At 37.7% G+C, this 65,121-nt stretch overlaps 3 protein-coding genes across 15 annotated transcripts in view; 2 read left to right on the plus strand and 1 right to left on the minus strand.

The window, feature by feature from the left end:
* Positions 1–5,885, plus strand: part of LOC145635985 (DNA-binding protein RHL1-like) — a 10,286-nt gene extending 4,401 nt beyond the window's left edge. Inside the window, exons 5-12 of the mRNA XM_081687412.1 lie at positions 66–145; positions 665–852; positions 959–998; positions 1,091–1,146; positions 1,225–1,273; positions 1,846–1,889; positions 4,380–4,430; positions 5,318–5,885. Coding sequence (XP_081543538.1) covers positions 66–145; positions 665–852; positions 959–998; positions 1,091–1,146; positions 1,225–1,273; positions 1,846–1,889; positions 4,380–4,430; positions 5,318–5,353 — 544 coding nt within the window. The 3' untranslated portion in view covers positions 5,354–5,885. The remainder of the gene's footprint in view (positions 1–65; positions 146–664; positions 853–958; positions 999–1,090; positions 1,147–1,224; positions 1,274–1,845; positions 1,890–4,379; positions 4,431–5,317) is intronic.
* A 1,244-nt stretch (positions 5,886–7,129) lies between these two features.
* Positions 7,130–37,037, minus strand: LOC145635986 (biotin carboxylase 2, chloroplastic-like). Its single transcript, XM_081687413.1, has 17 exons — positions 36,859–37,037; positions 36,672–36,742; positions 35,551–35,876; positions 34,705–34,846; positions 31,284–31,382; positions 31,098–31,154; positions 28,870–28,941; positions 28,529–28,618; positions 27,617–27,676; positions 11,499–11,684; positions 11,316–11,408; positions 11,147–11,228; positions 10,650–10,756; positions 9,408–9,483; positions 9,182–9,228; positions 8,997–9,059; positions 7,130–7,684 (listed from the first exon to the last, which is right to left on the minus strand). The coding sequence occupies exons 2-17, from the start codon at positions 36,723–36,725 to the stop codon at positions 7,628–7,630; spliced, it is 1,611 nt and encodes a 536-aa protein (XP_081543539.1). The 5' UTR covers positions 36,726–36,742; positions 36,859–37,037; the 3' UTR covers positions 7,130–7,627.
* Positions 37,038–53,812: 16,775 nt separating this feature from the next.
* Positions 53,813–57,388, plus strand: LOC145634778 (putative F-box protein At3g61730). Of its 13 annotated transcripts, XM_081686162.1 has the most exons (8): positions 53,813–54,065; positions 54,233–54,316; positions 55,329–55,476; positions 55,556–55,612; positions 56,043–56,229; positions 56,507–56,640; positions 56,815–56,850; positions 57,022–57,388. In XM_081686162.1, exons 4-8 carry the CDS (start codon positions 55,605–55,607, stop codon positions 57,110–57,112), a joined length of 456 nt encoding a protein of 151 aa, XP_081542288.1. In that variant the 5' UTR covers positions 53,813–54,065; positions 54,233–54,316; positions 55,329–55,476; positions 55,556–55,604; the 3' UTR covers positions 57,113–57,388. The 13 variants fall into 13 exon arrangements, 6 of the variants coding, with proteins under 6 accessions (XP_081542288.1, XP_081542290.1, XP_081542291.1 ...); XR_014113547.1 differs by having other exon boundaries at positions 53,813–54,316; positions 56,709–56,850; XR_014113549.1 differs by having other exon boundaries at positions 53,813–54,316; positions 56,709–56,850; positions 57,027–57,388.
* Positions 57,389–65,121: the final 7,733 nt, after the last annotated feature.

The following is a 65,121-nucleotide window of genomic DNA, read 5'->3' on the forward strand; positions in this document are numbered from 1 at the left end:
GACTATTGTGTTTGGATTAGCATCAAAGTTGAGGCTGATGTTGCTGTCTTCCTTCTTTTGTCCAGTTTTGCTGAAGTATCTTCAGGAGATGATTCTGCTGAGAGTGTCAGTGATATGTCTGGAGAAGTAAATGAGGACACTGCGAATATCCTTCTTGCTCTCTATCTTTCAATTTATATTAGGAAATTTATTGTGCTGGTTGTCTTTACCTTTGAAATGTTGCATAACCATGCCCCACTCAATCTGATAATTTTAAAAAAAACATATATCATTGATAATACTTGTTTATTTAACTCGTGAGCTTGAAGGTCATGTGCTTCTTTTTTGTAATCCTTTGCTAGCGCGTACCCCTTATTATGTTCTTAATGCTTCCTCAGATGCAGGAGCACTTTAATGTACATGTGAGTTGTGTGTTACATAAGTGAGTATTTATTTTCAGATTTGGGGATATTTTGTGCTTTGTCCTTGTAGGTGATTTCTTTTGCATGCATTAATACTGGTTGTTTTGATTTTTAATACTCTCACTTCTAAGAATTTATGTGAAATACTTATCTGGTACTAATAGTTGCAATTGGTGCTGAATTAATTTTGTGTTTCAGATTTTCTTTTTTTTTTTCTTGCAATACCAAAATGGCAAAATTTGTCTACCTTAATGTTTAAGCACAGAATTTAAAGTCATACTTGGATGATCAGGATCCTGGTATTCCAGAGAGGTCAGTAGCGAAAAACAACTCTGAAGACACAGCACAACCACCATTGTCTTCCTTGTTAAATTCTGGAACTAATGTATCATCTCGTACTTCACTAGTTCAAGCCACTATATCAACTTTATTCAAGAAAGTTGAAGCAAAGGCAAGCATAAAGCATAATCTTTGTACATTCAGCTCATATTTCTCTTTGTATGGCATATGTCTCTATATATACTGCAATAATATCTTATTTGAAGTATCATTTTCAGAATACATCTGGAAGTTTAGAAAAGATAGCTTCCTGTAAAGGTTTTCACTTTTCCTTTTCCATATAAATTCTTATTGTAGTTGTCAATGACTATATATATGCTCAGATATGTGAAATTGTTGATTAATCTCAGTTTCTAGTGAGAAGATGCAGCGTAGTAGCTCAAAATCAAAAGGCAAAAAGGTGAAGGTGAGTTGACCAACAATAATAAAGTTAAACTTCATTATTTACACCATCTTTGATGGGAAGATGCAAATTGTTGTACAGGTTGCAGAGCAGAAGAAAGTAAAAAACGTCACTCAAGACAACAAATCCGGTATGTACTGATTGTGTAGCAATACATGTCATATTAGCTGCTTCGATGGATTGTTTAGACTTGGCCTTTTTTCTTGGCTTGTAACATTTGTTTTCTGTGAAAGTAATATTATTTTTCACAAATATATGTGCATATAAACTGTAAAAATGAATTAATCATTAGAACAGCTTGTATTTCTGTAAAAAATTGAGTGAGGTTTTTTTTTTTTTGCATCCCAAAATTCCTTAATAGGTTTTTCGTGCTAAGTTGAAGGATATGCTAATTTCACGTTGTTTTCCTATCTGAAACAAGGAAAATGAATTTGAGAGAGCTTATAGTAAAATCCTTGATGAATCTGTAAAAAGCAAAAATTGGACTTTCTTTTTCCATTTTGATAAATATAGTTTTCAAGATGAAAAACAGAGGCATTTCTTGTTTTATGCTTTTTAATTTTTTTTTTTTACTGTATAGTAAATTAGTAATAAATTGTTTGGTAAATAAGGTTTATATGTTGTAAGTGAACACATTTTTAGCCTTTTGCTTTTGCTCTATTGTTTTTCAATAAATAAATTATCACTGTTCATATGCTGCAGGGCCCAAAAATGATAAAAGAAAACGAAAAGCTGCTTTACCTGAGGTATTCAATTCAAACACTCATGTATTTATCATATTATCATTCCCACAAAGTTTAATATAGCACGCTGTATTTTGTGACCATTCACTGTGAAACATGTGGTATTGATGGTTTTTTTGTAGTTAAAAACTAATGGTGATATGATGTGGGAAATGACTAATTGACTTGTTCTTATTACCGCCTCTTCCAATCCTTAAATGCCCCAACTCACCCGGAAATTATGTCTAGAAAAGTTCAAGCCTTTCAGCTCTATTAACCTTATTACTTTTCAAATTAGTTCAGAAAAAAAAAAGTTCAAATTAGCTCAGGAAAAATAAGTCCGAATTAGGCTTTATCGTTTATTTGTTCTATCGCTAATTTCGTGATTAAAAACTTATGTGTTTAGAAAATACGTATTAATACAAATCTAATTAAACCCCATTTGGTTTTTTTTTTCCTTGAACATATAAGATCAAAACTTTATCAAATAGGCACTTAGTTAAGAGTATATAAGCAATAATAATGTGAACTAAACATAGCCTTAAACCTCTCTTCCTTTTGCCAGTTATGAACAAACTTACGAGTTCAATTTAAGACAATATGCTGTGTTGCATGATGTTGGGGATGAGACTTTGCGATAAGATATTGTGTTGATATATGAGACAAAATAATGTGTAGAGAGTAAGTGGAATTTTGGAGACAAACTTTGGATTTAAGAGACTTTAAGCTCTAGTAACTCCCTCCGTTTCTTAATATTTGTCCTTTTTGAAATCTTTGGAGATTCCAATGCAAAGGGAATCTAATACTTTAACAATAGATGTATATTTCAAAACATAGTTATGTGTGATCTTGTTAAATTCTTCTCATATTTCTCAAGCTATATATTATAAAAAAAATATAAAAATTATAAATATATATATTTTTTTACATTTTTTTTCAATATGTAGTATGAGATATACTAATTACAATATTGCTTTGGAGACCGTGCAGACTGCAAATGGGACAATCAAAAAAGAATGGAGGGAATAATAGGATGGAATAATTGAAGTGTTACTTTAACGGACTTAGAGATAGGGAGGTAGGGGCTATCACGTTGCTCCAAGGTTTTGAATTTCTTTGCTATCAAGGATCTGTTATCCATAAGGATGGGAAATTAGACGAAGATATTGCCATACAAAGTTGGTTTGGTTGAAGTGAAAGAGTGCTATGAACTTTTTATTTGATCTCGGCATGCCTCATAGATTCAAGGGAAAATTCTACTACATGATAGTTTGGCATGCACTAACTTATGGACATAGTTTGGCATGCACTAACTTATGGACACCACACAATTGTGAAACTTCGTCACATTATTCAGATGAATGTGGCAGAGATGTGTATGCTACATTGGATGTGTGGCCATATTAGAAAGGTTAGGCTAATGAAAGAGATAATTATAAAAAAACGTAGGGTTACACTTATTGAGATTAAGACGAGGGCGAATTGCCTTAGGTGGTTTTGCTATGTACAATAAAATATCTAGCGAGGTTAGTTGAATACTTGTTAAAACTTGGAGAAGGATTGAGAGTGATAGAAGCCTATTGAGGATTGAGAGGAAGTTATGGCATGGCAGTGGAGGGGAGGAAGCCTATCCAGGATAAAGTGGAGAGGGAAAATTTATGACAATGGCATGGCATGGCTTCATATGTATTTATAATTATAAGTTTTTGAATAACTTTTGTGTAATTTTTTGTTTTTTTTTTGTTACTCATTGTACTTCGCAAATTACCTCCCATAAGCATATTTAATTTACTCTTTTCTTAAGGTTTTCTGAAACCTTTTTCATTTGTTTTCCCTCACATCACCTAATAGGCTCTATTTGGTTCAACTTATTTTGTCTAAAGTTATACTTCCTCCGTTTTTTAATAGTTGCAACACACACTTTTTCACGGTATTTAAGAAAAGTGGGGTTCACATGATTTAATACACTTTAGATTGGGGTGAGAGGTTATTAAGAGTATATTTTAGTGGGCCATGTGCTTTTAAATAAGGGAAATATTACAACTTTTACCCCAAATAACTTTCTAGTTATAGTGTGTTGCAACTATTGTGACATTTCCATTTTAGGAAAGTGTTGCAAGTATTAAAAAACGGAGGAAGTATTATCATAAATGATTTTGTCTAAACTTAGCTTATTTGAAACCTGCCTGAAATAAGAAAATTTCAAGAAAATATAAGGTGAAACAAACAAACCTCCATTATTTTCTTGCTTCCTGTGTTTTCCACTTTCACTTTCTCATTTTTCTTTGAGTTGTTTCTTTGACTCATTTTTTTTACTTTATTTATTGCATTTTTTGTGGATGGATCCTTGTGACGATTTATGTTAGTTGACCTTAAAATCATTTTTGAGACTAAGGTTTTATTGTTGTTGTTGGTAGTTTAGCATCTTTCGTTGACACATACGATGATGTGAAACTGAAGTTGTTGCTACCTTTAATATTCTTTAATTTTTTTTTTTTTTTTTAACAATTGCAGGTTGAAGATGAAGATGAAGATGATATTGAGGAATCTTCAAGTGCCTCAGAGGTCACATCCTACTTTTTTTCTCAATTTCTTTCGACTTTATATTACTAGTGTCATTGACTCATTGTGTGCAGAGAAAAGACAGTAACAAATGTTGGGGGGTTCAAGTTCAACCCATCCTTGTTGATTTTTAGTTTTTGATTATAAAATTTATTTGCAAGAACATTTTCTGTTTAAGTTTATTATGGACCACATCACTTGAGTAAAATTAATATGGTCAGATTAGTTGGCCTATTAAGGTTTTTATACATTTGGATAGCAAGATTAAGGGGATGGGAAGGGAAAGACGAGGAAGGGGAGGGGGAAGGTGGAGCTCCATTTGCCCTCCAAATCACTCCAATTATCAAGGGATGGTGATTGAGGGTGTGATGAACTGAGTTTGATCACCCAGTAAAATCAATGTAACAGCAAGAATTTCTGATTTAACCTTAGCAAATTAATAAAGATGAAAGCTTAAGATTTATTGATAATGGTGAAAGGGTTACAAGGATAGGTTAATAGCTTAAGGCTATCAATCTTCAAAAGTGAGTTTAGCTCACAACTCTCCAAAAGGCCATGACTCTCTCTAGGTTTCCCTAACAAATTTCTGCCTCCCATTTCTTTCCCTTCTCTCCATTTCTTTCCCTTCTCTCCCTATCTATGCTAAGGACTATTAACCCTATTATAGAGGGAAGTTGGATCCCTCCCCTATCCTCTTAACCAAACAAGGGACTTGTTTCCTTCCCTTTATCACCATTTCTTTTTATCCAAACAATAGGTTAATGTTGCAAGGGAAAAAAAAAAAAAAAACGTTTATAATGCTTTCATGACCTGCTTCGTATTAGTGATAGCTGCTAAATTTTTTTTTTTTTTTTTTTTTTTTTTTTTTTTTTTTTTTGCTTTTTCTCCAGGAAATTGATGAAAGTGATGACAATTGGGAAGCTTGATATATTGTGGCTCATTATCTGTGATAAAAGGGTTGGGAGCTTTGTATGCAGGGGCTATCGCTCTTGCTGGATGTCAGTCCATGGTGTTTCATGGTAGCTGTTGTCTGTCAAACTTGGACATGGGGTGTTCATATATCTGCATCCATTGCTCATTAGATTGTAACATTGATGACTTCTTGACGGGCAGGGCATACAATTCAGCAACTCCACACCATGAAATCAGAGTGAAGTGGCTACTCATCCCATAGAAAATACTGATTTGTTTTAAAGTAGAATTTCCAGGACTTTTTTATTAGAGCACAAGTTTACAACACTCTTACATTTATAGAGGAAATGGTTTTCCAATATTGTGAGTTTATATTTGGGGAACTGGAGAGGCTGCACTTAAGAGTGATCTACCCTCTTCAATAAATAATTTGTGGGCAACTCTTGGAATCATGATCATCGATTGCTTGTTTAGTCGCTTTGGCAACTCTTGAAATCATGATCATCACTTGCTACCACAACGCCATGATCCTCACCTCTTTCGCTATTTTTCCATTTGCGTTGCAGTTTACATTTGTAGATCTGTAAAAGTAGAAGAGAAGATTGAGTGTGAAAATAACTATCCCATTCCTCTAGTATTGTTTGTAATAAGTCAAGCTTGTTTATAGCTCAGCTAGCAATTAAAAGAGAGGAAGGAAAGATAATGGGAATATTAGGTAATGTCACAAACAATCCGGTTTACAGTAATATTGAATGACGGGCTGAGACTTCTCTTTCCTTCCTCTTTCAAGATCCATGGCAGCTAACAGAGACGAGATTGACCATCTTCCTCCATTTTAACATTAATCCAACTCTTCAAGCTTCTTTTGCTCCAATTTGGGCAATTTCAATGCTAAATAAGGTGACAAAGAAATTTTCATAATTCTGCTCACTTTCTCTTCTCCTGCCTTGATTTTGCAAATATGCATTAATTTTATATAACTCAAAATTAATTTAATCTTTTTTTCCCTTTCATTTATATCAATTGTGAGAGAAGATACTATAATAATTATGTTTTTTTCTTCACTTTTCTTGGTTGAAATGGGGATGGAGAATTCCGAAGTTCACCAAATCAATGACATCTTTTGAACTGTTTTACTTGTAACAAATTAACAGTGATCTGACTAATGACAAGTGGTAAACAAAATAAAAGAAAAGCAATATTATATCCAACAAATAAAGTAAAATGAGCTTAAAGGAAATTGACTTTCCACACAAACAATGGAAAATTAAACCAGTTTTGAATTTTCCTCCAGAAAATGGTTTTCTAACATGTTCATGGAAAGCCATTTTCCAATCTCCGTTGTATTTTGTCAAAAACAAACAGCTTCAGTGAAAAACTAGATAGAAAGGATTTACTGAAAATTAAGGATATCAAGAGGAGAGAAAACAGGGAAGAGTGATGACTCAAAGGTGGTAAAATTTCCTACAATTTCTTGTCAATTTCTTGACAACATGGTGTTCAGCACTGCTGAGCAGTGGCGCTGGTGGAGGGTAGTTTTGATGAATGTTGGATTGGTGGGAAGTCTCATGGATTGAGATAGCAATGGTAACTCAGAATCAGAGAAGACAGATGCTGTGTCAATGGGTATGGCTACTTGGAGTCGGAGTTAAGAAATGAGATTCGGGTAACTTAATGGTGTAATTAATTGAATAACTTAGTTGCAGTGTGGTAGTATGATTTGTAGATGAATGACTTTATGGAAATAAAAGTATTTTACTATTTGTTACCACAATTAAAAACATCGCCGCTATTTCTTAACTTTCAAACAAGGAAAGTGTTACATCTTAAAAAGATGAAGTATATACTGTGTCATGCAAATAATACAGCACTAGACATGTAAAATCCCACGAAGATTAAAACTAAACAATTGATTAAACTACAGCACTGAGACCTCCAGACGCAAATTTTTCATCAACTCCCAAGTGCTCAGCGAACCTTCATCTTCATTTAGTAACCATAATAATCAATTTCCCATAATAAAAGAAAACGCACTAATGATGAGCTAATAATGTCACAAACTTTTCATAAATAATTTGTAGATATCCATACAATATAGTTTTTCCTATTTTCTGGGGGACCTAGGAAGAAGGGATGCTATATATTGAGGTTGAATGCCCAAATTCTTTCAGCTGAATTTGCTGCTTCTCTTTGTTGCCTCGTTTGGAGAAGATCATTCATTACGAAAAAGAAGAGGTAATTCAATGGATGTAGGTACAGAGTAGATCAGTGCCTAACCGAAACAGTATTTAGGCAGTTGCACCAGTCAGTTCTTTGGCAGGAGTTGCAGGAACAATCTTTTGGGGCTGCATTAAGAATAGTTAACAATTCAGATGCTGACAAGGCCAGAAGCAAAATGTCAAATTAAAGAAAATTTTACAAATGGAAAGCAATGAAGATATTGACGAGCAAAGTTGGCTAGCAAACTACTGAAAGTCAATCCTGTGGACGATTAGCAACCTCAATTTCAGTCAGATTTACCACGAGCAAAATCTCATCAAGTATAAAAAAAATGTAAGGCTCAAGCAGGGTGCTAATCAAACATTTGACAGGCTAGGTGTTTATGCAAAAAACTCAACTGAAAAGAAGCATCTTTTCCTATTGCCATTGACTTCTTATTCAGTGATCAAGAGAAAGATTTCTATAAAATCAATTAATAATACAGAATTATCATATGCACACAGTATCAACAGACTGCATGTCGGCTTTTGGCCACTTGATTGGTTGTACCCGCATAGAATGGTCCATGGCTAGGCCATGATGCCTTCAGTAATCCTGCAAGGCAACAGACTAGAAGACACATGTATTGTGCCCAACTTCCCATTGCATGTTGCACAAATTGGCCATTGTTCATGTTCTTACACCCTACATGAGCTATAATGTGAAGCAAAATACCCATGTACCATATAGATGACTTTGACCTCGAACAGTTCTCTTTGAAGAGTGACTAACCTGGACAACTGGAAATTTAATCCATCGAAGGAATTTCGATTTTCATTAAAATTCCCACTCACAGACTGATGCTTTAGATTAGAATTTTATGGTGCTACTCACTTACTCAGAGATTAAACAATATACCTAATACGTGTATTTTTACGTCAAAGATACCTTCATCATACAGACATTAATTTTATGAATATGAAACAATTATGTGATATGCCTCATTGAATAGAGTAGGCCCACATCTAGAGAAAACTAAATTATAGTCCCTTAGATATAGCTTTCATTTGCCAATTTTAGACCGTTATCCTTAAGATTTCATCCGAAGTCCCAGCAATATCACTCTTACTCTTTTACTTAGAGCCATTCTTACTGTCCCCCTCCCCGCGCCCCCCCCCCCCCCCCCCCTCTGGCCCCAACCCTTTCTCCGTGTCCCACCCTCCCTATCAAAACAAAATTTCACAAATATTTTACAAAATCATCTGTTATATTTATATCTAATCAGGCAAGTGTGAGGCTGATGTTCGAAGTTCTTACTTTCACTCAATAGAGCTCTTGGCTTTTGTGACCAATATCACTAATAATGGATTAGCATAACTAATTAGCCCTTAAAGGTCAAAAGGGAAACACATGATAAAACATTGAAAACAATTAATGGGGTTTATTCAAAAGTCTTACCTCCGCCAATTCCTGTTCATGCTTGGGAATGAAAGCAGTATCTACTTTTCCATTTTTAAAATCCTGTAAATAAGGAAAGACACAAGAATCAGATAAGAAGGGATTTGTAAGATGAATTCACCTCAATATGAAGAAAAAATGACAATGCTAAAAATGATAGCATAATTTGTAAGATAAATATTCACCTCGATATCAAGAATTAGTTTATGGTATTCAATAGTTGTGGGGACCCCTGCATGTAGAATATCAGTTGGTTATTGATGAAAGGATGAGACCACAAGTCTTATATAAGAAAAGACTTGCCAGAACATATGTCAGTAAGTATAATTTCTTAAACCAAGCCAATTATGTTTAAAAACCACAAAGATGTACTGAATTTTATCATATCTTCAACAGAGTTACTTCACATACCTGTAATGATAGTATCATCGAGAGCCCTCTTCATACGTGCAATTGCTTTCTCTCGAGTTGGGGCCCAGACGATCAGCTACAAAAAAGAAAGGAAAAAAAAAAAAAAAAAAAAAAAAAAAGATGCTATGTTAATAAATACAAATTACACTAATCTGAAGATATCAAGCACATTGTGACATAAAACTATCAAAGGTAGAATTGTAAGAAACATGGGATTATTGGAATACATGAAAAGTGGAAAGAATAAAAAAAAAAAAAAAAAAAAAAAAAGCTTATCAAATCAACAAGAGTCTAGTTATATACTTAGTTTTAGGATACAAAACTAATCCCTTTGTCCCTCAAAGATATTCTCACTTCTCTTGGGCACATAGATATGGGAGAGATTAGGTGGTGGGAAAGTAAAAAGATAATAAATAAAGGATTTTATTTTGTTCAGGTCAGAGAATAGGTGGCCCTTTGTTGACTAAAGGTGAATAAACAAATCGAAAAGAAGGTAACAAAACATTAATCATTTGGTGGACCTAACCCGGAAACTCAAACAGCAATATCATAGGGAATAAATAATATGGAAAAATGGGAGTTTCATTGGAGATAGAGGGAGTAAATACAAAGGATTTATGAGATTTTTAACATCAATGGAGAGAAAAAAAGATTGGTAAAAAGCAAAGGTGTTTGTAAGCATTCAAAGATCATATTTTTTTTTTCTTTTTATTGCACCATTTAAAGTTTCACGCTTGCCAATGCAAAACTTTGTTCATTAATATCTTTAATTTGCTTTTTGAAAAATACAAAAATTTGATATTAAGCTTGAATCGAGACATATCTAATAAGATCTCACATGACTAAATATTTTCTTACGTATTAAACACAAAGATAATCACAGAGGGGTGTATCATGTATGCATAGTGAAAAAGTACAAATGGTGCGATTAATAGAAAGAACAGAGAAAGTATAATAGAAAGAACCATACACTTCGGATAACATGTTTGGTGAAAAGAATAGAGGAGAAGAGCAGAAAATAATTTATTTTCCTATTTGTATAACTTAAAATTTGGGAAAAGAAACTAAAAAGACCATTAAGATGGAATGATCTCTTGCACAAAACTTAAGAAACTCTAAGTCTGCATTAAAAATTGAGAACTGACATATGTAACATAATAAATTTGATTAATAAATTTAAACCTGGAAAGGGAGAGAGAATCTTTGATGTCACACAGAGAAAATTTGAACTAGTAGACATACCTTGCCAAGTAGAGAGTCATAACTAGGTGGAACAACATAACCAGGATAAACATGGCTATCCATCCTCACAAATGGTCCTCCAGCAGGCAAGTAACTGGTAATTTTTCCTGAAATAAGAATGGTGTAGCTTGTTAAACAGGATAAAAGAGATGTAACCGTCTTAGTATGGAGCTGACACCAATTTGGCCATAATGTTTTATCTCTTAGTTCATGACAGTTCATTGAAAATGACAGTCTCTTAGTCTATGCCCACTGTGGTGCTGACAGAAAATATCAAGTTTAAATGCTTGTCGATAACCATACCTTCCCAACCAACTTAGACTTGCAGGAGAGATATAGTTACAGAAAGAGGAGGAAGGGGGTCTTGTGGCTGAAATATTAGATCATTACAGATTCTGGACATGCTAGTATTTATATCATTATATGTATAACTTTAATGGGGATATAGAATGGATCCAAGTATGATTCTAGGCAATGCAACAAAAAAAAAACCATACCAGGTCCAGGCCGGAATCCTTTGAATGCATCTTCTGCATTGATTCGGCATTCAATTGAATGTCCATTTAGCACTATATCTTCCTGTAAATTGACAAGTAATAATTAATCAAGCACCATAATAGCCATGCAGAGATATTCTTACAGTTACAGAAATATAATGATGTATACCTGTTTGTAACGGAGTTTCTCTCCCATAGCCACTCGAATTTGTTCTTCAATCAAGTCAACTGATGATATCATTTCTGTCACTGGATGCTCAACCTACATACAAGAATGATAAAAATCAAGTAATACACCAAAGCTATCAAATTATGATATTATATACTGTATTATTTCATAACTTCTGTTTACCTGGATTCGGGTGTTCATTTCCATGAAGTAGAAAGAACCTCTTTCGTCCAAAAGAAATTCCACTGTTCCTACACCAATGTAACCTATAGATGCTGCTGCAGCAACAGCAGCATCACCCATGGCTTTCCTTAACTCTGGAGTCAATGCAGGAGAAGGTGCTTCTTCAAGTAGCTTCTGGTTCCTCCTCTGGATAGAAAGACAGCCAAATAAACATTAGCACACTAGTAGGGTGGAAACATAGATCAGATGAGAGAGAGAGAGAGAGAGAGAGAGAGAGAAGAGGCCAGTACATACAGATCGGAGGATTTCAGTCAAACTCAATTTATTCTCATTAAAAAAATACAACGCAAGTGATAGAATTATAGAATACATAAGATTTAGGTACTACTACCTCCATTCAGGGATGGATCTTAATTATGGCAGGCAGGGGCCCGGCCCCCCTAAGTTTTTCCGAGTTGTTTATAAGTAATATGATGTTTAATAAATACATTTAAAAAGTTGTGGCATAATGGTTAAGCATTATTAAGCAAAAGCTTGGAGGATCAAACCTTGGACCCCCTAACATTTTGGCCCAAAATCCGCCGTCCATTCCTAAAAGTTCTTTATGGTTACTATTTGCAAACAGATTTGGCAATTGGAGAGTAATTATTGATGTGGTGAGTGGGTGTAACAAAATGGAGGATAAAGAGTGTAAATAGGTGGGTGGGTGTAACAGGGTAAAGTAGTAAAAGGAATCTGTCAAAACAGTACGTAGTACAAAGCAAAAGTGTAAAGGATTTTCAAGAACAGACTAAATCAGAAAGCGTAAAGAACTTTAAGAGGTAGAATTAATAAGCTATGAATTAGCTTACTCAAATAGTACGAAGTAAAAACCTCTTAATTCATAATACAACTAAAATTAGGAGAGTAATAAAATCAATATTAGTGCTACTCTTGCTGTGCCTATTATCACAACACAAGGAAGCACATGATGAGGAAAAAAACCCCTTGGCCCACAATCCATGACAAGAAGGTAGGAATTTTTGACTTCTATGGCAAGGCATAGATCTTGTAAATTCTCACATTGAAATCAACACACTCATTTAAACACTTCATGAATTTACTCTACTGCTTCTCATTTTCTCTGTTATGCATTAAGAATTGTAAGCACTTTTATATAAGTATCTAGCCAATTGCTTAAAACTTGTTGAGAGGCAAATTGATAAAATGGATCCAGGCAATCGCTTAGTCAAGGTTATGTGATAATAAATACTTTTGGAACAAGTTCATCACTCCACCATAATCAACATCCTCTTCTTTGTAAGTTTACATTCCTTAACCACAATTCCATATTAACTTATTATTGGCCTTTGTCCCTTGCTTGTATCTGTGTGTCCACTCAGACAAGACAAAAATACCGACACACCCTTGCTGTCCTGACATGGAACTGGGTATGGCATGCAGCCAGGACACACGATAATGTCATCAGGTACAAAGACAAGGTTGCCGAGGAGAAATATTGGAGGAAAGATGATATCGCCAGTGAATTGCTGCCGATGTAGAGCGGGAAAGCAAGCTATTTGTTACTGTAGTTGCAGCCCCCCCCCCCCCCCCCTCTCAAAAAAAAAAAAAAAAAAAAAAAAAAAAGAAAAGAAAAAACCTACACTTGTGAAGGTCTGGACTAGTTTGAAGGAACGTCAAGGTGAAAGTAGGTGATCAGGATGATATATAGATACCTATAAGTGGTCAACAGCTGAATATTTGTAAAAATTTAAATTTTTAATGGGTGAAATTGCAGTTAAGATGTGAGTGATATCTGTACTTTAAGTCATCAGCTGAATAATTAATACTCTCTCCGTCCCCAAAAGTTCGACCCTTATGCCCAAAAATTAGTCCCAATATGATCATCCCATTTGCATTACCCTCCAATTTGCAACAAAATTTGTACAAAATTAGCTTCCCCATGTAAAATATTGTTTTTCCATGTACTTTTATTACTCTCTCTCTACTTTTTTGCATAACCCATGTAAACTTACCTTTCCAATGCACTTTTACTAATTTCACTTTCTTAATACCCGTGAAAATTGCTCAGGTCGATCTTTTAGGGACAGAGGGAATACAAACTTATATAAACAAATCTTGCATTAACTAAGAAGTCGGAAGGGCTTTTCGTTTGGGACTAATTATAAACTTATAATTTACCTAAATAGTTATTAACTAATAATTTATCCAAATAGTTATTAACTAATAATTCATCCAAATAGTTACTTCCTCTTGACCTGTTTCTTTTATCACACTTGCCAATGCAAAATTTTGACGATCAATAACTTTAATTTTTCATAAGTAAAAATTATAAAAGTTATATTATGATAGTACTTATTGAGACGAATTCAGAAAGATCTCATATGAATATATTTATCCTTACATATCATTCACAAAAGACGGTCAAAGAAGAGGTGGTGAATAGTGTAAAAGTCAAAGCGGGTCAAGTAAAAAAGAACGGAGGAAGTATTAACTAATAATTTATCCAAATAGTTATTTACTAATAATCTATCTAAATAGTTATTAACTAATAATTTATTAAAAAATTTAAAGTTGTATCCCTGTATACGTGTACAAAGTAAAGACGACGACCCTGTGTCCAAAATTCTTATCTGACACTCAAAATTGTCCATACCTGTTGTTTACCTAACTTTTGCTTTTCTTGTTTTAATTAATCAATTCTCATTCATAACCATTATTAATATTCCGTGAATTTGCAGCAATACAAAAGGATTTTGGGAGCAATTGTTTTTTTCAAGAGGTCAGTAAGTTTGTTTGCTTACTTTTTCTTTCTTTTTCTTTTTTTTTTTAATTGCAATTTTGTCTTATTGCCGGAGCTTTGTGATCATCAATAATTAATTACCAATTGTTTGCTGCTTGATGTTGCTTTTGCCTGATTCTTGTTGTAATTCGATGCAATTATCTTAGTTTAGCAACAATTGTTGACCTATAACCAGTATCTTAAGCAAAACTGAATTGCGGTAATTTTGTGTTACTTGCAACACTGCACGTATATATCATACTTTTTTTTTTTTTTTTTTTTGCATGTATGGTATATTTGTTCTCTGTGATGGTGTGCATATGACAGCTTTGCAAGGTAGCCATACGTTGCCGCCCATGTCGCGATGGGTCAGGACCCTTTGTTATGAACCCATCGGGGATGTCAATTCATGTATGCTAATCGTTATGAACTTGACATCTTAAGACTGGTCGGATAACTTGAAGATTTGAAGTCGCCCTTGTCGCGATGAGTCAGGACCCTTTGTTATGAACTCATCGGAGACGTCAAGTCATGTATGCCAGTCGTTATGGTCTTGACGTCCTTAAGACAGGTCTAATAACTTGAAGATTTGAGTCGCCCATGTCGCGATGGGTCAGGACCCTTTGTTATGAACCCATCGGAGATGTCAAGTCATGTATGCCAATCGTTATGAACTTGACATCTTAAGACTAGCCTACTCGAAATTCCAATACGAGATTGCCTTCATGACATACTCATTATACATGTGCCATGTCAAACACTCTAACCTTTTTTTTTTATTTTTTATTTATTTATTTTTTTTTTTAGTCTTTGATCATGGACAAGGTGCACGTAGTGGAATTCAATGAAGGTTCTCGATCCTATCTTTCTCTCGTCGACCAAGAGGGTGACAACCCCAAGACTGGCACGCGTCTACAAATTCGACAATCATTGCAGCGGCCTAATGGCATGCAAACAAGTATTTGTAAGCAAAATTTCTGCAGTGACATGTCTGTTGAGATTGCTAATGTCTCTGACACCACAAAGGTTTACAAGCTCCAAGACACCCTTCACATAACTTACTTCCCTTATTGGGTCGTTCCATTATTGAAGGGTCCGTGAGATGGGGATCCGCTGTTCTAAAGATGTATGGTGAATCATGCTTCATCCTAGGCTATCGAGAGTGGACTGAGGACGTTCTCTGTCGCTCGAGGGAAAATCTGAAATCCGCATCAATCTACAATGTTGTCTATGCCTCACTTGACAAAAATTCGCATATTTTATGAGCATTATGTGAGAGTTGGTGCCCTACCACAAACACACTCCATACAATGGCAGGAGAGTAGTCCATTTCACTGTGGGATTTGCACAGACTTGGTGGCTTACCCATTTATGGGGAAATTTATGATGAGATTGTCCCTCATTTTGCGACCCTAACAGCAACAAATGAGGACAACAAACGGTACATTTCGAAGGATTGTGAGCATTTGTTTGTTGCTTATCATTGCCTTTACAAAGAATCGGGCTCAAGGAAGGAGGTTTCAGCCAAAGAATGGATTAGATTTTGGTACCAGAAGAAAATTCGCTATGCTGCGCCGCCAAAGAGGACAAGATATCTCTCGACTCCTCCACAATCTACACATGACCTTGACGGAACGTTACCAGACGTACCTACAGCGTGGACAAATAAAGAATTATCCATGTTTGAGCGTTTAGGCCTTCCCAACAACAATAGAAGGGGAATAGCCTATACTGCTGCTTTCTTGTCTTGTTGGTTATGCGCATTTGTACTTCCACAGTGTGATAGTAGATCGATAAGACCCGTGACGTTTAAGATCGCAACCTTGATGGCTTGTGGTAAACCGTTCAGCATGGCACTTCCTGTCCTGGGAAGTATTTATCATGGTCTGAACAACATTATTACTTGTATAGTTGGCTCGCATACTACTTCGGAACTCATCACAATCTGGATTTAGCTCTCCCAGGCCCTTTAATGACTGTATTCTCAGGCTCCCAAAGTTCAAAGCTTTTTAAGGATAAAGAAGCACGAGATCTGATACCATGAAGGGACCACAGCAAGGGTTGGGTGTACCGTGCCGAATAAGAATAAGAACATCGCTTTGTTTGATGATGGGAAGCTCGAGATTCCACAGTTTGGCTACCTCATCTCCCTTCGCTCTAGCTACATTCCTGTACGCTCCGGTGACAAATTTTTCATAGAGCCTTACAATCCTCATCGATTTGGTAGACAATTTGGGTTTTGTCAAGATGTTCCCGGTATGCTTACGCGTGCCATGGATGATCGTCAATCTGTAGGCTATTATGAAGCTCTTCGGCATTGGGACTTGATTTTGTTATGTGGCAGTAAATCCCGGGTGTTGACTCCTTGTCTTTCCCTGAATTGGCGTGACCTTGTAACTCGGGCTTTTCGGTCTTGGTGGTCTAAAGTGACAGTTAATGACCTTAGAGACAAGGTTGACATTCTTTGCGCAAGTATTGAAACTGATCCCAACAAGTCTAGGAAGAGCCAGGAACATATGCTGGTGACACAAGTGCTCCTCGATCGAAGACCAATGCTGGTGGTAAAAGGAGTCATGAGCCTCTGTCCAGACAAGGCAACTCTAAATCGATGACGGCTAAAGATGTCAGCCAAGGAGGAAGCTCTAGTGACGGAGAATCTGACGTCAACTACAAGCATAAACGTAGGAGTAAGAGGCGATCGGACGTTGTTGATGAAGAGGACATCGTTTTAAATGATGCAGACTCCTTTGGCAATCTTCAAGATTTTCCTATCGTTCCTACTAACATACCGCTTGTAAGTATTCGATACTTTATTTTTATTTTTATTTATTTTTTTTTTTTTACATTGATTTTTTTTTTTTAGGATGATCAAGACTTCGAGAGTGTCGCCGCTGAATTCTTAGAGGCTGAAGCTATTTTACCTGTACCGAGACCAACTGCTGGCAAGGGGAAAGCGATAAGGATCGCCACGAATAAAGTTCGTGACAATTCTCCCAATTTACCAAGGAAGGAAATACAGTCTCCTACTCAAAGCCTAAAGTCAGTAGATGGTCCTCATTCTCTTGAGCTTGCCTCCAATGCTTTGGAGGTTCGACAGTCAGTTAGTTGGTGATGACCGTAAAGCTTCATCTCAACGTGTTTGCGCTCCTACTGAGTCTGCGGACACATGCAAAAAAAACACATAGGCGCTCAATACTTGGCAATGTTCCAAGCGTCACCTTATTCGGAGGTACCCAAAAGGTTTGAAGAAGCGTCTATGGTGTATCGAGGTATACAAAACCTCAAGGGTGACCCGGCTTCGCTGAAGCGTAAAGTTGAGTCTTATGTTTGTTCAGTCAAATCCTACCTTGCTTTGGAGGAGGCTGCAGCGAAACGACAAAGATCTGAACAAGTAACAAGAGACATACTTGCTCAATCTGAGTTTCTCAAGCAAGCGGAGTCCAACCTAGAAAAGGCAAGAGCAATTGAAGGAACAAGATGCCTTAGTCACAAAAAGAGTAGAAGACCTTGAAGCTGAATTGACGAAAGCTTGCGAAGAGAAGAATCGTCTAACAGATGACTTAATGGCTTGCAAAGGATCTATCACATCAATTGAAGAACAAATGAACGTTGCGAAGCAGATTTTGGACAACTTACATGCAACTCCTATTCTGAGTGCTGATGAGATAGTCCAATTGGAGCAACAAAAAGTTCAACTTCAAGAGCTTCGGTCAATGCTCAAACCTTCTGAGTGGATGGATTGATAATAGACTACCCCTCTTTTTTTTTTTTTTTTTTTTTTTTTTTTTTTTTTTTTTTTTTTTTTTTTTTTTTTTTTTTTATTTTTTATTTTGCTCTTGACATTTTATTTTATTCATTCTATTATATGAAATTATTTCATTATTATTTCGCCGTACACAGATTATACTCTTGCGGGCCAGGAGTAGGGATTTTTTTTTTTTTTTGTTTATCCGTACACAGTTTATACTCTTGCGGGCCAGGAGTAGTACAATGATGATGATTTTTTTTTTTATGTGGCTGCACTTGATTTTTTTTTTTTAAGCTGCCTACGTACTTGCTAAATAAACAGGTTATCTTGCAAGATCAAGCCAACGTAGTTCAAACAATGCTTTATTTTTTTATTTTTTTTGTAAGTAGTTTATCCTCTTACTTGGGAGTTTACAAGGCTTTTACTTCATGAATAGTAGCGATTTAAAAACTTGCCATTAATTGGACCTACGCGCAATCCCTCAGCATCAACAATTTTGTATGCTCCATTAGTGTAGAATTCTCGTACCACATAAGGACCATCCCATTTTAATGTGAACTTATTTCCAGTTTTGCGCAAAGTAATGATAGGCCTTCTCACTGCCAGGACCATGTCTCCCACTTGAAAAGAACGAGGTCGAACCTTTTTGTTAAATGCACGTGTCATGCGAGCTTGATAGCATTGCAATTTCTGTTGAGCTTGTAATCTTTTTTCATCAAGTGCTTCAAGCTCAGCCAATCGAAGCTTGTCATTTTCATCACTAGTTAAATCCTCTTGAATGGCAATTCTTAGTGATGGAATTTGAACTTCTAAGGGTAGGACAGCCTCAACACCATACACCAACGAATATGGGGTAGATTGTGTTGCATTCTTGTATGTCGTCCTATATGCCCAAAGCGCTTCCCCTATCTTTTCATGCCAGTCACGCTTAGACTTTGCAACGACGTTGCTTAGCAAATTACAAAGCGTTTTGTTAAATGCTTCAGCCTGACCATTTGCAGGAGCATTGTACATGGATGACTTATGTTGCGTGAACTTGAACTTTTGGCAAAGGCTATCCATCAAGTTGTTGACGAATGGCTTTCCATTGTCGTTGAGGGATTCCATACCTAAAAATGATATGGGTGCGAATGAAATCGACAACATTTTCTTTTTTCACCTCACGAAGGGGAATAGCTTCAGCCCACTTAGAAAAGTAATCAACAGCCAGTATATAAGCGTGACCACCAGATGACTTTGGTGTGATCGGACCAACCACGTCAAGACCCCATCCCTCGAATGGCCATGATGTCACAGTTGGATGTAGTGGTTTCGGAGGTTGGTGAATGAAGTTTGCATGAAATTGACATGCCTTACACTTTTTAACAAACTCTATGCAATCTTGAACCATTGAGGGCCAATAATACCCCGCCCTTTTGATACGATCATGAAGTTTAGGACCAGATTGATGAGCTCCACAAATCCCTGAATGAAATTCCTCTATTGTTACCATAGCTTGTCAAAAGATCGTCTATAAAGAGTCCCTTTGAAGAGAATAAAACGAGAGGCTCGACGACGGATTTCTGTTCGATGTCGTGGATCATTAGGCAACTTTTGGTGCTCTAAATAGTCGATGATTGGTTGACGCCAGTCTTCTTTGTCAATTTGGCTGACAGTGATCATGTCAACCTCCTCGACCTCGTCATCTTTAACTTCATATTCTTCCGGTGCAACTACCCAACGATTGCAAACAGGCACAGACATGATTTCCTCTGCCCCCAGTGCCAAAGTGGCTGCGAGACCAGCAAGCGCGTCAGCCATCTTGTTGGCACTCCTTGGAACATGGTTTAGCTTGACAATGTCAAACTTGTCGAGCAATCTTGATGCATGTTTGTGATAAGGAATTAAATCCTCTTTCTTGACTTCATATTCGCCTCAAAGTTGACTTATGACGAGTTGCGAATCTCCATAAACATCAAGATCTTGAATTTCTATTTCAACCGCCATTTCAAGACCCATGATAAGAGCTTGGTACTCAGCCATGTTGTTTGAGCACAACTGAGTTAGCACAAATGAGTAAGGTAAAACATGCTTTTCTAGCGACACAAAGACTACCCCTGCTCCTACGCCGTCTTGACGAGCAGCCCCGTCAAAATACATTTCTCATGGTGGTAGTATTTCGATGTTAAACACATCTTCTCCAGGCAAATCAATGGACATCTCCCATTCAGGTGGTACTGGATGGTTGGCAAAGAAATCAGCGATGGCTTGTCCTTTGACAGACTTTTGTGGTACGAACATTATATCGTACTGTTTGATGTGTACAGCCCATTTAGCTAGTCTTCCTGACAACACTGGTCTTGAGAGGATGTACTTGATTGGGTCGGCTTTTGAGACGACATGGACTGTATGAGCTTGCATGTAATGCTTCAACTTTTGAATGGCAAAAATTAACGCAAGACAAATTTTTTCAATTGGTGAATAATTCACCTTAGCACCCACCAACATTCGACTCAAGTAATAAAGAGTTATCTCCTTGCGATCTTCAATTTCTTGAGCACACATTGCCCCCAATGATCTTTCTTGAGCAGCTATGTAAAGGATTAGAGGTTTTCCTTTAACTGGTGCCCCCAAAACCGGCGGAGAGGACAAATACTTTATATTGTCGAACGCTTTTTGACATGACTCATCCCATTTGAATGGAGCATCCTTTTTCATGAGATGACTAAATGGTTGACACGTGCCTGCAAGATTGGAGATGAACCTCCGAATATATGCAAGGCGCCCTTGGAGACCACGAAGTTCTTTGAGATTTCGTGGTACAGGCATTTCTTGAATTGCCTTAATTTTGGTTTGGTCAATTTAAATTCCTATGTTTTACGATGAAACCTAAAAATTTTCCTGAGGTAACACCGAACGCACATTTGAGAGGGTTCATTTTCAATTGACATTTGCGTAGTCTTTCAAAGATTTTGCGAAGGTCACCTAGGTGATCCTCCCTCTTTTTAGACTTAACCACTAAATCGTCCACGTAGCACTCCACAATTTTGTGCATCATATCTTCGAAGATCTTTTGCATTTTACGCTGATACATGGCCCCGACATTTTTTAAACCGAATGGCATGACTTTGTAGCAGAATATCCCTTTTGGGGTGCGAAATGCCGTGGCTTCCTGATCTTCAGGCGCCATGTGAATTTGATTGTATCCAACTGCGCAATCCATGAATGACAATGCTTCATGTCCAGTGGTGGCATCGATCATGATTTCCGTGACTGGAAGTGGGAAGTCATCCTTGGGACATGCTTCATTCAAATCACGGAAATCCACACAAACTCGTAGTTGCCCATTTTTCTTCCTCACGGGGACAATGTTTGCTATCCATGTAGGGTATTTGACTTCACGAATGAACCCTGCATCTATGAGTTTGTTTACCTCAAATTCAATTTCCGAGATCAACTCTGGCTGAATCGCCTTTGTGATTGCTTCTTTGGACTCACACCTTTTTTAATTGCTAATCGATGGACGGCGACTTTCGGGTTAAGACCTGGCATTTCTTTGTAACTCCATGCAAAGACATCTTTGTACTCAGAGAGTAATTTGAAGTACTCTTGTTCTTCCGCTTGGGTAAGAAGAGCACTAATGTATATAGGGCGTGGGTCTTCAAGAGTGCCAAGGTTTAACTCTTTTAACTCATCTACTGTTGCTTGCCCCCCGTCTTCAAGTGTCTTGGGAGCTTCATCAGTTTCCATTTCCTCGTCGGGATTTGACACCTCTTCGGCCGTCACATGGTTCGTGGAAACAATCTCCTTATGTTCCTCTATAGCATGGTCTGACGACTCATTTTGGTTAGTGAAAACCACGGTGCGAACTCTTGCCTTTAAGGGTTGTTTCTCAGTGATATCTATGTCTTGCTTTCTTTTCATGCGAGAGGGAACAACACTTTTCGACTCATCATTTTTCATGACATTGTCTTCCCTTTTCATTATGCGACTAAAAGTTGAATGTCTTTGTTCTTTGCTAGAGGCATTTGCCATGCCTACGCGGTTAAAGACAGGTGCTTTTTGTCTTAAGGGTTGCGAACTTGAAGTTTCTTTCACCCTATGGTCACATTCTCCAAGCCTATCGAACACTGAGACATGATTCCTCATAGTAGATGGTTGAAGTCGATCAAATACAGAAGTTCTGGGTGTGGGAACATCGTTCTCACCTTCACCTTCCTTGAGTTCCTCGGCGGTAATGTATTGTGAGGAAGAAGTGTCTACTTTACGCCATACACCAATTTTAATTGGTTTGGGGCGCTGAAATCCTAGGCCTGCCTTGGATTCTTGATAACAAGAGCCATAGTCAAGCAGTTTCTTCTGAGTATCATTGAGTCTGTTAGGTTTAATGTCTATGACCTTACCCATGGGTGTTGGTTTTTCAAATTCATATCCTGCCTTTGCCAGTAGCTTGTATGCATTTTGGCCGAACTTAGCATCAAGGTTAACCTCTCGACACACAAAAGGTGATTCTCCCTTCTTAAGACGTGATTTTGGGATGTATCGCAAAATAGGAGTTGACAACTTTGACTTTTCTTTTATGACGAGTTGAGGGACACTCTTTTCGTCCACTTCTACCTTTTTTTGAGACTTCTCCTCAGGAGATGTCTTTTTGTCATTTGAAACCAAAGCAATGCTCTCCTTAACTTCTCTTTTTCCTGTTGAAAGGACTTGGGAAGGTAGTATCTCACTTGACGCCTCTTCTTCTTCAAAAAAACTTGGCGTCAGCAAAGTAAGAATCTGCTTTGCTAAAGGGTTTGACATCCCCATTTATCTTCTTTTCGCCTCCACGATAGTACTTGAGACATTGATGGAGGGTCGATGCTACCACACCATTCTCATGCAACCAAGGGCGTCCTAGTAACACTTTGTATGACGTCTTTGTGTCAATCACATGAAAGAGAGTTGATGACGTTAACTCTCCCATTGTGAGTTCTAGGCGTATTATGCCTATTGCACGCTCACTGTCAAAGGTTAAATCCTTGGATCACTATGCGACTGCTAGAGAGTTCATCCATCTTGATTCCTAACTCTATCATAGTGGATTTTGGCATGATGTTGACAGCAGATCCACCATCAACTAAAATGCGACTCACTTTTTGTTCCTGACACAAACAAGGGTCTATTGTGGGGTTTTGACCCCATCAACAAATCATCATCTGTGAAAGCCAAGGCTGCGTTGCACGACACACATTTCGTGGCCTCTTCCGCAGGTTCTCCAGCATTATTCCTTATCGGCATACAACTCTGGGTGTTGAAGTGCAAGAGATAACTGTTGACACATTTCTTTAGGCAAATGAAAAATTTGCCTCCATCCCATGCGTGAAGGAAGAGCATCCAAGACAGTAGCTATTTTTGGATTTACTATCACCTCGGATTGTTGTACAACTGATTTTGTTGATGTATCATCGTCAACTTGTTCCTCCTCACTTTCCACAACGGAAACCATATTCGCCGTAACCACAGTAAAGTAGTCTTCCGGGAAATATTCCTCCAAAGTTACAGGAGAGGACGGCTCTTGCTCAAGCAAATCAATAAGGAGGACCTTTTGCTTGCTGGCCTTTTTTGCTTTCTTTTTTCCCTTTGAATGCTTGGATTTCCTCTTCTTTTGTTGCTTTCTTTTGCGATGAAAAGGTTGTGGTTTAGGATTATGCACTTGTTTCCTTGGCCTTCTCCTTGTCACCAATGTCCACCCTTCATCATCATCTTCTTGGGAGTTAACATGTGTTTGGTGTTCAACCTGAGATGAGACTTCGTGTTGAATAGGTTGACTCTCAACAAGTATGATCACAGGCTCCAAACTTCCAAATTGCAAAGTTTGAGCCTGAAATGATGGTTCAGTAGCTACCGAGGCATGATTTGATGTCACTGGCTCGTCGACATCTAGCTCGATTGTCCCATCCTTTGCCAATTGCATAATTTTCTCCTTAAGTGTTATACACTTTTCAATAGGATGACTGATCAACCTATGATATGGACAATAATTGGGATCGGATGTCTTGTTCATCTCTAACTTGATGATTTTGTTTTCCAGCAATTTACAAGTCACAGTCTGAGAAAGGGTACTTCTTAGCTTGAAGCTCTTTCAAAGTGGGTTTATCTTTCTTGACAAATCTCGAAGATGAACCCTTACTTTCTTCTTTCTTCTTCCCTGAAATTTTGATGGGTGCAGAAGAACGTCTCCTTAGTTGAACTTTTGGAGGACTTGTCATTTTTATAATACTCCTTTTTTTCTTTCCTGGCTTCTGAAGCAAGCCCCTTTTTCTTCCTGTTGTAGGTGATCGAGAGTTCCATGTCATGAGCTCTCGTCGCCAACTCTTGAAAAGATCTTGGTCTGATACCCTTTAGGATGTAATGTAGTTCCCAACTCATCCCATTGATGCACATTTCTATGGCGGAAGTTTCAGAGAGTTGATCCTTACATTCCAAACTTAGAGCGCGCCATCGGTTGATGTAATCAATGACTGGCTCTTCATCCCACTGTGTAGTTTGAGTTAGCTCAGTCATGTTAACGACACGCTCAGTGCTGAAGAATCTCCCCAAAAACTCCCATTTCCATTTGATCCCAACTGTCAATGGACTCAGCCTCTAAGTTGGTGTACCAGTCAAAAGCTGTTCCCTTAAGAGAACGAACGAATTGTTTAACAAGCAAGTCACCCTTGGTACCACCATTGCTGCACGTCTCTATGAAGTGTGCAATATGTTGCTTTGGGTTACCCTTTCCATCAAAGAGTTGAAATTTTGGAGGTTGGTATCCAAACGGCATTTTCAGCTCATCTATCCTCCTGGTGTAAGGCTTCACATAACGTCGACTATTATATGAACCTCCCCCTCCAAGTTGGCTCTTGACAGCATTGACTATCATAGCTTGAACTTGTTCAGCAGTGATTAAATTTTGTGCCCCATTTGGCTTTAATTCCGCCGATTTAATGCTGCCATCTAAGCTGTCATCGCTTTCAGTCTCACTCGTTTTTTTCTCAAGTTTCTTTGTCAAAGCAGCAATTTGTTCATTTTGCTGTTTGATTTGAGCATCTTTTTCCTCCCCATCTTTCTTCGGCTGTTCAAGGGTAAGCTGTTCAAGGGTACTGCTCATTTCAGCCAGTTGTTGTTCGACCGTCTTAGTGTGCGTCACCATAACAGCAACAAAAGTAGGTTCAGGTGAACTCACACTAAACTCATTCTCATGTCCTTCATGAGAGTGATCGAAGGATGAGTTTGTATGGATGACAGGCTCTAATGAACCAAACACAAGACTATCATGTGGTTCATGATTGGAGGACGTGAGAGACCTCACAGAAGCAGCAAGACGAGCGCGACTTTTTCGTGCTTTGGTTGGGATTGACGCGGCACGCAAGCTTCTTGCGGCGGAGTCAACAACAGCTTGCTTTATTCCTCTAGTAACGATGCCCTAATCAGTTTGGCTGTTAAGCATTTCAGCTAGCTCAGCAGCCCTTTGTTGAGCTGTGGCAGAGATCCTTTTGACGACAGGGGTCGTTGAGGCCATTTCAAGTTTTTTTTTTTTTTTGAACGTGCGAAAACAGAGATGAGAGGCAGAGATAGTCCCACCGAGCGTGCCAAAAATGTGTTTACACAAATTTCGAGTCTAAATAAATAAAGACGGGAAATAAAGTAACAAATGAATTTATATTAATATATGAATTTTGGGTACAATCTCTGTATAAAAGTTTATAATAAAATAAACTAAGTCCTCTTATTCTGTTCCGCAGCTTAATGATGACACGTGTGTGACACCTGTAGGTTGACGTTTGATGACGTCGACTTGAGTTTGAATGCAGGGTGACGTTTGATGATGTCAAACCTGTATTTAAGGGTTTTGTTTGAATACACCTGAACGAGGGCTTTGGAGCTTATTCCCGTCCAGATATGTTTGAGTGTGTCTGAACAAGTCGGCACGAGTTTGATATGCTTGTTGACTTACTTCAGAGAGAATTCCGTTTGAGTTTTATGAGCTCTTGGAATAATGATTTCAAGATGCCTTCAACTGATGGAGGAATGGTGTATTTATAGGAGATGAGAACCCCTTGAATGGACTTAGTAGGTTTGGGCCTGGCCCATTTTATGACTTAAAAGTCTTTTAACCTGGTCCATTTGGCTTATTTTATAACCCGAATTGTATTTGATTAATTCGGATCATTTATTTGGGTGGGCCAAAAATAATTAAAATGGATCATTAACATGATTTATCCCAAATTAATTTATTTAATTTAATGTATGACACTTATAAAAATTTTCGTGTCTACACCTGTATTGAATACTTAATCCCGTGTCCAAACAATGTATCTTTTTATAGAATTAGGCCATAATGGGTTTTGATCGAAAGCTCTTGTTGCCTTATTCAACCATTTGCGTTCTGAATCTAAACTAAACACCATTGACAAAACAGAAGATAAGGTTCCAATAAAGAGTTGTAGAAATATAGGAGCCAAGGGGAAGATAAGATGCCAACAAGGAGCTATAGAGCTAGAGGAGTCAAGAGGGAAAATAAGGTGGAAGAAGAAGAAATGAGGACCATGTAGTATAAGATGAGAGGAGGAGGTTTTGTCAATCGTCATGGGATAGAGCAATAAAATTAGGTCAATAGGGATTGTAAAATGAGAGAGGCAGAGGGAGGCGACTAAAATCACTTAAATTATCTCACATAACTTGATACAAAATTACAAACCTTGTTTCCCATTTATTAAGGGATAACTAAGCTGGAGGTTGCAATATCCGTTCACAAAATCAACACATTTACCTCTATACCATGAGTTACATTTCCACTTTCTTTGAGGGGGAACAAAAAAAAAAGTATAATGGAAGAGTGATCATGCTTAAGATGATATGTCTTCACTTGAAATGGTGAAATGACGCAATGCTCCACCAACGCAGTACATGCATAATGAAAAGTTCCTACTTTTAAGGGCTAATGCAATATGAGCCCACACATAAGACATAACCTAAAAATCCCAAAGACAACTTCATATTCTGTGCACAAGAGAGCATTTATATTATGATTTGCTCCCAAATGCATCTGTTGAGAATTTAATAAATCACTTAGTTATTCGTTGACATTTTAATCAAACATACTTTCACTTTTCTTTGTTGCTTTTATACAGCACAACTGAATCAGAAACTTCCGGACTAGCACCACAAAATATTTTTCTTCTCTATTTTGCAGCAGAGTGTTAAAGCCCCATGTATTAGATTTAAGAAAACCTGGCGAATGAGTTAGTTTCACCACAAATAATTAAGTTTGAATTCATTTTATTCAACCCATCCCAAAGATATGGTAGGAAAAATCCAGATTAAAAAAAAAATAGCTTCCGTTGCATGCAGGAAGGAAGCAATTAAAATCAAAGATATGACAGCACAAAAAGAGCCTGCATGGAAAGAAGTAAAAATGAAGCCTGCATCCCAAAGATATAACAGCGCAAAAGCAATTAAGTTTGAATTCATTTTATTCAACCCATCCCAAAGATATGACAGCACAAAAGGAGCCTGCATGGAAAGAAGTAAAAAAATTGACTCGGTTGAATGCAGGAAGGAAGCAATTAAAATCAAAGGACATACCTGAATACTGCAATCACGCTCTCCAAAGTGAATAACATTTCCATATTTATCTGCAAGAACCTATTAAGGATAGCAATATAAATTAGCATGAGTAAGTGAAATGCAACGTAATTGCCTTATTGGCAACTCATATACAATAAAACTCATAAACTAAACCACCTATCCAAAAAGATGCATCCTCATTTGACTCCTATTGAAAGCATTAAACTCGACCTATTAAGAATTTTCCACAACATTTTATTTATTTTGGTAAAATAAGTATACAGAGCTGGAACCTGTTACCAGGAGCAGATGTTAAAGACTTTATTATTTGATAAGAATTGGAAGACTAACAAACACAAATTTGATCAATAGAATTTTTTTACATGTATTCCTTGAAATGGAAAATTAACTTAGATCCTCCCATTTAAATTTATTCTAAAAGGAGAGAAAGACAAGTGTCCAAACAAAAGCCCCAGGAATTTACTTTTCTCTGAATTTTTTTGGCCCATCAAGAATACAGCACTTTGTGTCAATATTACTCTTTTCTTTAGTTAGTATAGTATCAATTTATATTATCAATTATGAAATATTTAATATATTTGAAGCCATCCAATGAGCAGAAAAAAAAAATAAATAAATAAATAAAAAACATTAACTTCAGGTTAACTAAGCTTCTAGCCTGAGCCATAAATTAAAATGAGTGTATCTTCTCAAGGCTCACTAACCCTACCCAAAACCCCTTAACAAGAAAATAGACAAGATTTTATGTGTTCTAGGTCCTAAAGCAAAACATCAATAGATTCCGGCACTCATATGTGCTACATCCAGTGGCAACAATTTTCTAGCAATACCCCAACAATATAGAGCAAATGTTATAGTTGTAACAGCAGCCTATAAACCAACCAAAATCATAGTTATTTTGTTGAATACCTGAAATTCTATATGCCTTGGATTTTGTACATACTTCTCCAAATATACTCCATCATTTCCAAAAGCAGCTGCAGCCTCACTCTTAGCTTGCTGGTATGAATACCGTCAAAAGTTAAAGAAAGAAACAACAATACCAATTTTTTCTGGACAGTCGTATACAAATATCAAGGTGCAAGCAGCAGCTGAAATTCTCGCTTGGGCTACTTGTATCAGGCACCCATAGAGTAAATAAAACTCTCAAGCATGAAATAAAACCCTTTTGTTGTTACAACTTTTGAAAAACAGTGTTGGCGGATGAAAAATGTAAAAATATTTTGTAAGAAAAAGCAATTTATTATCACCTGCAGCAACTTCACAAATTCATCTGGCTCCTTAGCAAGACGCATCCCACGGCCTCCACCTCCTGCAGTTGCCTTCCAACAAAAAATATTAAGATTATCAGGGCTTTATTAAGATCTTTTGGCATTATATGCTGGCCAACAAATAATATGCAGTGATATTACCAAATAACTGTGCACACACTTCATTAATAAAGCCAAACTACATGCACAGGTACAAAATACAGCATATTTATTAAACACAAATCACAGATTATTTGGTAAAACTTCAGCAAATACAGTTACTACACAGATGTATCTGTTGCAATGAGGATACAATATCAACATGACTATAAGATCTAAAAGCTTTAGTGGGCAATACTTTAACACACCTACAAGATATCTGGGCTTTTGATGGAGAATATTTTAGATCATCCAATTTCAAAACTTAACAAAAGTGAAAGAAATCGAAATTCTCTAGCATCATATCATTCATATGGAAAAAAAAAAAAAAACTAGATGTAGAAGACTAAAAAACAAATCCCATTCAAGATGAATATCTGAACATTTGAAGATAAAGATAACCTATTTTTATGTTCATATCTGATACCTGAACAATAATGAACCAGCATAATAAAAAAGCAAAAACTTTAATCATAGAATCACTCATATTAAAATGAAGTGTGGTTTAGAGAAAAGCATTTTGTGCTTTAAGAAAATCACACAAGTACTCTCATCTCAATTTGACAACATCATATCCAATGCCACGTAGGAGGCTAGAAGAAGCAATTTAGTTTAACTCTTTTGCTATCAATTTTTTTGACCCTAGTGATGCCCCGTATCAAAGTATTATAAAATTGTTAGTTTGATCAAAATTAAATTTAGAAGGTTAATGTTCAACAAATTTATAAGTGAATAAAAATATAATATGAGTAGTTAATTTAAGCTTAATGAGTTCTAGTTAGTATTCATTTTACTTTATATAATAAAATAATAACTTATGTAAATATTATTGTACTTTGTACAATTGCTTGACTAACATTGAATCTTGATAATTAGCAACCAAGGAATCAATATGCAATTACTTATGAGTTACATTCTATGAGAAAATTAAATACAATTGAAGATTAAACATATGAAGAGTTTTAGGATGATGAATAATGATAAATAATGTGACACATAGCGCTCATACAGCGCCAAATCACACAAAAGGATGATGGCACATGGTGGTAGCACGTTGTCCCTTCGAAATTTTATAATAACATAGATTATAGATAATTCCCACAAAATAAGACCAATAATAAGAATAATAAGCATTTAGCTAATTAGCAGAATATATGGTGAAGTTTATACACTATAATAGCATAACCTTCAGAGCTGTATATGAAAATTTTACATCTAATTAGCTATATATTGAGCTACTCAATGGAATCCAAGACTAAAATATACTCCACAGCTAATTCATACATATTATTACACAATCATTAAAACCAAAATGCTTGTAAAAGAAGTGTAAAACCAATATAGCTTAGGCTAAAGTTTATTTGCATGGATAAATCGTATATGTATAAAACATGAATACAACAAAATTCACCTCACATGTCAACTCCAAATATGATTGTAGACAAATAAGAAATCAAGATACTTACCCAAAAAACTTGTTCCAAGAGGCCAAGGTCAGTGAATCGTTTCCAACAATTATAATTTAGGTTTTATTATTTATAGGGATGAATATGTTGACTAATTACTCATTAGTTACTCACTCATTCATTGTTCAGTTGTAGAATTCGAATTGATTGACAATTGATCATAACTGCTCCAATTCAAGCAATTCAATAATGATACAATTGTTCAACTCTTAACTAAGACCATTACAAATAATGTCAGTTACAAACTTTGAATTGGGAGAAAAAACCTTTTTTTTACTAATAAATGAAATACCATTAATATGTAATCGCGTATGTGGCAAGTTTATAAGTTGAAGAAAAATGGTTTGGCAAAACGAAACAAAAAAAGTGACACATGGCAAAATTGCACTCTTGCCTCGGAGTTTTAATAATAGTATAGATGTCATTATAAAACAACCACCACCACCACAACAACAACAACACAACAAAAAAAAAAAAAAAAACAAAACAAAACAAAAAACCTTATTCTTGGAGAAAAGGATGGAAGATACAGATGCATGCTCCAGTGTAGGGTTCAATATAAAGTTGATATGTTAACATATTACCAGAAATGCAAAGTAGTACCTTAATCATAACAGGGAAACCAATTTCATGAGCAAGTTTTATCGCTTCATCTGTGCTCTGCATATTATTACAAAGGACATAGCTACATGTTAGAAAAGCCAAGTCTGCAAGAAAAGATGAACTAGTGCTAGAACTTAAAGTAGTTTTAATCAATTGTACAGTGAAACGAAATGGCAATCAATTTACCTGTAACAATCCATCACTTCCAGGAACAGTTGGAACACCAGCCTTCTTCATGGTTTCTCTAGCAGTCGACTTGTCACCCATGACACGGATGCTATCTGGCTGGATATTTGCAATAATATTAGAGTGTAAACAAGTTAATACTTTTTATCTTCTTGAAGTAGAAGATGGTAGTTACTAGATTTACATAGATAAAAATTATACAATCATCACCAAAAGACATGTAAGGATTAAGGAAAAGTTAAACGAGACACATCATTCCCCTGTATATAAGAGATACAAAACTTAATTCTTAACTTCAGGCTCTTCCTTTAATATATTGTCCAAAAAGAGAATGTCGCTTTGTGTCAAACTAAAATTATCTCCATTCCACTCCAAACTACTAGTATCTAACCTTCCACGAAAAGGATATGAATTGATAGGACACATATGACATCTGAAGTACACTGGCGAACCTAAGTTGGTGCAAGACCTCGGAAAAAACAAAAAAAAACTGCAAAATGTTCAAAAAAAAAGCTATAGCAATGATTATGTATTTATATTTTTCCTTGTTTACATACTCAGTACAATGTGTGTTGCTGTCGTGGTGAGTTCATTGTGGTTAAAATTGTTTTATGCGACAGATTAGGGGTTCGAGACCTGCAGGCTACATCATTTGAATCACCATGTAGAAATAGCTTTCTAATTTACAATACTCTCTCCATTCATAGTAATTCTTCCCATTTTTATGCATATCTTGTTTTTCAAAGCTCATTTTTTATCATTAAATTATTTAGCTTTATAAGTAACAATATTTATGAAAATTTAAATTGAAATGTACATAAAAAATACCGCATGTGATAATATTTTTCTTATATTCAACGCTTCATGCCGTATAAAACCTCAACCGATTGATAGATAATACTAATACATACTTTGTATAATTCATGGAACATTTAAGGAAGTACTTTTTAATTTGATAACAATATATTACGGACAAATTAAAAAGCACTAATATTAGCAATGTGGGGTTTTGTTTTAGGTCTTTTAACAAGTCAAAGTGGTACATGTATAGTAAAAAGGACAAAATTGTGCATGCACTTACAAAATTACGGACGGGGCATAAGTCAAGACAACACATTGTATAAAAGTTAACCCTAAGTTCTAGCTATTTACGGTTTGTTAATTTAATGCGTAGTGCTAACCCTAGTTAGAAATCCTAGAGCCGCCAGCCCGCCACTGCTAAAGTATTGTATAGGCCAAAATAACATAAAAGCCCATAATATAGCCTATAGAGCTTAAACCCTTAAATTCACACCTTTTTAATAGCTTGTTGCTCGTTGTGCATAATCTTGCAGGGGGTCAAATGTATTCGGTCAAATCTATTGTTTATTTTTAAAGCATATAGTTGAATTCTTAAGTATCAATTATACTGGAGTGTTTCTAAATCAGTTTATGTAAATGTCAACATAAATGTTTTCATCAGATTAAGAAGCTTGTGAATTCAAAACGAGAGAGTGAAAAATGGGAAGATAATATACTCCAGGAAACTTGAAATCCCATGGAGGAAAAAAAAAATAATAATAAAAAAAAAAAAATTGGTATCTAACACATTTTCAAGTATTTTCTGGGGAAAATAAAGGGATTTTAAATTATACAGGTTCCTGGAAGAGCAACTTACTTTCTACAGCTAACCTTAAACAAGTCCTTAGACCAAGGGTTTGGGTTGTAATAATATTTGAAAGGTTGAACCTCTTTACTATTGCAAAATAGTAAGAAGACTTCATGAATTAGTATATTTATGGAAGATTTGCAAACGAAATAAAAGAACAAAAAGTTTAGATATATTATAGATGATCTTCCAGAATAAGTGTTTCCTGCAATGAAATATTACAACAAGCTTCCAGGTGCCAACGAAAGTAATTACTATTTCCTCAAGTAACTTATACAGCATGTCCCTCAAAACTTTATGATCATTACTCATAACTGACTTAGATTTTGGCTGGTGTGATATGTACAAAGAAGTAGAGATATAATATAAAAAGGAGTGAAGCCACATGGGGGCTGGTAGAGGCACGACCTCCGCGACCTAACTCCACATCTCAATCAGTTTCTTAGTTAGTCCTTATACAAAAGAGTTTAAAAGAATTTAATACAAAAATCTGCCTTATTGTATTAATCATTCAGTTTTGCCTAGAAAAAGAATAGACATACGACTTTACTACAAGTGGCAACACTTGGAACCAAATCTTATTACAACCAATACTTTATATATACCCATAAAGTTATATTTCATCTTAGTCATCTACAAAAATGTATAAAAGATTCAAACTCATTTCAACTCTTTATTTTCTTTTCCTCATTTTCTTATCCATTAATCAAATAATAATTTTATTAAATTTACATATAATAGGAAAAGTTTTAAAAATTAAACAAAAAAGTAGAATGTTAATATATGATAAATTGGTACAAAATCTCTTAAAAGTTAAATAATTGCAAGTAAATTCTCAATATTTGCAAAATAATATTGTCTTATATAATACTTGCTCTTTAAATTAGCAATACTTCTACATTTTAATGTTGGCTTTTTAATCTTAAAAATTCACATTCATCTTAATTTGTAAATTATTTATTATTACAATAACTATCATAATATATGATTGAATCTAATGGAATCAAGATAAGAAAAAAAAATCTTAGTAATAGAAATTTTATAAAACAAACATAATTATCTTAAAAAGAATAGAAAAATAATGTATTAGTATAAAATTTTAAAAAAATTACGAGTAAATACACAAAGTATATAGAAAAACTAAAGGGGACAAATGCACACATAATCAAGAATGATTAAAAGTATTATGGTGAAATTATTTAATAAACAATTAAGTCATTTTTACATATTTCTTACAATTAGAACATTACAGAATTTGAATAACTTAAAATTATTAGAATTAAGATTAGTAATCTAACGCTACTACTTTTGTAATCAACTTTCTCTTAATTAATGCAAAATATATATCAATCTTTCTTTTTTTTTCTTTTTAATTGAGGTTTGCTTATTGAGTGATTGAATGCGAGCAACAAGTCTATAACAATATAACAAAATGTCAAAAATCTAGAGAAATAATTGAGACTATGAGCTTCATATATCCTAAAATGTCTTTATTAGATCATTGGAAATACAACATAAATTATGCTTTCCTTCCATAATCTGATTTTTTTCAATGGTAATCCAATACAACATAAATGATGACATGACACTTTTTTATTTGTATAGTGAGTGTAAAACAAAAACGAGCCAGAGAAGAGACAAGAAATATCTTCAACAGTATTCTTTATAATTTCTATTTGTTACAATTTTTTACACATACATGAGCACAGATAATGTGTAAATTTATACAATAAAAAATTAACATCAAAACATAGTATGATTAGGACAACTTACATTTGGTCCAATAAAATTTATTCCATGCTCTCTACACATCTCAACAAAAACAGCGTTTTCCGCAAGAAATCCATACCCAGGATGCAACATACTGCATCCACGACTTACAGCAGCAGATAGAACATTGGGGATCACCAAATAACTGTAGGAAATGAATTAGTAGCAAAAATTACATGTGACAATTAAAACAGAAAAAGGTATACCATCATCTCTTCTTCCTTCCCTCCATGACACTTTCTCTCTATCTATCTATCTATTTATTCATCTTTCAATCTTTCTTTATTTTTAAAGGGCGAAGGGATGTCAATAAGCTTCCTTTTAAGACTTTAACCAAATTTAATATGTCCAATGTATATTAATGATCATATAAAAAAGCTTACGAGTATATTTTAATGAGCTTTTAAAGGTGAGCAAACAAACTAATTGACAAGTGAATCCCTCATAAAAGGCTACAATTCACACAGAAGTTGATAAGCCATAAAGAAGTGTCATTACTTTAGTACCACTCCAATATGTTTTATCCACAAAATCAACAAATAATCAAAGACACTATACAAAGAATATATTAGCACTCCTTTCTGCTTTATCCACAAATTTGGAACATTTTGTTATTCTACTAAGTGATTCAAATATTGCATGTGTTCCAAAAGTCCTAGACCATTAGTACCAACAAAAGGGATACAAGTTTCTGATGCAATAGAAAATGTTATTATTATAATACCATACAGATTCTATATCATAAATATGTAGGAGAAAGATAGTCACATTGCACCTCCCTGCTACTAAAGAAACAACAATTAAGTTGAAAATATAGAGCAGAATCATATCTTATCATCAGTGACTTACGATTGATTACTTGGAGCTTCACCAATGCAAACAGATTCATCAGCGATTTTCACATGGAGTGCATCCTTGTCTATGGTTGAGTAGACTGCAACACATGGAATGCCCATTTCATGAGCAGTTCGGATCACACGGACTGCAATCTCACCTCTATTAGCTACCAAAATTTTTTCACTGCGACAAGTTGCAGCAAGAGCTCCACCACACTTTCTAGCTTTACGATTTATCTTAAGAACCTGAACTGACTGCCCAGGAAAATTAACCCGGCTCCCTATCGCCAAGTTAGATGGAGCACTGCTGAATCCTTTGGTCTGGTTCATCCATAAGCTCTACAATTTAAAAGACCATTTACCAAAAAAATTCATGAGCCATGAGCATACCATTGAATCACATCAAAACACTTGATCTAAAAAACAAACTCATGGTATTATTATATTTTCCAACTATATGACAAAAGACTTCAAAAATTAGACTACACATTATGACCAACACATGAGGAGGGTTTTGGTTGGTCAAACTGTACTAAGCCTTATCCCAAGCCCCTAACCAATCAATACTAATGCTAGTCTGGAGGCTGATTCCAAAGTGATAAATATAATAGTTGTATACAGTAAACAAGCAACTATTAAATTCTAGATTCATTTATCAAATAAGTTAAAATTAAAAACACATTTCTCCCATTTCACCCTCTCCTCACCAGTTGTACATGAATAGCCAAATATCATATATGTTAATTTGCACAAATGGAGCAATTATTTTGCTCATTGACAAAACTTGAGATTTTTTTTTTTTTTTTTTTTTTTTTAAAGAAAATTGAGATGATTGATTTTGCCCAATTCGCATAATTTTTGTAATTAGCATAAAATGAGCAAGTAATGAGTATTAAGAGCAAAATCAATTATCTCCTTCATTAGTAAAAATGAGCAAAAACCAATTTATTCCAATAAATGTGACACTAACTTCTTGTCTCATCGAATTCTAATCACTAACTAAAGTGCAACAATTCAGAGGCAGCCTTTTTTTATTCTACAGAACTCGAAAGCTCAAATTAAAGCTCTAATCAAAACTTCCATAATATCGCAGCCAAAATCAATCAGAAAAAATATTAAAAAATTTGAGCTTACAGGTTTAGTAGTAGATGGCACAGTTACAGATTTGCAAACCAAAAATGCATCCATATTCACCGATCAAATACCTGAGATTAAGAAAAAAAAAAAAATAATAAAATACTTTACCAAAAATCAATTGAAATATGCAAATACAAATTCAAATAGAAAACAAACAATGTGGGGCAAAATTAATAAATCTAACCACAAGAGAATATGTCAATGAACGAAGAACAATGTGAGATCTCTTCAATGTGAAATTTGAGTTCGCAATTTGGATGCTAAAAGTTGTAGTAATCGAAGTAGTTGAAGTTGGAGTTGCAGATTCGAAGAGAGAGAGAAGAGGGAGGTGAAGTTGTTAAGAAGTAGGGAGAATAAAAGAGTGAGGACGATATAATCGATGTAAAAGGAGAATTGGAACTTGGAAGTGGACGCGCCAAAACTATTGGAATTGGAAAGCCCAGCCCACTCTTCTTTTGCTGTTTTAAGGTTTGGGCTGGGTAGAATGTATTTTCGGGAGAGCTGTGAGGGGTTATTACGGTGTGTTTGGAATTTAGACCTGGTAAATGGGTCGTTCGAATCGGGTACGGGTCGGGTTATTTTGGGTCGAGTTAAGTTCGAGTCAGGCTGTTTTGGGTCGGGTTAATTTTCGGATCCATGTATAGGGTCAAGTTCGAGTTGGGTTAAGTTCGAGTCAAGACATTTCGATTCGATACTTTGAGTCAAGCTTTATTAGTAGACTAGTTTTGTGCCTCGTGCGATGCCCGGGTTGTTTATGGAATTTTAAGATAAAATTATATTATAATTCAATTTAATTGATTAAAAATAGAATTCTAAATTAACTTTTTTTTTTCTACAAAGTCTATTTATATTTATCCAGCGTGGTACGACATTTGGTGAAAAGTTAAAATGCTATACGATGTTGTCTTGTGGCCTATAATAAGTTTATTATTTGGTATTTTATCGAAAATAAAACTCTAAACTAACCATCTTATTCTAAAATTCTATCCTAATTTGATTGAAAAATGAATTTTTAACTGACTTTTTTTTTTATCTTATGAATCTATTTAAATCTATCCAAGGTGGCGCGACACTTGGCGAAAAGTTAGAATGCCAAGTGTCACTATTTTGTGACCTGACTAAAAGTTTAGCTTTATATATTAGTTATATGATTTTTTTTACATGAAATAATTATTATCGCTTACAGAAAATAAAGTTGCCAGTGTTATTTTCTTAATCTTATGGACATACTCCGTAGAATAGTTGTTAATTTTCAATCCTTTTACGAATTTTTTATAACTTATATGTACACACTGTTACACATTATACTAAAATTTAAAAATAAAAAAATAATTAAAAAAAAAAAAAACCAAGTCAGTTTGATTGCAATTGTTTTCTATTTGAGTCTGCTCGGGTCAAGTATTTGGCTTTAATTGGATCTAGTCATTTTAGGTATAAGGTAATTTTAGACCGGGTTACTTTGGATTTCAGGTCTGTTTGGGTCAATTAATTTAAGTTAAATTCTATTTGGGTCACTTTGGGTATCGGGTCTGTTTGGGGTATTTATACCCTAGACACGTGGACCAACGAGAGGACGCCACGTGTCAAGGTCAGGATGGCCCATGTGGCTCAACATCCTCTTGGCACTTGGCGCCCCCAGATATGCCTCTGAAATGGCGGCCTTCAAGGGCCCAAATCCCTAGGAGCGCCGTAAAACGGCGCAGCCCACTAAAATCTAGGTCAAGTGACCTAGGTAGGTGCACATTCTCCAACGACCCTATAAATAGGGAGATATTTCCCCATTTTGGGGACACATTAAATCATTTATTACACCTGCATTCTCTTACATCAGAGAAAGACCTGAGCTTGGAATCCGAGCAGATACCCACCTAAATTTCCGTTCTCTTTATTCCGTTTCAAGTTACTAACTTGACCGTCGGAGGCGGAGCTCCAACCACCCGGAGTCTCCGTTATTTTGCAGGTACAACTCAGCCGGATCAGACTTCGTGACGTAACTCTCCCAAGGGACAAAAACCCCAAAACATTTGGCGCCGTCTGTGGGGAGAGTACCTCGAAGATGGTTCAAGAGTCTGTGCCACCCCCTAACCGTCTGGGCGATGACCCAGAAGTTTTTACAGACCATGAGGATGAAGATCCTCTTGTCGAAACCTTTACAGCCGATGACGCCTCTCTCAGAACCAAGCGCATCCGGCCCAGAGACACTCTGGAGCGGGGTGCCTCCCAGGCGGGTACAAGCCGACCCTCTGGGCAGCCGGAAGGGGAAACCCAAACGGCCGCTGGATCAGCACCTGTCACCCGAGACGAACTCATGAGATTCATGACAAGTTTCAAGGGTGAAATTAAAGAGCTGATCACCCAAAGTCGGGCTGGCCCAAGTAAAGGTCAGTCGGCGAAGAAGACTCCTCCAGAGAAGGGGAAGTCAGTCAGAGACAGGTAGCCCACTCCTTATCCAAAGGAGAAGGCAGCCGGGACCATTGATTGGTAAAAAATTCTCCTTCCTAAGAGGAACAACAACAACACCCGCCAGACTCAGCAGCCGGTGGGAAGCAAAAAATCAATTCTCTATGCCCGGGAAATCATCAACCGGAAGAGAAACCAATCGCTGTCTGAGTCGGCTTCAACGTCGAACTTTCCAGACAGTTTCAACAACATTTCTGCAGGGAGTGTGCCCTCCTTGCATGAGAGTCAGACAGGCGGTAATACCGTCCATTCTGGCCCTCATATGATTGGAGCTGTACCGTACGTGCCTACGACCCAGGCTTACGGACAGTATCCTCCTCACTTCATGCAGCCGGCTCTCTTTGGAGGTCAGGCGGCATATCCAAATGTCCAGCCATGGGGTATCGGAGCTCAGCATTTTTTAAGACATGGCTAATGAAATAGACCGGAAGCTGAACACCGTCTCTCTCAGCAAGGAGAACGCCACTGAGGGCATGATCTGAGACGGCTAAGTACATGTATAACACCTCCCTAGGCAGTGGACTAACAAGTCTTGGCAAAGAGTGGAGGTGTTCTTTCAGCCGTTGAAAGGCCGCCTCAGCCTCATCCCCCCATTCAAATCTGGTCTTCTTCCTGATTGCTTGGAAGAAGTAAAGGTATTTGTCACCTGACCGGTTGAGGAATCTCCCCAGAGCAGCCAGGCAACCGGTTAGTCTCTGTGCTTCCTTGACAGTGCGGGGTGACTTCATGTCAATCACCGCCAGTATCTTCTCAGGGTTAGCCTGTATCCCCCTTTGATCAATCAGGAATCCGAGAAACTTCCCAGACTCAACACCAAAGACGCATTTCAAATGTTTAGGGTATTTATACCCTAGACACGTGGACCAATGAGAGGACGCCAAGTGTCAAGGTCAGGATGGCCCATGTGGCTCAACATCCTCTTGGCACTTGGCGCCCCCAGATATGCCTCTGAAATGGCGGCCTTCAAGGGCCCAAATCCCTAGGAGCGCCGTAAAACGGCGCAGCCCACTAAAATCTAGGTCAAGTGACCTAGGTAGGGGCACATTCTCCAACGACCCTATAAATAGGGAGATATTTCCCCATTTTGGGGACACATTGAATCATTTATTACACCTGCATTCTCTTACATCAGAGAAAGACCTGAGCTTGGAATCCGAGCAGATACCCACCTAAATATTTAAACTGGCTCAAAGGCCAGAAGATGTTTTAACCAGAGTCACATCCGACGAAGAAACAAAAAATAAAATGTTAACCCAACCCCATGGTTGGTAAAGATACAACAAAACACGGCATACAAGCCGGTAAAGAAAATGGTTGGCATACTGCCGCAGAAATAGGGGAGGCCCGCCTAAGGCTGAGGTGGATGCTGCTCCGGCTGAGTCTGGTTGGCTTGGCTTTCGTTATGATCATCCACCGCCGGCTCCTCGTCATCAGAGACTTCATATCCCTGCTCAGCAGCCCAGTCTTTGAAGCGAGGCGGTGGAGCATCACCTAGTTGCTGGGCATCATACACCGCAGTGGCGTAATCATACCTCAGCTTATAGACCTCAAAGTCTATTTCTGGGTAAAGGAGGCTCCAGGTGATCTTCAGTCAGGCCAAGTTGTCCCGCTCATTTTCCTCAGTCAGCCGGTTCTGCTCTTGGGCCAGCTCGTCCGACTGCTTGTTGCGCAGATTGATGAGCTCGACCCTCAGGCGGTTATTGTATGTTCGGAGTTGGGCATTCTCCTTGTCAGCATATTCTAATGCCTTGAGATCTGATTTGGCATCTTTCAGCTGCTTATCAAGGTCATCAGCCCGGCTGTTAGCTTCATCGTTTGCAACCGTCAAACTCCGGATCAGCTCCTCCTGTTTCAACTCTACTGCTTTAATCTTTAAATTACACATATAATCAGAATGTTCAGCAAAGTTGAGGTTTTCTAGGGCCCTCCGTTTGGCGTCATTTACCTCTTCTTGCTTCCGCCTGAAGGGGCCCCGGAGACTGTCCACTCTCAGCATAGCCTGAGACAATAACAGCCGGTTTATGAGTTACTTAGCCAAATTAAAGATAAAAGATATCAAGGTAGAGGGATTTTTTACCTAAGCCAGAGAACCCATTATCCGGTCGAAGTCCACGACCTGCAGATCAGGTATGGAGTTCTTCTCAGACCGGGTGAGGGTCCTCACCATCCGTTTTGCAAAGCTTGCAAGATCCGGCTCGTCAGAAGTCAGATCTGCATCAAAAGTAGCGCTTTGTGAGATAGAAGCAGCGTAGTCGGCATTCATCCGTTGCCGGCTGCTAACCGACCCTTTTGAAGGATCAACCTTGGTCTTGACTCTCATAAAATCAAGTGGCCAAGGTATTTTAGTTCGTTCCTTACCTTAGGCTTCCGGATGGGTCTCCGGCTTCTTCTCCTCCCCAGTGGTTGTCGCACCGCTTGCAACCTCAGGTGGCTCGCAACCCTTTGATGCCGTAGAGACATCCGGCGCTTTCTGCTGTGAGCGTTCTGAGCTTTCGCTCAGTTTTCTCAGTACAGCAGGAGATTTTCCCCCAGTCGTTGGACGACCGGATTGGGCAGATGTTTGCTTCTGGGTTGGAGGAGGGTCCTTCTTGGCGGCTTTGGCAGCTGGAGCCTTCTCCAGATCATCTCCTTGCCTTTTGAGCAGCTTGGAGAATGATCGTGGAATCCTCTTGACGGACTCCTGAGAGATAAACAAAATGTAAGTATACCCAACCGGTAAAAAAAAAAAAATAATGCAAACACATAAAGTCAGGCGGTCTTACCCCGCCTTTCTTCGAATCCTTAGCCTCGACGGCTGCCTTTTTGGCAAGTGCCACCTCCTTGCGCAGCAGCGCCGCGGACTTAGCCGGAGTTTTTTCCTGGTCTACCATCCTCAAGGCTTCGTCTGCAAGAACAAGAATTTAAAGTTAGAGAAAATTAAGGCAAGTTCGCAATTAAAATAAAATAACAATCATTCCGGATGAGAAGTATTCTACCCCTTGGAAACATGGTACTTAGCCCGCAGGCGGACAAGAAGCACTCGTCCTTGAAGAAGTCCGGATGGGGAATCCAGTTTTTGGGTACAATAATATGAGTCCCATCCCCCATGGGCTCAGTTGTTGTTTCAAAGAATCCCGGCTCCATTATTTGCTCCCGGTCCTTAGTAGATAGTGCCGGGAGAGGGCATTTGCGTCCAAGGAGAGCCGGTTCAGTATTGTACCGGCGCAGTGTCCGGTTGTGTCTTAGGGTGGGGGAGGAAATCAAATAAAACTTGTCCTGCCACCCGGACCATTTGGACACTTTGTCCAAAGTCATTAAATATTGGGGCAAGGTAGTCAGAGTATACCATGCCCCATGGCCGCCTGGAGCCTTGCTCAAATAGTGCATGTGAGCGAAGGCAAAGAAACTGGGGTTCAAGTTCTGAAACTCGCAGGCGGCGATGTAACTTAAGATATTCACCCACGAGTTAGGGGTGAGCTGCCAAACCCCCAGATCGTACCCCTTGAGGATTTTCCTAATCTCGGGGTGGAGAGGGAACCGGAGGCCGGCTTCGATAACCGCCTCGTAGCAGATGAAGTAATCATCTGCATGATCAATGTCTTCACTCCAAGCCATTACAACATCAGCCGGAGGGACAATAATCTCCCAACCCCTTCCAAAGGGGTGCTTCTCTTTAAAGGCCATGAACCCGCTATTAAGTAGGGCGATATTACTCGGCAGCATCCGGGTCTTTTTGGGGTTGGGGTTGTCAGCAACCTTGGGCGGCTGCTGATAGTCAACCGCAAAATCATTCTGGTCGGAGCCGGAAGATTCGGCTCTTGATCCTTGGCCGGCCTCAGCACCGCCGGCTTCATTAGAGGAGGCGGCTCCCTCGCCGCCTACCTCTCTTATCCCAGAGCTCCCGGAGGTAGAGGGAGCCTCTTCGTCAGATCCGCTCTCCTCCCAATCCCTTTGTTCCCCTTCCGGGAAAACCTCATCGGTTGGCACTCTCATAGTGCGCCGGCTCTTAGACCGCCTGGCCGTCTATTTCGTTCTGGCCATTGTGTCCTGCACAGACACAGAGAGGGAGGAATTCGGAGATGAGCATATTGGTTTCGACAGTCCAGAAGAGGCACCCCCTGTTCTAGACTCAGCCGTTCCGAGGGATCGGCTGAGTGTCCTATGCAGTGCTGAGTGGGTGGATTGGGAACTCATTTATATTCTCTAAAAAAGCCGGGTATACAGGCGAAAAAAATGGTATACAAATTGAAAGTGAGGAAAGCTAAAATGGTACAGGAGGTTACCTCGCTTTTACTCTGGAAAAATCTGAAAACCGCTACAGCTAGTGAACCGGGTGATGAACCGCTAAGCACTCAGAAGCTTGAAACTTGCTGTGACGCAGACGGGAGCAGAGAAATCTCTCTCTAGAATCTCTCTTTTTCTCTCTCTAAAAAGTCAATGTGAACGTAAGGCGTGAAAAGGAGGGGGGTAACTTTCTATTTATAGAAAGTAATAGTGGGGGGAAAATTTTTGATTTGAAATTCAAAAATTTTACCCGTTACTGCTCACCTATGAAAGGTGGACACATGTCACAGGCCCCACGTGATATGCACGTGCAACCTGTGAGGGGCAAATGTTTGGGGTATTTATACCCTAGACACGTGGACCAACGAGAGGACGCCAAGTGTCAAGGTCAGGATGGCCCATGTGGCTCAACATCCTCTTGACACTTGGCGTCCCCAGATATGCCTCTGAAATGGCGGCCTTCAAGGGCCCAAATCCCTAGGAGCGCCGTAAAACGGCGCAGCCCACTAAAATCTAGGTCAAGTGACCTAGGTAGGGGCACATTCTCCAACGACCCTATAAATAGGGAGATATTTCCCCATTTTGGGGACACATTGAATCATTTATTACACCTGCATTCTCTTACATCAGAGAAAGACCTGAGCTTGGAATCCGAGCAGATACCCACCTAAATTTCCGTTCTCTTTATTCCGTTTCAAGTTACTAACTTGACCGTCGGAGGCGGAGCTCCAACCACCCGGAGTCTCCGTTATTTTGTAGGTACAACTCAGCCGGATCAGACTTCGTGACGTAACTCTCCCAAGGGACAAAAACCCCCCAAAACAGGGTCAGCTTTGGATTGGGTCACTTCAGGTCGAGTCCATTCCATTTCGGATCAAGCATGGGTCAAGTCGGGTTGATTTCAGGTTTCGATCAAATTTGGGTCACTGTTTTGGGTCATTTGAGTTGGGTCATCAGGTCTGTCTTAGGATTGTCAGGTCTAGTTTGGATTGAAGGAAATTAAGGGAAAGGAAGAAAGGGAAGGGAAATAGAGAAATGAAATATCTTTCATTTGGATAACAAATGAGGAATGAAGGGAATTTGAGGGGAGAGAACTGGAGGAATTAAATTGTAAAAAATTGATCTTTCAACAATGAAGAGATTTAGAAGGAAAACTCACCCTTCTTCCCTCCCTTCCTTTCCCCCCCCCCCCCCCTCATCTTCTTTTCTTTTCCCTCCCCTTCTTTTCCTTCCCCTTTCTTTATCCAAATACACTATTAGTAAATTTACTTCCTTAGTGTTACATTGAGGGTTGATTAAATGCTAAGATTAGACCTGACTCATCTCTATAATTTGCTTTTCATCCCTCAAATTTCTAGGTCATACAAATCACAATATTCTATCATTTATGGTGTCTCTACATGGTTGCAAAATTTTTGGGTCATGCAAATCACAATATTCTATCATTTATGGTGGCTCTACATGGTTGCTTATTCATATTCCAAGATATCATTATCAGAGCTCTAGAACTCTTAGAAACTATGATGAGTGAATATATGAGGAATATGTATTATTCCATGTAACACCTTGTAGGGAATATTTCAGGCATTACCCCAAACTTGAACCCCATTGTGATCATACACTTAAGCATGGTGGCGTCTAAAGGGAATGAAGCTAGAGCAAAAGAGTCGCCAACAAGTTTTAGGAACTTGTAAATCGTTCACAGGGTGAAGGTTACACCCCTTAACGATCTAGGAGATCGTTAGCTCCAATAGGTCTGGAACCATGACTGGAAGTTCGATGATGAAGGTACAAATCCAACGTAAAAGAGATTGAACCTGCCCTAATAATATGCCTCTACTTTATTCTTTTCGTATTCATGTGCGCTTTCTGACTAACATGCAATCAATAGGTTTACCCTATACTTGTTTAATCTATGTTGGTTGAATATTAATGCACAAACAAAACTATTATTAGTGACCACTTGAATTATAATCAAATTAACTCTAAACAAGATTATTAGTTATCTTATAAAGCGTGATTACAAGTACCAATTCCCTTTAAACATGCATAAAATGCGTGATCAAGCAATAACAATAAATATCAAGCAACAATAATCATCATAACAATAAATAATTATCATCATAATAATTATTATAACAATTATAAAAATAATCATGACAATAATCATAATAATCATGTTAAAGCATAATAATAGCAAGATCCTAGGCATGATACCAACAAGATTAATAAAAAAACCCTACCATGTCAGTAAACATTAAAAATAAAAGTTTTAGCCCTAACATGATACTGACATGAATATTAGGAAAGACAATCAAAGGCATCATAGAATTCATAATTGGCATTATATTCTTTACCCTAAACATGATACTAGGAACTTATTGTTGTCAAGCTATACATCAAATTAAGAAAAGCATCCTAACATGATACTAGGAATCAAAATAACAACCTAAACATGATTTCTATATCATAATATCAATTAAAACAATTAAAGCACTTACTTGGATGTCTCGTACCTCTTTCTAATAACAAAATACACACGTTAGTAACTTCAAGGAAAATAATAAAATCAAACAATTAAATCAAATAATTGAAATAGAGATTTGGGACCAAACCCTCATAAATCAAACCTTTCACGTCTAGGGCAAAGGCAACTTCGAACTATGCTAGGTGTATCTAGATCTTGTAAATGCGGAATTTTGTTTGAGATAAGACTAGTTTAGAAAAGAGAGAGAGAGAGTATATCAAGAAATTCTTGATGAGAGTTGGTTATTGAAAACGGAGGTTTAGGAGGCTATTTATAACGAAAATCAGCCGAATTATGATAAAAAAGAATCAGAATTTCGAAAAGAATAAAACACGACGTTGTCGCCACACACACCCCTGTCGCCAGGCGACAGCCTATAGTGCGGTGCTGCAATAAGTTTTTCCACCCGTTTTCATATTTTGATAAAGTTTAAGCGTACGAAGGGTAAAACTGTAATTTCCTTAAAAACACTTCTTTTATTCCAAATAAAACTCTAAAAACTCAATTATCAATGCTTATCAAATTAGGATTCAAAAGAACCTTCTAGAAGATTCTAGAAGACCATAATCAATCCTAATTGAATTAGGAATGATAAATCATAATAGGCCCTCCCTTGGATCATTGGGCCGCATATAAAAATCAAACAGGGCTTAGTTCAGTAATTTGGCCACAACTTCCTCATTATTCATCGGAATTGGGCTTATAATATATTGTTGGAAAGCTCTTTTCGAACCCAATCCAACTACACCATTATTGGACCCTTGCCATGGACCAAACTAAACTGGATTGACTATTTTCATAAAATAGGTTTTCAAAAACAAAGAGAAAGAAAAGAATTAAAAAGTAACCGCATCCAATGTTATTAGGATCGTGATTCTACTTTGGATCTGAAGATGGGGGTAGGATCGAGTCATAAAATCGGATCGTAGGATCGACCGATCATACAAAAATTGCAAAAACTAAAAATTTTACTAAACTTTATCAATTATTTATTCATATTTAAACTGAATTAAGTATATAATAAAAATATATCAATTTTTTAAAAAAGTTATTTCCTTAAGTACATTACATGACGATAGTGTATACATACGCAATCTAAATTTCTAATACTACTTGTTACTTTTATATTCTAATTCCAATAAAAAAAAAAAAAGTTAACCTATGTAAAAAATCCAAAGAAATTAGCTTCCACTCACTAAATATTAACAGTTTTATGTAAATTTACATGCTTGCATTGAAATTAGATAATTAAATTCATTGTAACATAATCAGCTACATCAATCAAGTGAAATTCGAGTGAAATCAGGCAGAGTTGAAGCCACAATATCTACTAACCAAGAACAATAGTAGGCCCGCAAATTTAACTTATTTTAAACAAAAATAATTAAATAAATAAAAATTAAAGAGAAAAAATTAAAGAAAAATAAATAAATTGAAAAGAAACCAGTGGAGCAAGCCCATACTTAAGTCCCCTATGATAAAAATGTTCCTTTTAAGCTTATTTTGTAGAATCGGCCTTAGGATCGTAGAATCGTTGTCAATCCTATACGATTCTACCGATCCTATGGTCGATCCTACCGCAGACCGATTCTATGGACGATCCAGATCGACTAGGTGTATTAGGATCGTAGAATCGCATGATTCTACGATCTGGATCGCGATTTTGATAACAGTGACCGCATCACTAGACTTTCCACACTTTCACTTCATTTGATTATTATTCGACGTGAAAGGTACTCATCACTAGGTTTGGTTTTGGGGAGACACAAATGGGTGTCTACACACCCCCCAAATCTCCCTCTACGTAAACACTATATTTATACGCATACAAATATCGTAGAGGTAGAATTGGGCGTATTACCGCCACTTGAAAACGTAAGGCTTATTTAATTACTCAAATTGCAGTGGAAACATAACAAACTTTTATTAATAAAAAAAGGAATAACCATAATAACTGTTTCAAAATATTTCAAATAAAACTTGTCCAGACATAAATAAAATTAACTTCTAACTATGTGATCCCAATCACGACTCAAGCATGCTCACGAACAACTCCACACTACCAAAAATAGTAAACAGGGCGAACCAAAACAAAGAGAAAAACAGATTAGTACATAAAAGTGCAAGGCATGTAAATATTTTTATTAGGCAAACATGCTTTCGAAATAACCATTTAAATTTAAACTTGGCACAAGTTACTTTCAAAAATTAAACCTTCAAAGGGTAGTAATATCCATCAATAGAACTTTTTAAACCAATAGATTCCCAACTTATAAAATTTCCAATTTTAAGATATATCTCCAAAATCACTTTTTTTTTTCTCACTTGAGTGTGCACATCCCCCAAGTTAAACTATACTCGAGGAAAGACCAGATCATACAAAGCTCATGGTCTTACTTAACTAGTCCCGGGTAGAGGGACAATTAAAATATCAAATACTCAGGCTCATAATGTGGCTGCAATTTTAAATTAACTCAATCAACTGATTTACCAATTAAAAAACTTGTTAAATCAACACTTAAAAATCAATCCTTTAAATCGTAAAATTATATATTTTAACTCATCATGAAAATCATTAAATATTCTTACGCAACATTTATTCAAACAACATTAAAACAAACATTTACCAAAACACTCATTCAAAAATTGTATCAAGGACCTAGCCACCTATGCGTACCTTGATCACGAGAACAATAAAGTACAACTACTAAACTTGACCTGTTGACCACGATCGAGGAACTCCTCCTACACAAATAAAATAACCTTAATTAATATAAGGTTAACAAATTAAAATAACACAAAACCATAAACCCCATTCTATTGTGCATGAACTACCTAATTATTAACCATTATTAAAGAAATTATTTTAGTATCAAAATAGTGCTATTAGTATCAAAGTGGTAATGTTAGTGTAAAAAAAAAATACTTTAGCTTCTTAAAGGAATAATATTAGTAAGATAATGTAAGTAATAATAATCATAGTATATTAATCAAGACTTGTAGCAAAAATGAGGGTGAAGGAAAGAACATGACACTACACCTCCTTAGTAGCAAGTCACGGCAGAAGGTTAGCAGTAGAGTGGCGGCAATTGGGTGATCGTTGGTGGCGGAAGAGGTAGTTGTTCGGAGGTAGAAACTTGGTTGTGGGTTGCAGAGTTTATTTAAGCTAGAAAGAGGAAGGAAATAGAGGAAAAAAAGGGCGTGATGACAGAGAGAGTAGAGAAGAGAATTTCTAATTTTTGGTGTGAATAAGTGGGAAGAATTAAGGGTCTATTTATAGTGTTGAGGGTGTAGAAAGGATAGAGCTTCAGGTGTGATATGATTATTAGAAAATATGATAAGTTTTTGGGGTTGTTAAGTGTAGACACCTAAAAATGTCTCCCCAAAACCAAACTCGATGATGTACAACCTTTCACCGTCACTATTGGTCGGGTTCAATATTTAATCCCGAGAGTGCTTAAAAAATCGTGTTTAATTAAATTCAATTTTTGAATAGTCCATGGATCAGTCTTGATGTTTAGTCAAAGCATAGTTTTTAATTTTAGCCCAAACCTTTTTATTTTATTTTATTGTTATTTATTTTGGCCCAAACTTTTTTATATATTTTATTTATATTCTTATTTTAGCCCAAATAATAATAAAAACAGAAATGGCCCGAAATTATCAATCGGCACTTAAAATGCTGAACGAAATTAGGGTTAAAAATGAATTTAGACGGAAAAGTGGACTGAAAACTCCCGCGTCACGGCAATAGTCCACCGTGTCACGGGAAACTTTCCCGTCTGACGGTGGGGTTCCCCATGACACGGGACACCTGCTGTGACACGGGGGGTTTCCGTGTCCTTTTCGCGTAAACCCTTAACGCGTTTTCTCCCCCCAATCACTAAATATTTCCCGCGTCACACAAAAGTACACCGTGTCACGGGAATGTTTCCCGTCTGACGATGGGTTTTCCTGTGTCACGTTACACTTTTCTGTGTCGCGGTATACTTTTTTAGGGTTTTTTTTTATCATTTTAGGGTTCCGTGTGTTCCCTCAGCACATTTTTTCTATAAATACCCCCTCATTTCTGATGTACGGGGCATCAATTAATTCTCTAAGTTTCTCTCTTCTATGCTCTAGCCTAAACACTAGCCTACCCTTCTTCTTTTAAAATTCCTTCTTCAAGCACTCCAAGGAGTCCGTACTTTACTCGTGGTTCTGTCCTTAAGCCAAGATGTGAAAGGTAGAACTGTCCTTAAGCCCCAAATCAACTCTACTTAATTTAATTTAATTTAACTATTGTTTTATTATTATTTCCTTGAAGTTACTAACTCGTTTATTATTTTGTAGTTGCAAGCAAACAGAATCAAAGTAAGAATTATGTTCCTTTATTTCTATTATTTTTCTAACGATTTTATATTGTTGGAATTATTGTTAAATTGCTTCCAATATTGATGTTATTCTATTATATTTATGATCACCATATTGCATGTTAAAGGGAATATGTAATTGAAAATCACGCCTAATAAGATAATTTGGACAACCGATTTAGGTTCCTTTTTAATCTTGTTATTAATTCAAGTGATCACAATATTTTAGAATTATGTGTTGCATTAATATTAAACCAATTTAGCTTAATAATAGTTTGGAGCAAATTGAATCTCTGTTTGTATGCCTTTAAGATCGCATGAATCACTTTTCACTATAAGAATCGAGTAGAGGCCAATACAGGCGAATATGACTCCATGACTCACTTCGTACCATCATCCCCGATCCTCCTTTCGTGGTTCCGAACCATATGTAGTTAGTAATCTCATGGATTATGAATGGGGTGTAACCTTCACGGGTCAATCGTTGTTGCCTATCGTTGTCCCTTTATCGTGGTTACCTTTTATGATCCGTGAACGGTTTACAAGTTCCTTAAAAACTTGTTGGCGGCTCCCTACTTTCCTTGTCCCTAATCGTATTATGTCAATTCCCACTTCCTATGAGTGCCAATCATATTCACACATGCTTTAATGTAGGCGCACTTCTAACGACGTCTACAATTTGGCGACTCCACTGGGGAGGATTCTTGGTTATTTATCGATTTGAGTGATCGGTATTTAATTAAGATGAGTGGATGAGACTTGAAAGATTCTTGAAAAATATTCCTGTGATTAATTTGGTATTTTTTTGCATAAGCATAGACGTTTTAACGTCGCGTTTAGGTCTGTCCTGTAGGAAAAATTGAATAACTTGATTGCGTACGAAGGAAAATAGGGCACCAGTCAGATTTTCTAACTGCCGTGCCACGGCAGAATCTGCCTTGTCACGGTGCAATACACCGTCTGACGGTGTGCAGTACCGTGGCTTGGGAATCTCTACCGTGTCACGGCAGTCCTAAAATCAGTCTGGTGGTTTGTTTTCAATTCTCACAGTCAACTTCCTTCGATTTTTCTGAAATAACGTGTGTGTTCTACATGCGTCTTAGCCCCGGGGGATTTAAGCTTTATCAACCCAAAAACGCTCATGGCAATAAGGGTTCATCCGAGTTATTAAATCCACCCAAACCATGGAGTCGAGTTTGATTTCATCACGAACTCGCGGAGCCGCCCGTTGGCATATACCCTCAAGGGAGGCTGCCTTGCTAACGCGTCCAAACTCTTAACCATGGTACCCTTTTGACACACAAACCTTGACCAATAGTTGAACATAGATCTTGACCCTAGGTTGCGAACTTTTTTTACATCATCATGACTAAATGCTACATGGTTTGTTTGGTGCTAACCCTCATGTGTTTACTCTTTTTGTTTAACCCATGACCGAGGGTTTTTATTTCCACATAGTGATTAGTACGGACCTAAAATCGACTAAAATATGGAAAAACTCACAAAAAAGACCTGGAACTAAGCACCGTGTCACGGCAATTCCTACCGCGCCACGGTGATCAGTGCCGTGACACGGCGCATTATACCGTTTGACGGTAGACTGCACCGAGTCACGACAGTCAGCACCGTGACACGGTGCTCAGGGGAAGTGTCCTGTCAGTCATTTTTTGGTTTTTGTGCGTACGTATGTGGTTTATGTGTCTAGTTTGGTGTCATGTCTAGCTGTACGGTCATAACACGCGTCCAAAACCTCACTTAATCACTCACATGTCGTGCTCACACACTTTTTTCGTTAGTCGTGCACCATTTCATGACCGTATTTTAGGGTAGTCTTTTGTCGTTTTTTTTGTGTTGTTTTTTTTTCTTTCGGAGTAAGTCGGATGGTATCCTCCCATATATATATATTTTTTTTTAAAAAAACAAATAGAATTTCAAAATTCAAAATTTTTTCTCTAATTTTTCCGGATGGGTTAAGGTTAAGTTTGGTCATTAAAGGTGTGTTTGTTTCGGTGTCACAGCACTTGGTCAAGAAGCAGGGGTAGATTGTTACGGTTCGAGTCAATACCTCAACAACCTCTTATACCAAAGAGGCGTACAAGGAAACCACCACAATCATCTCCACAAGATCCATCTCCAGTCTACTTTCAACCAATGGCTACTAAGGAAGATATCGAGAACATCAACAAGACAATTGAAATGTTGTCTAACATGATGCAAACACTCACCACTAGAGTCAACATGGTAGAGCAAGACAATTAGAACAATGTCACTGCCGCTGCAATGGACAAGATTAAGGAACAGATGAGTAAGATTTCTGAATAATTCACTTATGTGGAGCAACCTGTCGCCTCTTTGTCCATAAGGGACAAGCTTCCTGAGAAGTTTTCCATTGTTGACATTCCCAAGTTCAAGCCTACTGATAATCTGCTTTTCCATTTGAAGGCTTTTTTCTGCAACCATGGCTCTTAAGGGAGTAGATGTGACACTCTTCCCTATGGTGTTCCCTCTTTCCTTAAAGCACGCCTGTCAACAATGGTTCTACTCTTTGGAATCCAAACATTTTGCGACCTGGGAGGATGTTGCTGAAAGCTTCATGAATCATTACAAGTGTAACATTCAGGCCAAGACTTCTGAACGTGAACTCTCCATTCTCAAACAGAAAGAGAATGAAGGCTTCACCACTTACTTAAGCAGATGGAGGGAAACAGCTGCGCTCTTGGTGGATCCCCCCAAAGAAAAAGATATGGTTCGCTTGTTCATTACCAATTTGACTCATAAGTACAAGCAACACTTGAAGTTTCTGCCTTTGAGTACCTTTGAAGCTGTATACGATATTGGAATCAATATCGAAGATGAACTGATGAAGACTGCTTGTAGCAACAATAATAACAACAACACTTGGAAAAACAAGAAGAACGACACTCCTTCTTCTTCATCTTCCAAGCCTAATAATGCTACCAACAATATCAATATCAATGATGTGCTGGCCCTTAATGCTCCTCCTCAAAGATTCCAAAGGCAAAGGAGGGTTTACACGCCTTTAGGAATGACTTATGACGCTGCTTTTGACCGATTGCATGGTCAAGGATTGATTATGCCAATCGGACCGTTTCCAGAACCTCGACCAGAGAATAGAACAGCTAGCTATCACTAGTGGAAAAAGTTTCAGTTGTAACGGGTTATTTGTAACGGGCAAAGCTATGCCCGTTACATTAAATACATTCGTAACGGGCAAAATATTGTCCGTTACGAATAAATATTTATTCGTAACGGACAATATTTTGCCCGTTACAAATAATACAGTATTCATAACGAACACATGATGTCCGTTATGAATAAATATTTATCCGTAACGGACAATATTTTGTCCGTTACAAATAATATAGTATTCGTAACGGACACATGATGTCCGTTACGAATAAATATTTATTCGTAACTGACATCATGTATCCGTTACGAATATTTAGACCAGCTGAAAAGAGGAGCCCATGAAAAGAGAAGCCCATGACTAATTATTAGGGTTTCACACTCCTAATCCTAGCCGTCAAACACCCAAATACCCCCATTCTTTCCTCTCTCCTCTCTCATTTTGCTAACTCAATCTCTCTCTTCTACGACTCAATTTACTCAATCTCCTCCATTTCACCACCCTAATTCCTTTATTCTCTTGTTTGTTAGAGTCTTTAGAATGTCTGAAGGACTATTACTCCCTCTACACCGTCGACGGCGGCGATAAGGCCGTCATCTTCGACCGTTTTTGCGGAGTTCTCGATGAAATTGTCAGCGAAGGTACTCATGTCCGAATTCCATGGCTCCAGAAGCCTTACACCTTCGATATTCGTACTCGACCTCACAATTTTTCATCAATTTTTGGTACTAAGGATCTTCAGATGGTGAATCTTACTCTTAGGGTTTTGTCTCGTCCTGATCAGATTCGTCTTCCTCATATTTTTCAGACTCTTAGGGTCCGTCATCAGATTGGAGTATGATGAGAAGGTTATTCCTTCTATTGGTCTTGTCCGAGACAGCTTGATTAAGAGGTATTCATTTTGTTTTTTCTGTAATTTTTTTTTCTGGAGATCTTGAGTTAGGGTTTTATTCAACGCATAAATTGTTTCTTGGTTTTTTTTTTTTTTTTTTTTTTTTTTTCTAATTTGAATATTTTGGTGTTAAATTGGTCATAAAGATGCATTTAGTAGGAATTTTATGCTATTGTTGTTGTTTTCCTTGATTATTATGTTGCAGTAGTTAGCTGATTGTGTAGTTGAAGTTATGACTTGTACATTTTGATTGATCCTGAGACTAGCTGTGTGTTTGTTGCGAACATTTTGATTGCACTACTGTGTGTATTTTATTCTTTGACTTTGTTTTGCTCGGATTCTAGGGTTTCTGTCAGTTTTTTTGTATGATAACGATGGCTCTTTCGATTTCTGCTGCGATTTCCCCTCTTTTTATTGTGTTTTAGTCTGATTTCTATTTTTTGTTTTGTTTGTTTTTTGTTTTGTTTTTATTCCTGATAATATGGTTAGGGATTTCAGTTGAATATGACTGTTTTTTTTATATAAAGTCCTCATTTTTTTTGGTTGAGATTATTTTATTTTTCTTAGAAATCGATTGCCCTTATAGTTTTATGAGGGATTTTAGTTGCGTAGGAAATTAGTCAGCTAGATTTACAAGGTTTTGAAAGCATTTTGATTTGTTTGGAGAGTTGAATAATATAAGTGTTGTTATTTATTGTGTTAATTAGCATGTTTTTGGAAAGTGTTGTTTATGGGAAACAATATATACAAGTACATTCATTTGTTTATGCTGTATGTTATTGATGTTCGATGAAATCCAACTGTGGGAACTGGTTTCCTATGTTCAAATGTTTTCCTGCGAGTTCTCTTAGTTAGATATCAGAGAAGCTACTATGTTCTATGATCCATCATTGATAATTCATGAAGGAGACAATGACGTTGTATACATAACACTGAAGTCGCAATAAAGATACTTAATCCTGATTGAATTATGCTCAGCCCTTAACTTCCTGCATTCTATCCAACCTTGCAGCATTATACACAGTGATTTAAAACTAAAAAAATATACTTCTGGACGCCAATTTCTGCCATATTATCTCTAACAACAAGCAGACTCTCACAACTGATGAATTAATGGGAAGAAGCTTGAGGATATTGTTCCATCTTCTCACAATTGTGATGTATGGCCCTATCCATGTCTTCTTTCTTCTTTATACTGCCCTTTTCTTGAACTAAATGGAATTCATCTATGTTTTGCAGGCTCCCCATGTCACTCGTACTGATTATCAGCTCCTTGACATAACTGAGGATGGTTTTGTAAGTATACTAGTCGCTAATGTGATTTTATTTGGCTTTATTCTCCAATGCTTCATCTGATGTCATTTGTTAGCATGAAAATCAAGTGGGATGTATCATGTGCACTATTTTTTGTTTTTCTTTTAATGGTAAACCGAACATGCAATTAATGAATTTTTGGATATATGTTAATTTCCTTTCCTTAGATCACTTTGATAAATAATATAGGCATGTTATGTTTTTAAGAAAATGCAGTGGTTGGAATCATTTTGTGCGTAATTATCTTTTATTGAATCTTGATTATGTTTGTGGAATTGAACGGTTAAACAATTGATTTTAACTTTTGATTAGCATGATTTTGCGTGAATAGACCAGGATTTGGAGTTTCTGTAGTTTTGAATAATGGTTACAAATTGAAATTTGTAACTGAATTTTGATTTTGTGCTCCAAGGTTTGAGGATGATGTATGGATTGAGATAGCCAAGTACCTAGATGGAAGGTCTCTGGTGATGCTTGCCACTACCTGCAAATGGTTCTACAATACTCTGTTACCAGAATGCGTGTGGAAATATGCCAGTTTACGTGATCTAGCAATTCCTGGTCCAGGAGACGTCTCTTTTAGCTGGAAAAACTATATGGTTAGTTTCTTGTTTACCCTTTCCTTTTCTGGTATTGAAGAGTGATTCACTTGGTTTATGTTCAACCAGTTTAAATGTAACTAGCATACTAAAACTACAAAATCCTATGCTTCTTCTATTTTGGATTAAATAACTTCTTGTACCTAAAACATAGAAACTCATCTGATAATGTCTTAAAGCCAATAAGTGAACAGATTACCGTGGTTAAAATTATTTGTAACATGCATGCCTGCTTCCATTTTCTTACTAACTTTATCCATAATCATCAATTGGGCAGGGAATATATGAGTATCCAATTGAGATTCAGTCTCTTTTCTTTTTTGCACTGAGATGTGCCAAAAACATGTTGAAAGAAGTGCCTGACAACAAAGAATTGCTGGACAAGATCAACTCCAAGATCAAGGCACTTAGGTACCATATTCGGTCATATTACTGGTTTGATTATACCTAGTTAAATAACATATACCGCTATAAAACAGAGGAATACTCTCACACTGCTTTAAACAAGTTCAATTTATCCCCGGAGTCAATTCCTGATTGATTATTCGAGTTCATGCCCTTACGAGGTGGTTATTTCATTGGCAGTGTCAGCCCACATGGATTTCAGGTGGTTCTTACTTGGTAACTGCATTGTTATCTTAAGCTAAAATTGTATATATTATTTTTTTAACTTTGATAAATAATATAGGCATGTTGTGTTTGATTCTTCACTAGTGTAGTTTGCATTTTTTTGCTTCAGATCTATCGATTTTTTTTTTTTTTTTTTTCTGATTTTGGATCTTTCTTTGCTAGTTTAGGTATGGTGATAAGTAAACCGAGAGTACGGCAAGATATGCTACTCAAATCTTCTCCAGGGGCTTCAACAGTTCAACACATTTGGTAGTGTTTCCTCCAGTTCCTCCTCTGCTGCCCCCTTTGCTGAAATCACGCCAAAATTAAAGAACAATAGGAACAACCCCAGAAAGAACAACAATCTAATTATGAGCAAACGAGAGAGCAACGAATTGAATTTGAATCTAATCTTAGTTATAGCAAGTGCATGACTTGTTTTTAATTTCTTTAATTGATAAAATCATTTGAATGTTGTATAGCTTTTGCTAATTGAATTTGAACTGTATATTTGTATAAATCATTATTTAAAATTATTTATTTTTTGTAATTGATAATTTATAATAGTAATTTAAATTTGGTAGCAGACTAGCAGGTATCACCTGCTGGATTTTTTTTTTTTTTTTTTTAATTTGGGCTCAATTGTATTCGTAACGGGCAATCAGATTGCCCGTTACGAATAACCCGTTATTTGTAATGGGCAGTTTGATTGCCCGTTACGAATAACCCGTTATTTGTAACGGGCAGTTTGATTGCCCGTTACGAATAACCCCGTTATTTAAAATAACGGGGTTATTCGTAACAAGCAATCAAACTGCCCGTTACGAATAACATATCCTATCCGTAACGGCAGCATACGTAACGCCTGCTGCCCGTTACGGATAGGCTGTTTTTGCCCGTTACGGATAGTTATTTTTCCACTAGTGTATGACCCCAATGCTTATTGCAAGTTTCATCAAGGCAAGGGTCATAATACTGAGAAGTGTTGGAGGTTGAAGGATGCGATCCAAGACCTAATTGATGCTAATCAACTTCCTGTCCCTCCAGGGGGCAAGAAGCCTAACATTCAAATAGGTCTTCTTTCTGATGCTTTGGCTATCATGGGAGATGAAGTCTCCTTTGATCCGTCAATATTCATTCAACCTGTGAATGTACCTTTGCCGGAAGTGGTATTTGTCTCGAGCTATGAAGAAGTGAATGGAATTTGGGATAGTGACGATGAAGACGTCTATCTCAAGGATATAGCCTGTTCGTCTCTTGGCACAAGTGTAGATGTTTGGGGAGACCTTGAAGTCAAGGTTCTCATCAGAAGTGGACAGTTGCAACAGCCTAGTCCACCTCCACCGCAATCACAACCAATAGTTGACCCCATTGACCCTGTGAACAATGATGTGGTCAAACAATTACAAAAGACCAAGGTGGAAATGAATGTATGGAAGCTTTTAGCCACCTCTCACGAGCATCGAAAGGCTGTGATGAATGCGCTGGTGAAAATAGGAGTTGATGATGATATGACTCCTCAAGGACTGGTCAACTTTTTCACTACTGAATTGCCAAGTACTAGCAATTTGATTTCCTTTTCTGACAAGGATCTGCCCTCGGAAGGGGACCAACATAACAAGGCCTTACACCTCACTGTGGTGTGTAGGTAGATGAATGTTCCTATGAGCCTGGTTGATAATGGCTCTGCAATCAATGTATGCCCACTCCGCACTGCAAAGAAGTTGGGCATAAAGAATGAAGAACTGACTCCCTCTAATAAAGGGATTCGCGCTTATGATAATACTCGCCGTCAAGCCGTGGGTACTATCATACTAAACATAACTACTGGGGCCATTGAACGTCGCACCAAGTTTGAGGTGGTGGACATTAAGGCCTCTTTCAATATGTTGTTAGGACGTCCTTGGCTTCATGAGCTAAAGGCGATCCCATCGTTGTTGCACCAGAAAGTGAAAGCCATAGTTGGAGGGGTTCCAATTACCATTGATGTCTCTCCCATGCGCATTCAAGTTATCGACACTCCTATCGTCCATGTCGAACATGACGAAGAAGATGAAGATCTTTGGGGGTTTTCACTCGATGATGTTCTCATGATCGAAGAAGAGGAGAAGTGTCATCTCGACTTCGATCCCTATTCAAACACCAATATTAATGCCATTATGAAGAAGCAAGGACATTTCCCTGGAATGACCCTCGGACTCAAAAAGAAAATGGCTGAACTTTGGGGCTATCCTGGTGCACTCAAGAAAGATACCTTTGGCTTAGGATTCAAGCCAACAAAAGAAGATGTGAAACAAGCCCTCTTGAAAATGAAGGCTTGCAATAACGCTCGAATCATGAAGACGGAAATGGCCATGGATCCATATCCATTCACCCTCAATGGCCAGTACATCAAAGAAGGGGAAGACTTCCCATGCTATGAATTCCCTGAGCCTTTCGTCCACGATGGGAAGCGTGAACCAGGATTCGAGATGTTCCTCGATTGTGACTTTGTTGATGAAGGCGAAGAACTCTTCACAACTGAGAAACCAGCTAGTCCAAGCTCTGATGATCTAAACATTAAACTTCTTTTTGGACTAGAAAAGAATAAATCCAAGCCTACCTGCAATGATGATTCCGAGCTCATTCAAGCTGTTATATCAAGCAAGGATTTCGACCCCTCCGAGTTAATCGTCCAGGCTGATGATATTTCAAAGGGATGGCGCAAGACATTGAGGATCACTACACCAAGCGGAGAGAAGTTGGAAATAACCGCTGGCGAAGGCCCCATGTTTGATGAGTCTGAGTCGTCTGGGTCCGAGTCTGAGTCTAAGTCTATAGACGAGTCCTTAGGGTCTGAGGCCGACCCTCTTTCTGCTATAGAGTCCAATCTTGAGTCTCTTGTTGAGTCTTCTCTTTCCGGTGAGGTCGCGACCGACCTTGCCCCTCTTGATGTATTGACCGATGTTCAATAAGGTGAATACCTTTGCTTACGATGTGCGTCATTCCCCCAACCCTGATCAATATTGCTTTGCTAATGATAAAAATGACAAAGAAATAATAAAAGCAATGGAAGAACACGAAAATAAAACGGCAGTTATCGAAGATACAGAAACAGTTAATATTTCCAATGATACGACTATTAAAGAAGTAAAAATTGGATTAACACTAAGTCAAGATGAACGCAAAGAGCTAATTAACTTGCTTAGTGAATTTGTTGATGTATTTGCTTGGTCATACCAAGATATGCCAGGAATTGACAGGGACATAGCTCAGCATACGATACCACTCATTCCAAGTATGAAGCCTGTCAAACAAAAGTTGCGCCGTATGAAACCGGATGTGGCTCTCAAAAGTTGCGCCGCAGGTTTCATCAAAGTATCCAAGTATCCAGAGTGGATAGAAAATATGGTTCCAGTTCCAAAGAAGGATGGAAGGGTCAGAATGTGTGTTGATTACAGGGACTTCAATAAGGCAAGCTCGAAAGATGGGTTCCCTCTACCTCACATTGGCATTCTGGTCGATAACACAGCAAACCATGCACTCCTATCGTTCATGGATGGCTACGCCGGATATAATCAAGTACTAATGGCTGAAGAAGATATGGAAAAAACCACATTCATCACAAAATGGGGTGCATGTTGCTATACGGTAATGCCGTTCGGGTTGAAAAAAGCGGGTGCCACCTACCAAAGAGCAGCCACAACATTGTTCCATGATATGATGCACAAAGAGGTGGAGGTCTATGTCGATGATATGATCGTTAAGTCTAAAGATCGCCCAGACCACATCATTGCACTTCGCAAGTTCTTTGAAAGACTCCGTAAATACAACATGAGATTAAATCCAGCAAAGTGTGCATTCGGAGTCACGTCAGGCAAATTACTTGGATATGTGATCAGTTCTCGAGGGATTGAAATAGATCCCACAAAAGTCAAAGCGATCATGGCTATGCCACCGCCCAAGAATGAGAAGGAAATTCGAGGTTTCATTGGAAGGTTGCAATATATAAGTAGGTTCATATCAAAACTTACGGCGATATGTGAACCTATATTCAAGAAGCTTAAGAAAAATGCCCCAGTCACATGGGATGATGATTGCCAAAAAGCTTTCGACAAAATCAAATAATACCTGGTAAACCCACCTGTGCTAGCGCCAGCAATACCTGACTTTCCTCTTCGACTCTACCTTACGGTCACAAGGGAAACGATGGGGGCAATGCTAGCACAAGAGATCGAAAGCAAGGAAAATGCAATTTACTATTTGAGCAAGAAGCTTCAAGGATACGAGATGCGATACACACCGCTTGAAAAGTTGTGTCTCGCACTTGTATGGGCCGCACAGATACTAAGACATTACATGCTCACTCATACAGTGCATGTCGTGTCCAAGATAGATCATCTCAAATACTTGTTCGAAAAAGCAACACTCAATGGCAGATTATCAAGGTGGATAGTCAACCTTGCTCAGTTTGACTTGAAATTTGTACCACAAAAAGCCATCAAAGTTTCTGCGGTTTTTGACTTCTTAGCAGATTTTCCTCTAGAAGAAGTTGAGAAAGAAGAAGATGAGTACAATTTCCCTGACGAAGATTTACTCATGACCGAAGATGATAGCTGGACGCTCTATTTCGATGGAGCTTCAAACCAAAAAGGTTGTGGTGTAGGATTCTTGCTTGTATCACCCAATGAAGAGCATATCCCAATTTCCATGAAGCTCGACTTTGATGTCACCAACAATGCCGCAGAATATGAAGCATGTATTTTGGGATTAGAAATAGTTGTGGCCCTGGGAATTAAGAAGCTCAGAATCTACGGTGATTCTTCACTAATCATAAACCAGATCTCCAAGAGATGGAAAGTGAGAAGTGAAAGTCTCGCTACGTATCAAGCTCATTTAGAAACTCTTACGGAGCAACAAGATGAAGTGGAATATACGTACTTGCCTAGAGAAGAAAACCAGTTCGCCGACGCACTAGCTAAATTAGCATCAATGGTGCGAATTCCAACGGATACAATCAGAATGTCGTTGACCATAGAAAGAAGATATGAACCGGCTTATGTTCACGCACTTGACGATGAACAAGAATCGCAAGAAGAAGATGAAGAGCCATGGTATACAAATATCCTTAAATACGTGACAAGAGGAGAATACCCTCCTAATACTGATAAAAGGGCACGCCGTGCTTTGAGGCTCCTGGCCTCAAAGTATGTGCTCATCAGGGGAGAACTCCACAAAAGGACTGCACTAGGAAGAAATCTCTTATGCATAGCCAAGAAAGAAGCACACAAAACCATGGAAAATCTTCATGTCGGCATATGTGGAACGCATATGAATGCTAAGATGTTAGTCCAGAAGATTCAACAACAAGGTTATTATTGGACTACCATGGAAAGAGATTGTCACGAATACGTCAAGAAATGTATGAAATGTCAAGTTTATGCAAATTTACAGCACGTTCCACCTTCGCTTCTCTACACATATACCTCTCCATGGCCTTTCTCTACTTGGGGTATCGACATCATTGGAAAGATAACGCCACCAGGACAAGGGGGGCATGAATTCATCCTCGTAGCGATCGACTATTTCACCAAATGGGTCGAAGCTGCCTCATATGCTAAGTTAACGGCAAAACACGTAGCTCAATTCATTGAGAATAATATCATATGCCGCTATGGGGTACCTCATGAGATGATCAGTGATAATGGAACGCATTTCCAAGCCGAATGCGCGGAGTTATTACAGAAATATCATATCAAGCATCACATATCATCACCCTACAGACCACAAACAAATGGTGCGGTCGAATCGGCCAACAAAAATGTGAAAACTATCATCGAAAGACGACGGAAAATTACAAAGATTGGCCAAGTAAGCTACATTTCGCCCTTTGGGGATATCGAACTTCTGTTCGTACATCAACGGGGGCTACCCCTTTCTCTTTGGTCTATGGAGTTGAAGCTGTACAACCAATAGAGCTCGAAATCCCTTCTCTCCGAATCGCGTTGGAAAGCCAAGTAGATGAAGTCGACTGGATTAGAGCAAGATATGATGAATTAGTCTTACTTGACGAAAAACGCTTGGCAGCTTTGCATCATGTCCAAACCTACCAACAGCATATGGCGCAACATTTCAATAAAAAAGTCAAGACTAGGAACATCAAAGAAGGTGATCTGGTGCTTAAGGCACTTCGCAAAAATGTGTTGGATCCAAGAGGGAAATTCAGACCAAATTGGTCAGGCCCGTACATTGTTAAAACCATCTTGTCTGGCAGGGCAGCACAATTGGTAGACATGGATGGTAACGGTTTCCACAATTTAACCAACTTGGATCAACTCAAGAAATTCTATGCCTAGTTGCATGGGTTCATGACCCAATAGAGCTACGTTTGGCCTGATTCCTTTTTAAGGATACGTGAGCAACCCCTCAAGGGGGCCCGACCATTTTAAAAAATAAAATCCTTCCTCCGTCGATCAAGTATACGCGCCAGTTCAGCATTGCGTCACGACAAAACAGAGCTAAAAAAAAAAAGTTTGCCGCACCACGGGAAACTCTACCGTGTCACGGCAAATTTCCACCGTGGCACGGTGGACCTGCAGCAAAAAAAAAATTGCCTCGCCACGGGAATTTCCAACGTGTCACGACATTTTCCACAGTGGCACGGTGGAATTTCAGACTTTCCGATTTTTTTAGTGACGCAGTCTTTGCGAATTTAGTTATTTGTTTGACGTTTTTAATTTTTTCTTCCATTGCGTCCGACTTCTTGACTCGGATATATATACAAAAAAAAAGTCATTGTAATATTTATTTAAGGCGAAAATAAATATGCTATTATTATTGAAATAAATGTGACTACAATTATTGGCATCATGCGCCTTATTTTAAAAATTATAAATCATAAAAGCAAAGCAATACTGATCTAATCCTTCTTCACTTTAGGAACCTCCTTCTCTTTTTCAACTAGGTCGGCCTTCACCATTAATGTGTCTTTTGTAGCCCGAACTGTCACACCCCTAGTTGAACTTTCACCCCTTTCACCTTTCTTAAAATTCTTTGGTTGCTTCTCTCTATAAACCATTTTCTCCTTACCCTTCCCTTTCACATAATTCTTCCTTTTAGGCATTATAGGAGTCTTAAACTCAATCCCTTGTGTTCTTGGACCTAGACGATCTTTAGGAGGCTCTTTCTTATTTCCAAGACGGCTCTTCACATAAGATTTGCGTGATCCGACTCGTTCCCTTCTATTTCTAGGATTCAACCATGCCTTGTATGCACTAGATAAGGGTGGAGGAGCTTGGTTACTTGCAAAAACGGTCCACAAAGGTCTTCCAATCCAATAAGCCTCGTATTTGTGAACGTTACTTTCATGCAACGATACTTCACGTGGACTATCGTTACAGCGTGGAACTACTTGTTCAAGTCCATACTGTCGCATCAGTCGAGAAGGACAATAAAAAGTCAGTCTTGAGATACTAGGAACACGACAATACGGAGTATCATTCGTACCAACCATCCTAGTAAGCCTCCACAAAGGCACCACCCAACGAATGGAAAATTCTCTCTTCGCAAAGAAATTCTTCCAATCTTCATACGACATGTTCACAGAGTAATTCTTCTTCTTGCGGACTAGATCGTTAGGGCCATATTTTTCAATATCGTCGGGGGCTTCAAAAAGCTCTAAACGTTCCATCAACCAAATCTGCAAAAAAAAAAAAAAAAAAAAAAATGCAGATTCCACCGTGACACGGCAAAATTCACTGTGTCACGGTAGAAGGCCACCTTGACACGGTGCCTGTATTGTGCCACGGGGGCAACTCGGAGCATGTTTTTACCTGCAGCAGTACTAGAGAGCCCATCCTGATGGCTTTCCGGTCAGCCTTTGCTTCGTCAAGGCCGCGAAATGTTTCTCTAAGGCACGTAGGCATAGGAGACCTCCCAGATTCAACATGTTCAAGCACAGATGCTAGACAAGCATGTCCTACCCTACCGTTTGCAAATAAAAGCTTGCTAAACATGCAAAAAATATAAGCCCTTCTACGGTATACATGATAAGACTCAGAGACAGGGCGATTGAAATATAAATTTGTAAGTTTTTCTAAGTCTACCTCATTACCACACACAATTCTATTTAAATCTGGATCTGTTAGATTCAGATGGCGTTCAAAGTCTTGGTAATAATACTCACATAGGGTAGGCATGGCAATAAGATTTCTGGCAGGAAATCCAAAGATGGCACCGAATTCCTCTGGTAGGGGACAGATTTCATCGTAATCAAATTTAAAACAATGTGTTTCTGGACTCCAA

This window comes from Chenopodium album, chromosome 6 (assembly GCF_948465745.1).
Source record: "Chenopodium album chromosome 6, dcCheAlbu1.1, whole genome shotgun sequence".
Classification (NCBI taxonomy): Eukaryota; Viridiplantae; Streptophyta; class Magnoliopsida; order Caryophyllales; family Amaranthaceae; genus Chenopodium; species Chenopodium album.

Coding starts and splice junctions, on each gene's coding strand:
- LOC145635986 (XM_081687413.1), bottom strand. CDS start 36,725: ATGGATGCATTTTTGGTTTGCAAATCTGTAACTGTGCCATCTACTACT. Junction 11,409..11,498: donor AAATGAACACCCGAATCCAG/GTAAACAGAAGT, acceptor TCTTGTATGTAG/GTTGAGCATCCAGTGACAGA. Junction 10,757..11,146: donor AGGATTCCGGCCTGGACCTG/GTATGGTTTTTT, acceptor TTCTTATTTCAG/GAAAAATTACCAGTTACTTG.
- LOC145634778 (XM_081686162.1), top strand. Junction 56,230..56,506: donor TTAGCTGGAAAAACTATATG/GTTAGTTTCTTG, acceptor TCAATTGGGCAG/GGAATATATGAGTATCCAAT. Junction 56,641..56,814: donor TCCAAGATCAAGGCACTTAG/GTACCATATTCG, acceptor TTTCATTGGCAG/TGTCAGCCCACATGGATTTC.